The sequence below is a fragment of the Plecotus auritus genome, assembly GCF_963455305.1.
Source record: "Plecotus auritus genome assembly, chromosome: 8".
In the NCBI taxonomy this organism is placed as follows: domain Eukaryota; kingdom Metazoa; phylum Chordata; class Mammalia; order Chiroptera; family Vespertilionidae; genus Plecotus; species Plecotus auritus.
Window position 1 is genome coordinate 5,207,103 of NC_137782.1, and position 72,089 is coordinate 5,279,191.

General features: G+C 45.6%; 1 protein-coding gene across 1 annotated transcript; it reads left to right on the plus strand.

Annotated features, from left to right (window-relative positions):
* Positions 1-2,841: 2,841 nt before the first annotated feature.
* On the plus strand, positions 2,842-46,482 carry DSG4 (desmoglein 4; the record flags this gene model as incomplete). The annotated part of the gene is made up of 16 exons (XM_080683448.1): positions 2,842-2,889; positions 18,526-18,561; positions 20,461-20,592; positions 25,471-25,626; positions 25,969-26,113; positions 26,833-26,999; positions 27,271-27,405; positions 28,248-28,433; positions 31,621-31,892; positions 33,036-33,175; positions 35,510-35,737; positions 39,376-39,681; positions 40,601-40,740; positions 40,869-40,932; positions 42,622-42,809; positions 45,712-46,482. The coding sequence occupies 16 exons, from the start codon at positions 2,842-2,844 to the stop codon at positions 46,480-46,482; spliced, it is 3,114 nt and encodes a 1,037-aa protein (XP_080539574.1).
* Between the last annotated feature and the right edge of the window lie 25,607 nt (positions 46,483-72,089).

Consider the following 72,089-nt stretch of genomic DNA (forward strand, 5'->3'; position numbering starts at 1 on the left):
ACCGAAAAGAATTGTATGTACATGAGTCATGATAAACTGGGTGGCACATAGAAAGAGGGTATCGGCTACATGTCTTTTAAGCCTTTTATTTGAGACACATTGTATTCGCCAGTGTTTCTATAATTCAAATCTTAAGCAGTATTGCACATTAAATCTCCACAAGATCCAAACCATCTCCATAGCTGTTTGTGGTATCTTTCTAGACAGAAATATACACAGTCAGCCAAGAAATACCCCCAACTCACCCACCCAGTGCAAATTCTTACAGTCCTTCTTTATTTTTAAAGTAAGTCAAGGGATTTATCCTATATAATAAAAGGATAATATGCAAGTTGACTGAACGGCAGAACGACCGGTCGCTATGACATGCACTGACCACCAGGGGGCAGACGCTCAACACAGGAACTGACCCCTCATAGTCAGTGCACTCGCACAGTGGGCCAGCTGGCGAGCACAGAGGCGGTGGCGGGAGCCTCTCCTGCCTCCGCAGCAGCTCTTAGGCCCATGGGGAGTGGGCCTAAGCCGTCAGTCGAACATCCCCTGAGGGCTCCTGGACTATGAGAGGGCGCAGGCCAGGCTGAGGGACAGCCCCCCCCCCCGAGTGCACAAATTTCATGCACCAGGCCTCTAGTAGAAAAATAAAAGCAAAGGCCATAATGCAATTATAGCCAATGAGAAGGCCTTCGGCAGGCTGGACAGGAGAGAACCACGTCTTCACACCACCCTGTGCCTTAGAAACAATCTCAAGCAGCAGCACCATTTGTACTCCCCACATACAGAGAACCGATTGGAAAATGCCCCGAAGCCCCGAAGCCCGAAGCTCACCGGCACTGCTGATGGAGGATGGATCTCAATTTCATGCTGTTCTGACCTAGATGTAAAAGAAAAGGTTTCTATGGTAGATACATTCGTCACATTCACACCTCTGGGTAAAAATTCATGAAAATGAAAAATGTGGAAAGCTCAGCTGGATATAAAACAGTTATGAAATTTTTTAATGCTTAATTTACTCAAGCATAGCTTTCCATAACTCTTGGTTTAAAGACCTATCTTCTAGGATACAATGAAATGGTGGGTTGCTAAACCATCCAATGAATGTTACATGTCTGTTAGCATTCTAGACAATCTAGAGAACCACCTAGAGATATATTTAAAACGTGGCCTGGCTGGCGTGGCTCAGTGGTTGAGCATCAACCTATGAACCAGAAGGTCAGGGTTCAATTCCCGGTCAAGGCACATGCCCAGGTTGCAGGCTCGATCCCCAGTGTGGGGCGTGCAGGAGGCAACCAATCAATGATTCTCTCTCACCACTGATGTTTCTATCTCTCTTTCCCTCTCCCTTCCTCTCTGAAATCAATTCAAAAACAAAACATGATACCACGCACAAGCCCCATCTGGTCAGCAGAGATATTTTCGAATTAGGCAGATATCCCCAAATACATAAGACTCGGCTTGGGCAGATAGTATATTCAAATACTACCTTTTTGCAACAATTCATTTTTTCCCATTGCTTATATATAATTTCCTTCTCTCATAAATATCTCAACATATAATTCATTTCCCTTTATTTTAAGATACTATGCCAGCCCTCTAATTGCCTTGACTCTTTCATAGTCTCCAAAAATGTTAAGCTGAGGTTCTCAAGACACTAAGTGCTGTTTGGAAGACATTCCATCACTAGAAATAGAGCCTGCCTTGTTCTGAAGCGCATGACGGGGGAGTGAAGACAGGGTACCATCTCCCTTTGAAATTCTCTGACCCACCCATATTAATGATTGCAGACCATTGGACTGTGCATCTCTTTTTATGCTTATTGAGGTTGCTGCGATATACCCTATTCTCAACCCACACCAACAAAGAGGAAGGGAGAAGTGTAAAGGGGGAATGGTTCTCAGAAATATCCAGATGCTGCTCTGGTCTTTTTCCCCGAAATTCTCAGGTTTCTGATGTCAGTCTCTTCTTAATAAATATTCACGTGGGTTAAACAAGTGTTCCCATGATGTCCTTTTCTACCAGTGGCAATGCCCCAAGGAGTGAGCAAACGCAGGACTGTGGTTATCTTAAAGCAATTTAATGTTATATCGTATGGGTTCGACATTCAGGGCAAGGGTGCTAAAACAAACATACTAGTGAAGTCAGCCTTTCTTTGTCTGAACCTTATTTTTCCAGAACAACTTTAAAATGAAAGAATGCAGTGCCAGGAGAAGACTCCTTGGGGAGGGAAGCAGGAATCGCCTGCATGAAGAGGTGAGCACTTCGTTCCCCAGTCTTCCTCCCCACCCCCCACCCCCGCCCCCCACACTTCAGGCTGGAGCCCTTCACAGGCCCTGCGCTCAGACGCATCCCTTGAAGTTGGTTTAGTCGTGGACATGTGTGTGTGTGTTGTCGGTATGTGTAATTTTGCTTTTACAATGTTGGCAGTAAGAGGCAGCCTACTAATTTTATTCAGCATGATGATAGGCCCTAGCATTTTAATTATTTTTCATGTTGTGAGTAATTTATTATTCATTGGGTATCTTCCCCGTAAATCTTGTCTTCACACTGTCAGATTTTTTCTTTGGTGTCCAACAAAGGGTTTCATTGCAATAAGAATCAAGGTGTGTCCATGTGCTTACCCGGAGCCCAAACAATGCCAGCCTTCCAGACCAGCCGTGGAAATTGGGGTGGAGAGACAGAGTCATTCTAGAACATCTTCACTCCTCTGCCCGAGAGCAGCGGCAGCCCCATGCCTTCCTAAAGGGCATCTCCAGGCACGTCTTGCTGCGGGCTGGATCCAGGAGCCCGGGGACTGGGACTAAACTCGGATCTCGCTGGGGTTTGTGTGCAGAGCAACCCGAAGGCATGGATTGGCTCCTCTTCAGGAACATTCGCCTCTTGATCGTTTTCCTGGTAAGTGGAATGTGACGCCTTGTCTCCTCCGTCCCCTGGGCGTTCTACATGGGATTTCACCCATTCATCCATCCTGCCGGCAAAGACAGTTTCAGCCTCTGGTGATTTCAGAGGTCTCTCCAAGCTTGAGGGGCTACATGCTATAGGGAAGCAGGGCGAGACTCTGGCTGAATTAGCCTTAAACAGAATCAAAGACATCCTCTAATTCAGATTAAAGGCTAGAACAAATCTAAAATTTATCATCAGCAATCAAGTAATGCACCTATTTTATTAAGTATATTTTACTAAGCATGGTTCTTACACTTCCATCAGACAGATGACTGTCAAAGTCCCCGGTGCAAATGGGTCCTAAATTTGAAGGGAAGCAAAGTGAATCCAGCCCATTTCTTTTAAACAGTTATTTCCCTGTGCGTTTCCTTCAAGGTGGGAGAATGTTAGCGAGGCCAGAATTACATTGCAACTGATTATGAAATAGTTAAGTCATGTGAAATTTTTTCTAATCAGAAATGGGGGGGAAAAAAGGAGAAAACCAACCCGCAAGGAACCCCTTCTGCATTATTAAAGCATTTCTCTAGTCCAGGAAGGGAACAGTTAGAGACCGATTTCTCTGAAGTAATGTGACATTTTGTATGTTACTTTCCTCCAACCTCTGGGTGCCCAAGGCATGAAGTGCTTTCTCCTTAGGCATCATGCTTACAGGGTGCCCTGCCCTGAAACGAAGGAAGGCGGCTCCTAGTGCCAGCTCTTAGAGGAACAAAGATGAGGTTGGCCAACTCGCCAAACTATTGCCAATTCAATTAGGAAATTCTATTTAAAGGACCAATTAAACGAGGCTAGATTAGATTCAAGCCTATTGATGGTCAAATGACAGAACAATTCAGCCTGACTTTTCCATCTCCAAGTTGCCTTCTCGTATATACCAAGGAAGAAATTCCTGTGTTTTTCATCCCATCCATAAATTTACCCATTTTTGGTTCATTTTACCATGACACAAGAAATGTGTTTCCTTTTTCCTTCTTTGCATTTTTAAGGTCCACCATGTATTTCTCTTTTGTCCATTACTTAATAAATAGCTATTTATTAACCACTGATTTTGTGTTCGGTACTGTGGTAGGTGCTGGACACAAAAGGGTGAAAGAAACATAGTCCTTGTTTAAAATAACAGTTAAAAAATAAGTGGAAAGATAAGAGAAGTGAATTATTGGAAAATTGCACCTATTTTTTTCAAAGTCTATAAAGGCAAATTACCTAGAGTTGGCTGCACCTCAGTGTCCCAGGAATGTTGGCAGTGGTGCTACGACATGGGTTTGTAAAATGATTCCCACCCTACTGTTAGGAAGGCGTTATACAGGACACATCTGAGCATCCGTTCTAAAAAGGCAGAGGAGAGCTGAAGCTGGACAGATATGGGAATACACCGCATCCAGTTGGTCCAGCAGGTACCATTCTTCTGGAGTCCATGTCTATGAACTTCAAAAGCAGTGCACAGCCCAAGCTTCAAAGGAACAGGGGTAGAACATTCCGTTCTCTGAACTCGGAAGACGTATTATTAAACAAGACCATTATGCAAAATAATGACAAACTAAAACGTACAAATAGAAGTGCACTGCCCTGCTGTAAGGATCATCCTTTCCTTGCATTACTAAGGAAGCAGAAAGAATCTGATGCCATCTTTCATAGAAATGAAGAGCTATTAGCGTAGACCTCTTACAGCACTTCTATGGGGTACCTCCATGCTTTGACTCGGATAAACCTTTTGTTTCCTGTAAGGAAAACGGATTGTATGCATCAAGATTTTTGAGGCAACTTCTGGGCACTAAATTTTGCCTCCTATTCCTTTCTGCCCAGGTATATTCTATGACAACATTACTTGATTGAAGAGTGAATTTTCTTTTCCTTGATCTTGAAAGGGTATTATATTTCAGATTCATAGAATCTCTTTTTGGTAGTATGGATTTATTTTCCTTCATAATTTTAGTGTTTTGATACTTAATTTCTTTCCACAGATATTAAAGTATTTCTGTCTCATATCTCATGGTAACTGTAATAGGCTTAAGCTCTTTTTATGATTCTAATAGATCTCTTAAGATACCAACTAATAATTTTTGCAATTAGGGTGTAGAGATTTCTAGCATGTGTCAAGATTGGGACAAGTGCAAGAATGTGTAAGGGGGATCAATATACTCTTGTGTAGGGGTCCTCAAACTTTTTAAACAGGGGGCCAGTTCACTGTCCCTCAGACCATTGGAGGACCGGACTATCGTTTAAAAAAAAAAAAACTATGAACAAATTCCTATGTGCACTGCGGGCCCGGGACGAGTCGGCTGCTAAGCAGGACAGGCAGCGGCACCCGGCGGGCCGGATAAATGTCCTCGGCGGGCCGCATGTGGCCCGCGGGCCATAGTTTGAGGACGCCTGCTCTTGTGGATGCTGTAGAAAAGGGGCATTCCTGCTTGTCTTCCATTTCCTGAACTCCAGCTCGGCCCCTTTTTCATCAACTAAATCAAAGGCTCTCTGGGGCATTACTGCAGCTCACCCCAGGGAGGGTGTGACAGCCTCTCAGAGACAGGCGGCTCTGTGTCATCTGTATCTTAACCACAAAGAGCACTTTAAACAAGGTTGTGACTGGCTGAACCTATAAAAGCTACCCCAGCTCTCAGCTACAATAGGCATCTCGCTCTATCACGTGAGCCGTTCAGCACCTTCTTCCCAAGGGCGTTCTTCCTGTCCCTCGGCGGTCACCCACACTGGGGTGGTGAGGTGCCGTCAGCACTACACCAAGACTCAGAAGCTCCGGATGGAAGTCACAGATTCTCCTCAAGGGGTTGCATAACCTTGGCTAAGGCACCAGCTCCTCGGGGCCTCCCTGTGCCCAGTGGGAGAATGTGTGGTCAGACATCCATCCTGTTTCTAAGTTTCTTCCCAGACAGAAACTCTGAGACTCTACAATGGTCTCCATTGAATAGCTGTGTAGTGTAGAAGTTCAGGTCTGACTCGCATATATTTTCACAACTTTGGCTGGAGAACTTAAAGATTTAGGCAATGCTATGGACTGTGTAAGTTTACTAGGAAGGAATCACTTAAGGCAGAACAGTTAATAGCTATGAGAGGCTTGTATTTCATTGCATTGATAAGATCATACAAACAGCCACGTAGCTTTTATCAGATAAGATGTTTTGTGTACAAATAGTGATCATTCATGCTATGCGTAAGATGTTAACCTTTCAATTAAATGTTCTGATTCTTGGAAAGTAAAGAAGGTAGGTGGCTACACATCTACTAGTAGATGTTATCTACTATAAGGTGAAAACAGGTATCAAAATTGACCAACATATTTAGAACAAACCTAGCCACTTATCAGGTTAGTTCTCACATAAAACACGGTGATTCTGACAGGTGAAACAGAAATTTGTATTTATTTATTTTACTTTCAGGCAAATTTCTAGAAGTGGAGGCTGATGACAAACAATCTTATCTGATGTGGGGTTTTGGTTGTAGGAAACAGAATGCCTTCGATAGCATGAAATGATCGGTTCCAAGACTGCTTGTTACAGACATTACTGATGTCCTCGTCGCACCAAAGGTTATCCAGAAGCAAATCTCACCTCTGGTGTTTCTTTGTTGGTGTGACTAAGGAATTACAACACATATTTGAAACCAAGTGGACAGACTTATAGTGTGGCCTTCAAATCTCTGCAGAGTGCATGACGGACTAAAAGAGCTTTGTATGCCAAGAGATACTCAGTGTTATTACCATATCAGGCCCTAGAACAGGAGTGGGCAAACTTTTTGACTCGAGGGCCACAATGGGTTCTTAAACTGGACCGGAGGGCCGGAACAAAAGCATGGATGGAGTGTTTGTGTGAACTAATATAAATTCAAAGTAAAGGAGCGGAGGGGAGAGCAAGAGAACCCTCCGCTCTTTCGGCTCCGTGGGCCGGATAGAACAGCCGAACGGGCCAGATCCGGCCCGCGGGCCGTAGTTTGCCCACGGCTGCCCTAGAACTTCAAGGCAGTCCTGCCAATAACATTTGTTTCTAGAACTGTAGCATGAAAATGCTGCTCTGACACTGTGCGTCCTTCCTCTCCTCGTTGTAGGGGGTGCTTTTTGAGAGCACTTCTTGCTGATTAGTAGATAGTCCACGGCTCCTTTCCAGTCCTGAGCCTCCAGGGAGGAGCTCCTCCCAAAGCAGTAAGCCTGGGGTTTCCCTACTCCCCAGGCAGGACTGCGGTGGGGGTCCTCACTCAGGAGAGCAGCTCGGGGGCAGGGTGTGTGAAGGGAGTGACGGTGAAACTTCCTGGCATCCCCAGCCTGGGAAACGTCTGCCCTCCCTTCTACACCGAAAATTACACAGCTCACCAGCGAAAATGCCACTGCCGGCTACACCTTCAATTACACACAAAGGTGGTATAATTAGGCCTGAACTTGGCATGTCCACCAGAGCCCCATGAGGGTGGTGATGGCTTTGCTCAATCATTTTTACAAGTTTTATTCGGGAGAGAAGTGCTTATTAATAAGGTACTGGGGTGCAAATGATGGAGAAAACTGACTTCAAAAAGGTGGCATGGAGATGGAAATAGGCCTGTTCAGTAGCTGCGACGTTAGATACTCTCGGGAGGTCAGAGAATAGTATGTCTTCTAAGACTGCAATAAGCACATGTAATGACTTAGATTCTACATATCTCATGTAAAACCATCCTCTCTCTCTCGGAGGAAATATTAAAAAAGAAAGTTAGGCCCCGAAAAACTTCAGCAATTTGCCAAAAGGCGGATGGCTAAAGCATATTGGCCCTCATTCTCTGTAGAATGCATAGACACCATCACAGGTCAGAAATTACCTCGCACACAAAGGACAGTGCCCGTCCCATAATATGTTATGAGTGAAATTTTTTGAATGAATGAGTGAATGAATGGATGCTGTTTCCAATCTGCCCTTCTTGCCAAGTCACTTCACCGTATTTGCCACCTGCATGCTAACAGCAACTCTGACGTGGGCAGTGAACTTCAAGTGAGCTTGAGGGCTTGAAAAGGAGACGCCAAAGAGCTGGTTCTCCTCCCTCCGCCGCGGGGTGAGGGGACACCTCTGGATCCGTCTCTCACTGCATTCCCGGGTCACCAGGCCGCATAGCAAGAGTTTTACAGTTAGCAGAGCTGTTTCCCTCGCGTCACACTCCTGGAAGTAAATAGAAGCAGTCCCGTTTTACAAACAAAGAAATTTTCAAAGCCCAGCTGATGCAGACAGCTCAGAACAGGACCCCAGTGCCACGTGTCCAGAGCTCTCCATCGGCCCAGAGGGACGGCTCTGGGCCACCGCTGCGCCTGCACACGCGCCTTCTGCAATGTCCACGGCCTCCAGGATCTTCTCTTCTTGGTCTGCTCCCCTCCCCATTTCACGGGCAGCTCCTCCTGGGCAGGTGCTCCGCCCTAGCCTTCATCACGTTCTCTGAGACGAGCACAGGCACACACGTTAGCTGTGTGGGCACTTCATTTGGTCAGGAAAGGTCCTGTTGCAGTGACTGTGGTTAAGGCAGTTCAGTGTAAGGACACCCACAGGGAAGGTCCTGGTGCAGTGACTGTAGTTAATGCAGTTCAGTGTAAGGACACCCACAGGGAAGGTCCAGTTGCAGTGACTGTAGTTAATACAGTTCAGTGTAAGGACACCCACAGGGAAGGTCCTGGTGCAGTGACTGTGGTTAATGCAGTTCAGCGTAAGGACACCCACAGGGAAGGTCCTATTGCAGTGACTGTAGTTAATGCAGTTCAGTGTAAGGACACCCACAGGGAAGGTCCTGTTGCAGTGACTGTGGTTAATGCAGTTCAGTGTAAGGACACCCACAGGGAAGGTCCTGGTGCAGTGACTGTGGTTAAGGCAGTTCAGTGTAAGGACACCCACAGGGAAGGTCCTGTTGCAGTGACTGTAGTTAAGGCAGTTCAGTGTAAGGACACCCACAGGGAAGGTCCTGGTGCAGTGACTGTGGTTAAGGCAGTTCAGTGTAAGGACACCCACAGGGAAGGTCCTGGTGCAGTGACTGTGGTTAAGGCAGTTCAGTGTAAGGACACCCACAGGGAAGGTCCTGTTGCAGTGACTGTGGTTAATGCAGTTCAGTGTAAGGACACCCACAGGGAAGGTCCTGGTGCAGTGACTGTAGTCAAGGCAGTTCAGTGTAAGGACACCCACAGGGAAGGTCCTGTTGCAGTGACTGTAGTTAAGGCAGTTCAGTGTAAGGACACCCACAGGGAAGGTCCTGGTGCAGTGACTGTGGTTAAGGCAGTTCAGTGTAAGGACACCCACAGGGAAGGTCCTGGTGCAGTGACTGTGGTTAAGGCAGTTCAGTGTAAGGACACCCACAGGGAAGGTCCTGTTGCAGTGACTGTAGTTAATGCAGTTCAGTGTAAGGACACCCACAGGGAAGGTCCTGGTGCAGTGACTGTGGTTAATGCAGTTCAGTGTAAGGACACCCACAGGGAAGGTCCTGTTGCAGTGACTGTAGTTAAGGCAGTTCAGTGTAAGGACACCCACAGGGAAGGTCCTGGTGCAGTGACTGTGGTTAATGCAGTTCAGTGTAAGGACACCCACAGGGAAGGTCCTGTTGCAGTGACTGTAGTCAATGCAGTTCAGCGTAAGGACACCCACAGGGAAGGTCCTGGTGCAGTGACTGTAGTTAAGGCAGTTCAGTGTAAGGACACCCACAGTGAAGGTCCTGGTGCAGTGACTGTGGTTAATGCAGTTCAGTGTAAGGACACCCACAGGGAAGGTCCTGGTGCAGTGACTGTAGTTAATGCAGTTCAGTGTAAGGACACCCACAGGGAAGGTCCTGGTGCAGTGACTGTAGTTAAGGCAGTTCAGTGTAAGGACACCCACAGGGAAGGTCCTGTTGCAGTGACTGTAGTTAATGCAGTTCAGTGTAAGGACACCCACAGGGAAGGTCCTGTTGCAGTGACTGTGGTTAATGCAGTTCAGTGTAAGGACACCCACAGGGAAGGTCCTATTGCAGTGACTGTAGTTAATGCAGTTCAGTGTAAGGACACCCACAGGGAAGGTCCTGTTGCAGTGACTGTGGTTAATGCAGTTCAGTGTAAGGACACCCACAGGGAAGGTCCTGGTGCAGTGACTGTGGTTAATGCAGTTCAGTGTAAGGACACCCACAGGGAAGGTCCTGTTGCAGTGACTGTGGTTAATGCAGCTCAGTGTAAGGACACCCACAGGGAAGGTCCTGGTGCAGTGACTGTAGTTAATGCAGTTCAGTGTAAGGACACCCACAGGGAAGGCCCTGTTGCAGTGACTGTGGTTAATGCAGTTCAGTGTAAGGACACCCACAGGGAAGGTCCTGTTGCAGTGACTGTAGTTAATGCAGTTCAGTGTAAGGACACCCACAGGGAAGGTCCTGGTGCAGTGATTGTAGGTAATACAGTTCAGTATAAGGACACCCACAGGGAAGGTCCTGTTGCAGTGACTGTGGTTAATGCAGTTCAGTGTAAGGACACCCACAGGGAAGGTCCTGTTGCAGTGACTGTAGTTAATGCAGTTCAGTGTAAGGACACCCACAGGGAAGGTCCTGGTGCAGTGATTGTAGGTAATACAGTTCAGTGTAAGGACACCCACAGGGAAGGTCCTGTTGCAGTGACTGTGGTTAATGCAGCTCAGTGTAAGGACACCCACAGGGAAGGTCCTGTTGCAGTGACTGTAGTTAATGCAGTTCAGTGTAAGGACACCCACAGGGAAGGTCCTGTTGCAGTGACTGTAGTTAATGCAGTTCAGTGTAAGGACACCCACAGGGAAGGTCCTGGTGCAGTGACTGTGGTTAATGCAGTTCAGTGTAAGGACACCCACAGGGAAGGTCCTGTTGCAGTGACTGTAGTTAAGGCAGTTCAGTGTAAGGACACCCACAGGGAAGGTCCTGGTGCAGTGACTGTGGTTAATGCAGTTCAGTGTAAGGACACCCACAGGGAAGGTCCTGTTGCAGTGACTGTAGTCAATGCAGTTCAGCGTAAGGACACCCACAGGGAAGGTCCTGGTGCAGTGACTGTAGTTAAGGCAGTTCAGTGTAAGGACACCCACAGTGAAGGTCCTGGTGCAGTGACTGTGGTTAATGCAGTTCAGTGTAAGGACACCCACAGGGAAGGTCCTGGTGCAGTGACTGTAGTTAATGCAGTTCAGTGTAAGGACACCCACAGGGAAGGTCCTGGTGCAGTGACTGTAGTTAAGGCAGTTCAGTGTAAGGACACCCACAGGGAAGGTCCTGTTGCAGTGACTGTAGTTAATGCAGTTCAGTGTAAGGACACCCACAGGGAAGGTCCTGTTGCAGTGACTGTGGTTAATGCAGTTCAGTGTAAGGACACCCACAGGGAAGGTCCTATTGCAGTGACTGTAGTTAATGCAGTTCAGTGTAAGGACACCCACAGGGAAGGTCCTGTTGCAGTGACTGTGGTTAATGCAGTTCAGTGTAAGGACACCCACAGGGAAGGTCCTGGTGCAGTGACTGTGGTTAATGCAGTTCAGTGTAAGGACACCCACAGGGAAGGTCCTGTTGCAGTGACTGTGGTTAATGCAGCTCAGTGTAAGGACACCCACAGGGAAGGTCCTGGTGCAGTGACTGTAGTTAATGCAGTTCAGTGTAAGGACACCCACAGGGAAGGCCCTGTTGCAGTGACTGTGGTTAATGCAGTTCAGTGTAAGGACACCCACAGGGAAGGTCCTGTTGCAGTGACTGTAGTTAATGCAGTTCAGTGTAAGGACACCCACAGGGAAGGTCCTGGTGCAGTGATTGTAGGTAATACAGTTCAGTATAAGGACACCCACAGGGAAGGTCCTGTTGCAGTGACTGTGGTTAATGCAGTTCAGTGTAAGGACACCCACAGGGAAGGTCCTGTTGCAGTGACTGTAGTTAATGCAGTTCAGTGTAAGGACACCCACAGGGAAGGTCCTGGTGCAGTGATTGTAGGTAATACAGTTCAGTGTAAGGACACCCACAGGGAAGGTCCTGTTGCAGTGACTGTGGTTAATGCAGCTCAGTGTAAGGACACCCACAGGGCAGGTCCTGTTGCAGTGACTGTAGTTAATGCAGTTCAGTGTAAGGACACCCACAGGGAAGGTCCTGTTGCAGTGACTGTAGTTAATGCAGTTCAGTGTAAGGACACCCACAGGGAAGGTCCTGGTGCAGTGACTGTGGTTAATGCAGTTCAGTGTAAGGACACCCACAGGGAAGGTCCTGTTGCAGTGACTGTAGTTAAGGCAGTTCAGTGTAAGGACACCCACAGGGAAGGTCCTGGTGCAGTGACTGTGGTTAATGCAGTTCAGTGTAAGGACACCCACAGGGAAGGTCCTGTTGCAGTGACTGTAGTCAATGCAGTTCAGCGTAAGGACACCCACAGGGAAGGTCCTGGTGCAGTGACTGTAGTTAAGGCAGTTCAGTGTAAGGACACCCACAGTGAAGGTCCTGGTGCAGTGACTGTGGTTAATGCAGTTCAGTGTAAGGACACCCACAGGGAAGGTCCTGGTGCAGTGACTGTAGTTAATGCAGTTCAGTGTAAGGACACCCACAGGGAAGGTCCTGGTGCAGTGACTGTAGTTAAGGCAGTTCAGTGTAAGGACACCCACAGGGAAGGTCCTGTTGCAGTGACTGTAGTTAATGCAGTTCAGTGTAAGGACACCCACAGGGAAGGTCCTGTTGCAGTGACTGTGGTTAATGCAGTTCAGTGTAAGGACACCCACAGGGAAGGTCCTATTGCAGTGACTGTAGTTAATGCAGTTCAGTGTAAGGACACCCACAGGGAAGGTCCTGTTGCAGTGACTGTGGTTAATGCAGTTCAGTGTAAGGACACCCACAGGGAAGGTCCTGGTGCAGTGACTGTGGTTAATGCAGTTCAGTGTAAGGACACCCACAGGGAAGGTCCTGTTGCAGTGACTGTGGTTAATGCAGCTCAGTGTAAGGACACCCACAGGGAAGGTCCTGGTGCAGTGACTGTAGTTAATGCAGTTCAGTGTAAGGACACCCACAGGGAAGGCCCTGTTGCAGTGACTGTGGTTAATGCAGTTCAGTGTAAGGACACCCACAGGGAAGGTCCTGTTGCAGTGACTGTAGTTAATGCAGTTCAGTGTAAGGACACCCACAGGGAAGGTCCTGGTGCAGTGATTGTAGGTAATACAGTTCAGTATAAGGACACCCACAGGGAAGGTCCTGTTGCAGTGACTGTGGTTAATGCAGTTCAGTGTAAGGACACCCACAGGGAAGGTCCTGTTGCAGTGACTGTAGTTAATGCAGTTCAGTGTAAGGACACCCACAGGGAAGGTCCTGGTGCAGTGATTGTAGGTAATACAGTTCAGTGTAAGGACACCCACAGGGAAGGTCCTGTTGCAGTGACTGTGGTTAATGCAGCTCAGTGTAAGGACACCCACAGGGAAGGTCCTGTTGCAGTGACTGTAGTTAATGCAGTTCAGTGTAAGGACACCCACAGGGAAGGTCCTGTTGCAGTGACTGTAGTTAATGCAGTTCAGTGTACGGACACCCACAGGGAAGGTCCTATTGCAGTGACTGTGGTTAATGCAGTTCAGTGCAAGGACACCCACAGGGAAGGTCCTGTTGCAGTGACTGTGGTTAAGGCAGTTCAGTGTAAGGACACCCACAGGGAAGGTCCTGTTGCAGTGACTGTAATCAATGCAGTTCAGTGTAAGGACACCCACAGGGAAGGTCCTGTTGCAGTGACTGTAGTTAATGCCGTTCAGTGTAAGGACACCCACAGGGAAGGTCCTGTTGCAGTGACTGTGGTTAATGCAGTTCAGTGTAAGGACACCCACAGGGAAGGCCCTTTGCAGTGACTGTGGTTAATGCAGTTCAGTGTAAGGACACCCACAGGGAAGGTCCTGTTGCAGTGACTGTGGTTAATGCAGTTCAGTGTAAGGACACCCACAGGGAAGGCCCTTTGCAGTGACTGTGGTTAATGCAGTTCAGTGTACAGACACCCACAGGAAAAGGAGGACAGGGGACCCTCTCCCCAGCGAGGCCACGGAGGCTGGACCCACTCAGGGTCCAGCATCTCGGGGCGAATCCCGCTCCCTGGCCTGCGGGGCCTCTGCCTCCCTCCAGTGTCCACCGCTGCCGGTCAGCCCGTGTCCTGCTGTGTTTCAGCCGGGCTCGCAGGCGGGGCCCCTCCTCGGATGGTAGGCGGCTGAATAAGCTCTGAAAGGTGACTTTGAAAGGCAAGGACTGTCCGCATTTACCCAGGAACCGTCGCTATTCTGCAGTTTAACGGAGGTTCGTGCCGCTACGCCGGGTGCACCTTCGGAAGGTGATGTCCCCAAGCTGCGTCCCAACACCCGTTCCCAGGCGTTTCCTGGAACGTGGCGCCTCCTCACCGGGCTCCTGGCTTCATGGGGCCCCGTGTCCCCAGTGAGACCTGCAGAGAGGGAGGCGGTGTGGAGGGCGGGGCTGCTGGCACCCTCATCGGTAGGGCTGGCTAAGCAGAACGCAGGAATGCCAGAATGTACCACACAGGCTCCCTCAGGCACCACATCCGTCTGCTGGGCAAACCCTGGCATAGCACTGCAACCCCCCACCTGAGAAAACCCTGGGGCAGTGACAGGGACAGGACGGAAAAGAGCTCAGACACGGGGAACCTCAGGGCTGGATGGAGGTTGCTAGCCTTCCGTTCACACGGGTTCTGTAGCGAGGACAGCAGTCAGGTCAAAGGAACTCAACGCACTTCCTTTATTCTTCCCAACTGAGCACTGATCTGTTTGATGTGGTTAATTTCTTTTTTCTTTTATTTTCCCTTCAAGGCAGAAGCATTTAATTATTATTTTTATTAAAGTATAGTTGGCATACAATATTATATTCGTTTCATTGTGCAACATAGTGATTTAGCATTTATATAATTGACGATGTGCTCACCACACCGAGTCTAGTAACCGTCTGTCACCATGCAGTTATCACACTATCACAGACTATATTCCCTGCGCCCTTTCCACCCATCCCTCCATTCCTCCTCCTCCATCCCCCCCACCCCCCGCTCCCTCTGGAAGTGCTGAGGCCAGTACCAAGCTTTCACAGTGACTGACCGGTACTCTCCTGTATTAGGATGTGCTGTGCATACCCCCTCTGATGCACGGAGGAAACTCTTCTGTCACTCTTCTTTCCTCTTTATAAACGTAGTACTTTCACATTTTCCTCCACTTAGATCAGAACCTGAGTCAGAGAGAGGGTAGGGGATTGATCCAGGTCACATCTGCTAAACTGAGTCAAGACTCATACTCAGTTCTTCTGCTCCCAAGTCTAAAGTATTTGTGTCTATAGCACATTGCTTTCAATAACGCTAATCTATAATTTAGGGCTGAATATCCACTTCAAGATATAAATTATCTGACTTAGAACCATACACCAACTTAAAAGGAGCACGGATAGCCCTGGGATACATAAGCACTTCCAAGGTACACGTGTACAGATAGTTTTAAAGGAATCACTTACTAGATACGCAGCTTCTACATGTATGGTCTTTGCTTAAGTCATTCTGCTGAGGTGTTGAGCTGGTTCTCCTCTCCCAAACCTGTCTATCTGTCTATCTACCCATCTATATCCCCCTCCCTCCCTTCGACTGTCTCAAAGCAATGGAAAAACATGTCCTCAGGAGACACAAAAACAAAAAAAAATTTTTAATGTATGATGTCTACATGTAACTTCCCTTGACATGAAACTTAACCATGATAATAACTGAGTGGAAAAGATTACTAAATTGTGTGTATAATATCATTTATTTGGGATTAACAAATCATAATTTGTCTAAGTATGTGTTTTTGAAAAAGACAAATTCTAAATTTCTCCAAATATTAACAATGATGATCTCCAAGTGGTCAGATTCTATGTGATTTTTACTTTTCCTTATACTTTCCAGAATCATCTACTTTTCTAACCGAAAGACTATCTAAACCCCAAAGGCAATATTTACTATGAAATAGAACACCCTATGCCACCAAATAAGACCACCGCCTATTAAATATGGAATTTCTTTCCCGGTGTAGCTATTTTACTAACATCTAATAAAAGTGCACATGAGGGAGAAAAAGAGTTAAGTGGAATCACTGGGCCCTAATGCCACCTTTCTCATCGCTGGTTTTCCCCCTTCTCTGGACTCAGCTGTCCTTCCAAATCCCCACCCATACCCTTCACCCTCTCCTACATCTGCGAAATCTGCTTTGCACCCACTCCACCTGGCCCAGTGTCTCCCTCCTCTCAGCTCACTGGAGTTCCCTGCTTCTACTCAGCTTCCTGGCTCTCGGGAGTTCGCAGTAGTATCTCATCCCCTCCCCAGTCCCCACTCTACCTTGATAGCAACCTCCAGCTCCCTGACAGCCCTCACATTCCTCTCCTCGCACAGCAGGTCGCCAAGCTCCACTAGAAAAGGGACAGGACAGACTTCCCAAGCCAGCGGGTCCTCAAACTGGCCATCCACAATGGGATAATAGATTATTTTCTCTATTTCTAATTTTCTGTGCTCAAGTGTTCCCTCACTCAGGAATGCTGGGTGAGCCCACTGCTCCTCTCTGATTCGTGGCATTTTGTTGGTTTCCTGTCGTTCCTCTCTTGACAGTCTCCTCCACCCCCGCCTTCCCCATCCCTGCTCACTCCAATTCTGAAAAGCTGTGTAAAAAATTATCCTGCTCTTACACCTCACAACGGTTTTCTCTCTTCGCGGTGTCTTTCTGGCCTTTGTTTCAGAGGAAGAGATTGTCTTCATATCAGGGCTCTTCCTCGCACTTTATTGTTTCCCTCTTATTGCATTTGTTGGGATGACACTGGTCAACACAATCATACAGGGTCCGGGTGCACAACCCCACAATGCATTACCTGTATCGTGTGTTCACCTCCCGCTTCCCTGCACCTGTGATTAACCATTCCTATTCTCTCTTAGATTGCACTTGTAACTCCTTGACTTCTGCCTCCGCCGCCCCTCCCTTTCTCTCATCTCCACCTACCATTCTTTCTCCACAAACCCCTTTTCCTCTCCCTGGGGACTGTATATTTGATCATGGTTCCCCAACCTGAAAAAATATGTCTTGATTTTAATTAACTCCTCAAATTGCATCAGATCTCTCACGTCTTTTAACTCCTAACTTGAAAACGTTACGTATGGTTGCTATTTCCACTTTCTCAACGTGTTCCTTGACTCCTGCAATCGGACTGATGCCACCTGCAAAAGCTCGCACTGATCGCCTGCGTGAACTCCCAGGACCTCTCAGTTCCCAATCTCCTTGACTTTGCTACGAGACACGAACCATGAAATAGTTCCTCTTCAGCTAACTTCTTATTCCTGCGTGCTACTCATCCCGCCTCTCTCTGGCTACTTCTCCATCTGCATCTCTTCTTCCTGAATTCAGCTTGCTTACCAACCCTCCACCACAACCACCACCACAGCCACCACAGCCACCACCACTGCCACCTCTGACCTTTTCGTGTGGACAAAATCTGCTCTGCACCCACAAACCTGGTCCCTCGCCCTCTCTATTCTCTGCTTAGACTTCTTTCTTCTGTCCCCTGCACAATTATAAGCATTTCTTCTAAAAGTCTGTTCTCTGCCTACTTTATTGATCTTCTTAAACGTTTTAATGGAATATCCTCACCTCCTGCAACTTTAAATAGCACTCCTGTTTAGATAAATTTCCACTTCTTCATCTTTTATGTCTCTCCCAAATTTTAGAAGCAATAAAATTAACTAATTAATTAATTAATTAATTAAAACCTCGGCATCATCTCCCTGCAGTGACCCTCTCCTGTTGAATTCTCTGATTATTACAAGTCCCCCATTGTCCCAATAAGCCAACTTAAGTTACGTCCTCCCCTTGTACCCACAATCTACAAGTCCTATTGGTTCCTTGGAAATGTCTCCATCCTCTCTCCTTTCCAGTCAGCCCTATGTTCATTTTCTAACTGTGTCTTACCCAGCAATTGCTCATTCTTTAGTGTCTTGACTTCAAGTACTTTTCCCTCATCACCTTCCCTTCATATCAACGATGTGTTTTTAAAACGGTGTTATTGTCAATCCCCGTATTTTATTCAATGAAGCCCACACTCCCTAGTTTGGTATAGAAAGCACTTCATGATCTGCCTCCAAACTGACATTCCTAACCTTGTCTCCCGTGTCTCTTCACTATTTCCTCTTCTTTCCAGCTAATACTATGATTTCCCATTCCTGGAATATCCTCGGAAACTTAGTTCCCTTACACCTGTGTTCATGATTTATTCTGGCTGAAAAATTTCCCTCCATCAATTTCTCTTACCAAAGTAGCTTCATCCTGCAGACCCCCTTTCACACCCCCGCTCTCCTCTGAGGCCTTCCTGAAATGCACTGGATAACTTGAGTTGTCTGCTTTTCCTTCCACTCAAGCTATCCAGTGAGTTTGGGTGCCTCTGTTGAAGCACATATCCTAACTTTCCCGTAGTTATGTATTTGCTTCCTTAAAAGTTTAAAAGCTTTTGTGGAGAAAAACCTGTATTATTAATTTTGTATTACCCATGTTTATTCCATATCACTAGCAAAATGTGTATTTAAGGAATGAATTAATCAGAGAACGTTGTCAATAATTTCATGACTCGACTTCCTTTAAACTATGCAAATGTATGCTAATGCTGTGTCTTCTATAACAGGTGGCGCTGGAAGTAAACAGTGAATTTATTGTTGAGGTAAAGTATAATTATTAAAACTACCTTCTCAATTTAGAATGGAAAGCAAAACGGAGTCATGTAAGGCATAATATATCAAAAATCAGAATATTTGAAAACAGCGATATTTGCAGCCCATGATTTTAAATGCCCATGCTTCCAGGCAATGTGTGTGACAGGTCAGCATCACAGTAACTCCTGCTTCTCTAACTTTACTAGAAGCTTGTTTATGTTTCCCAACCTAAGGCAAAGCAAAAAAGCAAAGTGACACGTTAGAATGGGAAGAGGAGTTTTAGACAATTACATTAGCATAATTGTATGGTCAATCAATGAGGAAAAGTACAAAAGCAAACAGATCTGTAATCACAACTAAATAAAACAACAGAACCCAGGGCCATTCAGAGTGGGGCTCGGAAAGTAAAGCTATTTTCTCTGGGAGGACTTTATTTTATTACAGCCGTTACATTTTCATTCTGATAATATCAAATAATTGAAGAAAATGTAATTACTGTGTAATCTCTGTTGACAAAAGAGACAATAGGTGGGACACTAGAGGAAGCTGCATCAAAATGGAGAAAAATGTAAAAGCTTTGGTTCCTGAAAGTACAAGCTCCATCGCGTGGAGCAGCGCCTCCCCCCAAAGTGGTAATTAAATGAAGCCTTGGCTAAAACAAACATACAATTATCTGTGTCTCAACAAGTACATAAAGAGTTACAAAAATATATGTGTGTGTGTGTGTGCATGTTTATACATGTACACGAAAATGTGCATGCATGTAGTAACATTTCTAAAGTCTTTAATAGTGTACTAGTAAAACTCTTAAACACCTCCAACAACAGCAATTAAGACGATAAAAACACACAGCAAGCAGAGACGATGAAAACACATAGCCAGTATTGAGACTCCACATAGGTGTCCATGGGGTTATGGTGGTTACCATCCTTTCAGTTAAAACATTCTTCTCACCTGCAATAATCTATTTGGATTCATAGCCAGAGTGGTGTCCTTACCCACAGAAAGGAAGCATCCTTCCTCTCTTTGAGTCAAGTACACTCACCAGCACAACCTCCCAGGAATGCACTCCCCTGGCACAGCCGCAAGCTGTTAAGCTCTGCAGACCAGAAAGCCTGGTCAGAGCTCCCTGAAGGGGGAGGTGGGCAAGGTCCCTACCTACTGAAGCATTGGGTCCTGCCCACCATAGCCACAGACACATCTGTCCACACCAAGTGCTCCTTACAATGTGGTCCTACCCTAAACATCACTGAGCATGTGTGGTCCATGCCAACGGGACCTTGATAGGTGGCCCTGTCCAAGCTGAGGAAGCACTCCTGGGTTCAAACAGCCCCTAACACTTATGTATGCTGTTGGTTTACGGGATTAATACATAAAATATTATCGTGTGTTATTAGTCCAATCACTATGTTGTGGCTTCATTGCCAATAATAACCCTCTTGCCTTGGTAGCCTAGCTGGCATTGGCACGTGGGGGAAGGTAGATGGGTCCACTTAGACACCCCCATGAATGCTTTTGGACCGGGCCAAATACCAAGGACCTTTGGTATAAGCCAAATATTTCCGTAGATGCTTTGGACCAATGTCTGCTAATCAGTGGACAGACTGAAAGAAGAAAGACTATATACATACACCATATTATCCAATGTAACATTACGAGCTCCACACTCAGCTAACAAAGTGTGTTTCACGAGAATCATAGAGTTAGCAGTGAGTCGATTCCAAAAAGAAGTAGCTGCTGAGGATGCCCAAGCTCTCTCTACCTAGAGGGGTAGGGTGGTAAAAACACTTTTTGTTCCTCGAACTCAATACCGGGGCTGCTTCTGGGGTACCTCACCGTGCGGAACGGATGTCCTCACTAAGCAGAGCCGCCCTGACCCTGCGCACTGTGCACTGCTCCCGCTCCAGGTGAAGGAACTGGACGTGGAAAAGGGCACGACCAAGTGGCAAACTGTCAGGAGACAGAAGCGCGAGTGGATCAAGTTCGCAGCGGCGTGTCGAGAAGGAGAGGACAACTCCAAGCGGAACCCCATCGCCAGAGTAGGTGACGCCATCACCAAGGCCTTTGGAGGGCGGGCAGGCCTCGGCATCCCAAGGGCTTGCAGGCTTCACGGCTCCACCGGGACCGAGGGGGCTGGTGCCCGGGGGCGGGGGGGGGGGGTCACCTGCCTGAGCTGGTCCCCCTCTGACTATCCCGTTCTGGGAGCTGCTACAGAGCAGAGGCTCCTGAGCGATCCTGGGAGAGACCTGGGGCTCCAGCAAGACTGGGCTCTGTCCGTCCATCTGCTGCTCTCCTCACCTGCCTGTTCTAGGACATGTCTGCACACACATGTCTGCTCTCCACACCTGCCTGTTCTAGGACATGTCTGCATACACATGTCTGCTCTCCTTACATGCCTGTTCTAGGACATGTCTGCACACACATGTCTGCTTCTCCTCACCTGCCCGTTCTAGGACATGTCTGCATACACATGTCTGCTCTCCTCACCTGCCCGTTCTAGGACATGTCTGCATACACATGTCTGCTTCTCCTCACCTGCCCGTTCTAGGACATGTCTGCATACACACGTCTGCTTCTCCTCACCTGCCCGTTCTAGGACATGTCTGCATACACATGTCTGCTTCTCCTCACCTGCCTGTTCTAGGACATGTCTGCATACACATGTCTGCTCTCCTCACCTGCCCGTTCTAGGACATGTCTGCATACACATGTCTGCTTCTCCTCACCTGCCCGTTCTAGGACATGTCTGCATACACATGTCTGCTCTCCTCACCTGCCCGTTCTAGGACATGTCTGCATACACATGTCTGCTCTCCTCACCTGCCCGTTCTAGGACATGTCTGCATACACATGTCTGCTTCTCCTCACCTGCCCGTTTTAGGACATGTCTGCATACACATGTCTGCTCTCCTCACCTGCCCGTTCTAGGACATGTCTGCATACACATGTCCGCTTCTCCTCACCTGCCCGTTCTAGGACATGTCTGCATACACATGTCTGCTCTCCTCACCTGTCCATTCTAGGACATGTCTGCTTCTCCTCACCTGCCCGTTCTAGGACATGTCTGCATACACATGTCTGCTCTCCTCAACTGCCTGTTCTAGGACATGTCTGTACACACATGTCTGCTTCTCCTCACCTGCCTGTTCTAGGACATGTCTGCATACACATGTCCGCTCCTCCTCACCTGCCCGTTCTAGGACATGTCTGCATACACATGTCCGCTCCTCCTCACCTGCCCGTTCTAGGACATGTCTGCATACACATGTCCGCTTCTCCTCACCTGCCCGTTCTAGGACATGTCTGCACACACATGTCTGCTTCTCCTCACCTGCCCGTTCTAGGACATGTCTGCATACTCATGTCTGCTCCTCCTCACCTGCCTGTTCTAGGACATGTCTGCATACACATGTCTGCTTCTCCTCACCTGCCCGTTCTAGGACATGTCTGCATACACATGTCTGCTCTCCTCACCTGCCTGTTCTAGGACATGTCTGCACACACATGTCTGCTTCTCCTCACCTGCCCGTTCTAGGACATGTCTGCACACACATGTCTGCTTCTCCTCACCTGCCCGTTCTAGGACATGTCTGCATACTCATGTCTGCTCCTCCTCACCTGCCCGTTCTAGGACATGTCTGCACACACATGTCTGCTCTCCTCACCTGCCTGTTCTAGGACATGTCTGCACACACATGTCTGCTTCTCCTCACCTGCCCGTTCTAGGACATGTCTGCATACACATGTCTGCTTCTCCTCACCTGCCTGTTCTAGAACGTGTCTGCACACACATGTCTGCTCTCCTCACCTGCCTGTTCTGGGACATGTCTGCACACACACGTCTGCTCTCCTCACCTGCCTGTTCTAGGACATGTCTGCACACACATGTCTGCTCTCCTCACCTGCCCGTTCTAGGACATGTCTGCACACACATGTCTGCTTCTCCTCACCTGCCCGTTCTAGGACATGTCTGCTTCTCCTCCCCTGCCCGTTCTAGGACATGTCTGCATACACATGTCTGCTCTCCTCACCTGCCTGTTCTGGGACATGTCTGCACACACATGTCCGCTTCTCCTCACCTGCCCGTTCTAGGACAAGTCTGCACACACATGTCTGCTTCTCCTCACCTGCCCGTTCTAGGACATGTCTGCATACACATGTCTGCTTCTCCTCACCTGCCCGTTCTAGGACATGTCTGCACACACATGTCTGCTTCTCCTCACCTGCCCGTTCTAGGACATGTCTGCATACACATGTCTGCTCTCCTCACCTGCCCGTTCTAGGACATGTCTGCATACACATGTCTGCTTCTCCTCCCCTGCCCGTTCTAGGACAAGTCTGCACACACATGTCTGCTTCTCCTCACCTGCCCGTTCTAGGACATGTCTGCACACACATGTCTGCTTCTCCTCACCTGCCCGTTCTAGGACATGTCTGCATACACATGTCTGCTCTCCTCACCTGCCCGTTCTAGGACATGTCTGCATACACATGTCTGCTTCTCCTCACCTGCCCGTTCTAGGACATGTCTGCATACACATGTCTGCTTCTCCTCACCTGCCCGTTCTAGGACATGTCTGCATACACATGTCTGCTCTCCTCACCTGCCCGTTCTAGGACATGTCTGCATACACATGTCCGCTTCTCCTCACCTGCCCGTTCTAGGACATGTCTGCATACACATGTCTGCTTCTCCTTACCTGCCCGTTCTAGGACATGTCTGCATACACATGTCCGCTCCTCCTCACCTGCCCGTTCTAGGACATGTCTGCATACACATGTCTGCTCTCCTCACCTGCCCGTTCTAGGACATGTCTGCATACACATGTCTGCTTCTCCTCACCTGCCCGTTCTAGGACATGTCTGCATACACATGTCTGCTTCTCCTCACCTGCCCGTTCTAGGACATGTCTGCATACACATGTCTGCTCCTCCTCACCTGCCCGTTCTAGGACATGTCTGCATACACATGTCTGCTTCTCCTCACCTGCCCGTTCTAGGACATGTCTGCATACACATGTCTGCTTCTCCTCACCTGCCCGTTCTAGGACATGTCTGCATACACATGTCTGCTCCTCCTCACCTGCCCGTTCTAGGACATGTCTGCATACACATGTCTGCTTCTCCTTACCTGCCCGTTCTAGGACATGTCTGCATACACATGTCCGCTCCTCCTCACCTGCCCGTTCTAGGACATGTCTGCATACACATGTCTGCTCTCCTCACCTGCCCGTTCTAGGACATGTCTGCATACACATGTCTGCTTCTCCTCACCTGCCCGTTCTAGGACATGTCTGCATACACATGTCTGCTTCTCCTCACCTGCCCGTTCTAGGACATGTCTGCATACACATGTCTGCTCCTCCTCACCTGCCCGTTCTAGGACATGTCTGCATACACATGTCTGCTTCTCCTCACCTGCCCGTTCTAGGACATGTCTGCATACACATGTCTGCTTCTCCTCACCTGCCCGTTCTAGGACATGTCTGCATACACATGTCTGCTTCTCCTCACCTGCCCGTTCTAGGACATGTCTGGATACACATGTCTGCTTCTCCTCATCTGCCTGTTCTAGGACGTGTCTGCATACACATGTCTGCTTCTCCTCACCTGCCCATTCTAGGACATGTCTGCATACACATGTCTTCTTCTCCTCACCTGCCCGTTCTAGGACATGTCTGCATACACCGATAATCTCCTGACCAGCCCGACAGTCTCACTAGATCCCGAAGTTTGGAGAGCCTACGCGGTATTTCAAACGTGGCTCTCAATAAGGAAGGAGTGTTGAGGAAGAATGTGTCATAATTTGATCCGTGAAGGGCGGGATCCACATTAACAGCTTCGCCAGCTCTTTCTTAGGCCTCTTGGCCTCGGGCCACTATTGCAATCAAGGGCAGTGATTTATCAGAACTCCTTCCTTAAAGCTTTCCATCAAATACAGGAAGCATCAGCAGTGATATTACAGATATAATCTCAGCTCAAGAAAAGAGATTCATTCTCTCGCAGATGTTTTCAAAGTTTTGGAAAGCTTTTAAATTGATATTGTTCCCATTCAACTCACGTTTACAACTTTATATTACCCCACTGCTATTGTATATTCTTTCCTTTATATTTGCATTTGAGGGATTTCCTGGATTTTAGTTTATATAAATAAGATCTTTGGACTAGAGTGGAGAACTCATCCAAGTTGCATTTCTAGCTGTCTTTATTTAATTGTGGATATTTGGGTAACAAGTCTTAGTATTTTACTGCGTGTTCTCATCTTTAGTATATAGGTTAGATTTCAAACTTTAAACTACCTTTGTTTAAATTTATGAGCCATAGATGTAAACCTATGAAACCATAATCTACATAGCAGAGTATGTACCATAAACTCTGTTTGGCAGGTGAGCGATATGGTAGGTTTTGATTTATAAAATTATTGCCAATATCTCTAAACACTGTATTTCTCTTCTGATTTTCTTAATTCAAGTGATCTACCATTTTGATTGAATCTCAAATCCAAGGTTAAGCAGGGTACATATTAATACAACACAATCTTCTTACAAAAAAGTAAAGATTCTGAGTTCTTCTGTTAAACTCTTTCTCTATGTGCAAAACAAATCAGAGATGTGAACAACGTAACGTTAGTAATAACAAACCTAGCACCAGGTGTGGGTGTGCCCTATGTCAGTCATCGGGGTGGGTGTATATATGTTACCTCAGACGATCCCCACAACAAGCCGAGGCTGTAAGTTGTATTATCCCGTTAGAAACCAGTACTTGACAAAATTGGTGCATTTTCCAAGGTCCCACGGGCCTGTGTCACGGTGCCGGGTTTCAATATGAGGCCTATCTGGCTACAGAGCCTTTCCCTTCGCATTCCACCACACGGTGAATTTCACGGTCCACCCTAAGTCCTCGCCACTTTCTCACAGATCCGATCAGACTGCGAAGTGAGCCAGAAGATTACGTACCGCATCTCCGGGGTAGGCATTGATCGGCCGCCGTACGGAGTGTTCGCCATCAATCCTCAGACGGGGGAAATTAACATCACCTCCGTGGTGGACAGAGAGATAACTCCGCTTTTCCTGGTAAGTCACAGCAGTGTGCTTTGATTTATACATATTATTTTTCTTGCCTTTAAAAAATACCCCAGGACTAACGCCCACCTCTGAGAAAACACAGTGGAATGAAACTGAATAAAGGGCTGGAGGAGGTAGGAAGAGTATGAAAATAGATTATGGTTCGGAATTCTCTCGTGTGCTGCGTAAGCACGTGATCAGATGTGGTGACAATATTGAAATTACTAGACTGTAAAGACAGTCTCCGTTGACTGAGAAAATTGTTTCTTTGCATGTTTCCTTAGATATTTTCAAGCATGTGACTTAATTTCCTTTGGTGGAGAAAGACAGTCTTTTTCCATCTTTCCACAGATCTATTGCCGGGCTCTGAATTCACGGGGTGAAGACTTAGAAAGGCCCCTTGAGCTCAGAGTCAAAGTGATGGACATAAATGACAACCCTCCGGTCTTCACACAAAACGTGTTCACGGGCAGCATCGAAGAAAACAGCGACGCGAGTGAGTAGGCCAGTCTCCTCCTCTGCATTGTGCCCCTTCTGTCCCTCTTGGACAAAAGCTTTAGGAGATCGAAATACAAGTCACTTAAAGCATTTAAGGAGTGCGAGTACTTTATAAACTGTAAAGAGTTTTATAGAAGCAAACCACTGTGATTTTTGTCACCAATAGGGTAGCTAAAGTTATAGTAAGACAGGGTAGGGCAAAAGTCGGTTCATAGGTGTGAGTGAAACACAGTTTATTCTTATGTTATTAGTTATTAGTTACTAGAGGCCTGGTGCACGGATTCGTGCACCAGCGGGGTCCCTCGGGATAACCTGCAGGGATCTGTGAAGAAGCCGCTCCCACCCATCCCGGCCCCACTCATCACAGTCAGCTGAGCGGCACTCCCGCTGTGGGAGCACACTGACCACCAGCGGGAAGCTCCTGCATTAAGCGTCTGGTCCCTGGTGGTCAGTGCACATCATAGCAGCCAGTCAACTGGTCAAGTGGTAGATGTGTCAAGCGGTCGACCGGTCACTTAGGCTTTTATATATAGATTGTATGATTGTCCATACAAACAACCGTAAACCCATTTTTGCCCCACCCTGTCCATGCTCATGGATAACTAGGAGAGAGAGCCAGCAGGAGAAGGCCAACCATTCTTTCTTCCTTTGCCTGCTGATTTACCAAATTGATTTTAACAGAGTCCCCAACACCCTCATCTCCATCTTCATTTCTAGACACACTGGTGGTGAAGCTAAGTGCCACCGATGCAGATGAAGACAATCACCTGAACTCTAAAATCGCCTACAAGATCATCTCTCAGGAGCCAGCAGGTGCGCCAATGTTCATCCTGAACAGGTACACCGGCGAGGTCCGCACCATGTCCAGCTTCCTCGACAGAGAGGTAAAGCCTTCCGCGAATGAGTGTGAAGAAATAAAGGATACAGTTTTGAGAATACGGAGATGAAATAACGCATGTATGCCCTTCGTCCAGTGTAAAGGAGGGAAGGAAAAAGAATCCAACCATTATTTTAAATGAAAATTATATAGAAGAAAAATTATATCAAAATAGTATATAAAATTATAAAAGAACAGGGGAATAATGACATCAGAATGTGTTGGGTTTTATTCAAATCAAGACCTAAGTCTTACAATTCTTTTTCATCTTAATCAAGGAGCACAGCATGTACAACCTCCTCGTGCGGGGCTCGGACCGAGACGGAGCTGCAGATGGACTGTCCTCTGAGTGTGCCTGTAGGATCCAGGTCTTGGATGTCAACGATAATTTCCCCACCTTGGAGAAAACCTCCGTGAGCTGTTTCTCTTATCATCCTTTTACATAAATGCCAATCATCAATTTATGTTCCCACTGGTTGTGGCTCTTTCACATGCATGGATGTACTCAGCTTTGCTATATAAACCTCGACATTTTTATGTATAATAATGAATCTTAATTTGGGTATTTGCCTTTGAGTCACTACTCCATAATGATCTCCTCTGTGAAAGCAGTAGACCAATCTCCTCCATATATTCCATTCAAAGAAGTGTAGAAATTTATTAACATCATTCTGGGACTCCTATAACAATGTTGATGGATTTTATATGCCCGATGATTCACTGAAGCAATTCTAATAGAGTCCCAAACATCCTCAACTTCCACTTTCATCCTTAGGCATAAAGAAGCATGAAATCAAAATCAGCGGAGCCAAATCTGGCTTGCCACTTGTTTTGGTAAAAAATATTTTTTCCTATTGGACCACAGTGGTGCTATTCCTTCACATGTTGTCTGTGGCTGCTCTGATGCCACAGCAGCAAAAAATGAGTAGTGACAGCACTAATCGCAGGCCTACAAAGCCTAATATATTTATTGTCTGGCCTTTTATAGAACAGGAGGAAGGTATGGAAAATTAAAAATAAGCAAGAAAAATGAAACAATGCAGTCTGGCCCTGATTTTACATATAGCACATGAAAATCACTTCTATTATCTCATAATCATTTTATTCTTAGATTTCTTATGGAATATATGTCATTTAATAAGGATGTAAAAATCTCTGACACAGTTTGTTGTATTATAAATAAAAATTCAGGATTTGAAGCTAACTTTCCTCTTTTGAAAATTCACTGATTACAAAATTGGTCTGTGTCACTCAGTACTCAGCAAGCATTGAGGAGAACTGTTTGAATTCGGAACTGATGCGGTTAAAAGCAATTGATCTTGATGAGGAAGGCACAGATAATTGGCTGGCGAAATATTTAATTCTCTCCGGGAATGATGGGAATTGGTTTGAGATTCAAACAGACCCACGAACCAATGAAGGCATTTTGAGAGTCGTCAAGGTACAGTATGAGATCTGCAACTTTTTCTTTTAAAGACGTCTTAAAATACCTTCAGAGACAGGCTCTGCCTACAAAAAGCAACCCACAGCCTTGAATACTGTTTCTGTGAACAAGCGCCCTACGTAAGCTTCCTGTGTTGTCAGGCTGAGACCGTCAGCCAAGCCACACATTATTTATTACCAAGAAAAATAAGAAGGCTATTTTGTTCTCACAGTGTCCAGTGTCTAGTGGAGAAGTCAAGACAAGGAACCCCACATTAGAAAATAATATGGGAGTTAAAAACATAATGAATAGCCCGGCCGGCATGGCTCAGTGGTTGAGTGTCAACTTTTGAACTAGGAGGTCATGGTTCGATTCCCAGTCAGGGCACATGGGGTTGTGGGTTCAATCCCTAATAGGGGGTGTGTAGGAGACAGTCCATCAATGATTCTCTCTTATCACTGATGTTTCTATCTCTCTCTCCCTCTCACTTCCTCTCTGAAATCAATAAAAATCCTATATAATAAAAGCCTCATATGAAAATTGTCCCCTCAACCAGCAGTTCGACTGTGAATTCAACCAGGGGGCGGGGCCCGCCGGCCAACTGCCTTGGCCCCTCTCCCTGGCCAGCTCTGCCCCGAATGGCAGCAGCGGCAGGCGGCCAGAGGAAGGGAGGCCCCGGCTGGCAGCCAGCAGCCGCTAGGGACACTATCCATGCACAAATTTCGTGCACTGGGCCTCTAGTATATTATTTTAAAAAAATAAATAGTAGTGGAGATGTCATATTAAACATAATCAATTGCTAAATGGGTGAAATATGAGAGAATTACTGAGATCAGAGGTGGGATGCTTTTGAGCTAGATCTGTCTGAAAATGTTTCATACAGGGAATAAGTTAAGCAGGACCTTCTAACAGACTGCTCAGGTGGGAAATGAAGTGAGCACGCATACAGGTGAGAACATGTAAATGCACGTGCAGGGCATGTGAGCACCTCCGTGGAGCCGTGAGAGCATCCGCCTAGAGAAGCAATGAGATTCAGGAATGGAGATACTGAGTGGGAGCCGGTCTGCTGAGAAACTTGATACCAACCTACAGGGCTTGGCTTTTTCCTATAAATTAGCGTTTCTCAAACTACTTTGCATTTTTACTTAATGGGTTGCAAAATAATCTAAAGGTACAAATTAGAAACAAAACTACAAACTAATAAGATTCAAATTAACATCGATGTAATAAAGGAGATTAATTTCTCAAAACACAATTACTACTAACAACATGGACAGGACTTGCAGCTATGAGCATACATACAGACAGACGCACGCATACCCTTAGTATGGCCCCCCGTGATCATTCCATGTTGTCACCGCTTTTCTCTATTCCTGTGAAACTTTTATCAGTCTATTCAAAAGCCATTAGACTCGGTGAAATGCAGACATATCATTTACATACTGAGGCTTTCTCTGTTCTTTTTGAAATTATCTCGAGCAATTAAAACATTACTACTTTACCATGAAACACAACCGTTAGCATGGAAATCATGAGATGCACAAATTTACAAGGTGGTCACCAACATTATGGAAAAAATCTTTACGTTTTACGCTTGTCATTCTAATGAACACAAAAAAGAATCATACATGCAATGACCATCTATGACTTATATAATTGTCTTCTGTGAGAGCCAAAGTGTTTTAAAGACATACTTAGACCCTAGACGGCTGGGCTCAATGGATAGAGTGTCAGCCTGTGGACCGAAGGGTCCCAGATTCGATTCCGGCCAAGGGCACATGCCTGGGTTGTGGGCTCGATCCCCAGTGGGGGACGTGCAGGAGGCAGCCAATCAATGATTCTCTCCCATCATGGATGTTTCTCTCTCTCTTTCTCCCTTCCTCTCTGAAATCAATAAAGAAATATAATTTAAAAAAATAAAAATAAAGACATTCTTAGTTTATTGCAAAAGAAAATTATTCGATTCAATTTCATGAAAATTGATTAAGGTAGTGTTAGATGCTGTGTAGACAAAATATCTATTTTTTTCCCTGCATAACTTCCCAAGTCACTTAAAGCGAGCAGAAAATATGCTTGAAAACATCCAAATAATATGACAAGGCTATTTAAAGTGGAGTGAAACCCCTTAAAATGTGTGTTAGCATATAGCCAGAAGAACTGTGTGTTTAGATAATATATGTGTAATTCCCCTGGGATTTGGCATTTGGAATGGTGTTACTAATGACCTGTACTCAAGCCGCCCTCAGTCACAGGCTTTTGACTAAGCTTTCTATAACCTTTTCCTTAGTGTGAGGGCATTATAAATGCTTTAGTTCAACTCCAATTTATTGAGAATTACTATGTGCTACGGATATGAAAGTGAATGAGATGCTCTCCATTCTCAAGGAACTTGTAGTTTTAGAAGACAAAAAGAAAATTAAAAATTTCTCTGTCAATAACAATTTTCCTTTTGCTATTTATTGATAAATGTGTATTGAAATACTAACACACAATACAAATATATGTATGTGTGTATATACATTCACTTCAACTTTAAGAGGAATTGCTACTCAATTAGAATTTTAACAAAAAAATATTAATATTGCTCCTTTAATCTGTTGATTATACTTTCAGAAATGCTCAGATGTGAATTCTCCATAGGAAACTGGGGCCTATGTATTCAGTGATCAGTTATGGACATTCTTTATTTCATTCTAATTTTATTTTTTTATTTGTCATAAATACCTCGTTTGGAAAGAAAGATCATTTTTCATTCCAGGGTTTTTATATAAGAAGTTCAAAACTCCAGATTTGAGTCCAATTTAAACTCACAGGCCCAAATGACCTATACACCTCATTATCTAAAAGATAAAGGGAATAACATGTCTGAAATACACCTCGTGCCATAATAAATAAAATTTTATCAATTCACAATCAGAATTGCATGACTCCTGGACTTTACGCTGGGGTGTTGTGTCCTTACCATGGTTTCTTATTCTGTCAAAATAATTCTTTTGCTGTTTCAGAGTTTTTATTTATTTATATTTATTTATTTATTTATTTATTTATTTATTTATTTATTTATTTATTTATTTTATTCAACCTTGTTTGAAAGTAGCCCCCAGGTGACAAGCACTGTGAGGCCAGCTTCACTATTACTTTTCCTCCTCTGCGACCACCAAGATCGGTGTTCATGTTTCAGAGTTTTTAATTTCTGTCATTTCAGATGCTGGATTATGAACAAATGCCTAATATTCACCTTAGCATTGGAGTCAAAAACCAAGCTGAATTTCACCACTCAGTTGCCTCTCGATTCCGAATGCATTCAACCCCTGTGAGAATTCAGGTCCTTAACGTGAGAGAAGGACCCACATTCGATCCAAACTCCAGGACTTTCAGTGTGCAAGAAGGAGTAAGAGGAGACGCCTTAATGAACTATGTCCTCGGCACATACACGGCTGTAGATTTGGACACAGGACATCCTGCAACGAACGTCAGGTACCGCACGCCCTTTGCTTGTGTTGGAGGGACAGCGCGTGGTTCTGTCCGGTGCTGATTCATGGAGCGTGTGATGAGCCAGTGTGTGGGCTTCAAATATTTTTGGAGTTTTGCTTTGCCTGTTCACCTGTTAGAACACTATGAGGCACTGACATGTTCTTAGAATATTAATAGTGTTTTACAGGCTGTAAGGGCTCCACCTGGGTGTACGAGTTAATTGTGTCCAGGGAGCAATTGTAAGATCAAAGAATCGCCTTCAGTTACTCTGTGAGTCACTTTGATCTTTTATGGCCAGTGGTACCACCCGGACCTGGGCTAACTAAGCCATATCGTACACAATAAGGCATCATAAAAGATGAGTCACCGCTTGTTGTTGTTTTTTTACCTGGGGCACGAGGCATCTATATAAAATACATGAATTAGACCTATATAAGATAGTCTGGGAAATAATTATAGTGAAATATACAAATATTCTTTATATCCTTGCCTTGTCTCCCTTCTTACACCCAATATTTTTTTAGTGAACAGTCTGTTGACTTATAAATGGCTTTGATTGGAACAATTTTGATTATTTAATCAGCTAACAAATTAACAGACAACAACAATTACGAAGTCTGTCAGGATGGGACAGAGGAAAAGGGTATGTCAGAGAAGGCCCATGGGAACTTAAAATCGTGCCTGGTACAGACGAAAGATCTTCGCCCAAGCACTTCGAATCAATTACAAGTCACAAAACACATACACGCAAATGGAATAAATGATACCACAGCCTCTGAAAGGTCAACAATAAAGTGCTCTGAAACCATTATAACTTAAAACTGAGGAACAGCTGATACATCCATGTGAAATGAATAAAGGCTATTACTTTGATATTGCTATGATTTAATAAACAAACCTGAAATAGACTTATACATTTTATGAACCATTATATAAAGAAGTAGAGGAGTAAAAATTATGAAATTTTAAAACTCTGTGCATTAATATGTTCAATATTAGAATTTTATTGACAAAGATACATTTTATAATCCAAATCAATTATTACTGTAAAGCAGCAAACATCATATATAAGTTTAATGCATTTGATGTGACTAAACTTATTAACTTTCATATAAGCAAATGATGAACTTATTTCCTTAAAAACAGGTATATCATAGGACATGATGCTGGCAACTGGTTAAAAGTTGACTCAAGGACTGGTGAGATACAATTTTCTAGGGAATTTGAGAAGAAGTCAAAATACATTACCAATGGGATATACACAGCAGAGATCCTGGCTATAGATGGTAAGAAATTTATATTCAATGTTTTAATAAAATTATTAGTTTGCATTAAGTTTGAATATTATTCTAATGTTGAAAGTAGATTGACTCAAATAAAATATATCATGCAGGGGTGTCTGCCAGACTTACAGAGTTTTAAATGCCTTAGACCAAGAACTGAATTCAGTACACTTATAACCACAATTTACATTTGTCATAATTTACTTCCCCTACTTCGAAAAAAGAGTTGTATCAGACCTAGTGTAAAGCATAAAAGTTAAAACATATAAAGAAAATTCATTTTCTGTTTATGGCCTTATCGCTGAGACGGTTCGCGGGATCTGCAGGGTGTGTTAGGAATGTTTCCTTGAAGTGCAGCAAGGTGTGTGCCCAGAGTTCCCTGGGGGTGAGCTGCGGGAACGGCAGTGCCCGAAGGCAGAGCCACCGCAGGCACTGACGCTGAGCCACCTTGGGAGGCCGCTGTGAGTGCCGCTTGTCAGACATGTGGCCCAAAGTAAGATGTTAAGAACCAAGAAGCACAGGTTATTGCGAAGATTAGAGTCCTCAGCACAGACGCCCTGAATGAACTTGTCCCTGAGCTGCTTTTCACATTGCAGACTCCATTGGGCCTTCCTCTGGGTGGGTAGCAACAGACATTTGTTTATCAATAGTTAATGATTCTCAGGAGCACTGCCTAGGAAACCAACTGCTGCATCACAAAACAACACCAAAGGTCAGTAACGGGCCAGGGAGGAAAATGGAAGTCCCAGATGCATTCCTAGCAGAGCACAGAGAGACCCTGCAGGTGTGCACTAGGTTTATACCTGAGCTTTACCACAGTAACCAACGAGAGCGAGCAACGGGCAGCGTAAGATTATAAAAGAAACCATGGTAACACCGAAGCAAGTACAACGCATGCATTCTGGTCTTCATCCTGTGAGTGTCGCTTTTCACATCTGGGACAGTTACAGAGGCAACACAGCCTTGTTTATGATCAGTATTCTAGAAGGCCTGTTCCGGCATGGACTCAGCATGCTGATCAGAGCCTACGTTCGTCCATTGATCATATGTGAAAGTCTTCAGAAACTAGGATAAAAATTAGTCATTTCAAGTGAATAAAGAAAGAGAAAAACACTATCAAAAATGTATCGGCAGAAGACTACACACGCGGCCATCCTTTATTCATAAGCAGAGCGTGTGCCCTGGCACAGCGCCCTCCAAGGGGTTCGGAGAAGCCTGTTCAAAGATGATGGGCCACAGCTCTTTATACAGCAAACGACACAGAGCAAACACTGCCAGCAGTGACCTGAGCTGTGGGTTCCACATCCGAGGGCCCTGAGAGAGCCCTGGAGGACAGGGAAGGACACAGACAACCCTCTGTGGGATGATCTGATGGCTCTCTAATGAGAGCATAAGCCTGGGAAGTCCAAGCTGCATCGGGAATTAAGAACCTACTGCACAAAACCATGTGGGGTGCCGACAACCTTCCAGTCTGTTACCCCTTGGTTAACCAGATGGCTCTCCACACAGGCACACAAAAATCATCTTTAAGAGAAGTTTATTAACGTCTCCAAAAATGATCTAGTAAAATACCCAAGAGATGATACTGTTCTGGTTTAAAATGATAAAACTAAGACCCTTCACAAGTTAAAAGCAAAATAGTTCTTTATTTGTCGTAACAGAACCTAAAGTCAAAAAGTGGACTAAAACCCAGCCTACTATTTCCTGGCACCTTGCCCTTTCTGATAAACTATACTAACCTAGAATTTACTCCAAAGATGTTAGGGGGGGAATGAAATATTTTTATGTTTGTTCTCTGAAGTACCTTCTCCGAGAGAAATAGCATCTAATGGGTGGGATTAAACAGTCAAGATGGAAAGAAAAAATATAGACAAATAGTTATTTCATTTCAATTGTGGTTATTTCAACAACCCAGGTGTCAGGAAGCACCCTGAAATGGAGCCTCGGAGCTGTCTGGGGGTCTTAGTTACGGGGACAGGGTGGGAATCGACAGCAGCAAACCTTCTCCAGGAAGGACATTTCCTTTTGCATCTTAGGATGCAGAGGAGCTGGGAGAGTAAGACGGAGGTGAAAGCATTTTAGGGAGAGTGACTAGGATGAGAGGGAGTGTTGAGTTAGAAGGAAACGTGTCCAAAGAACTAAGAAGGCAGCGTGGCTGGAAGGTCGTGAGCAGGGGCCAGGTGGCTTCAGGGCGGTGACGTAGGCAGGAACCCATAATGCTCCATCTCAGCAGTCCCTCACACCGCTCCTATGTGCTGTGGCATCGCCAGGGGATGTGAGAAAGGAACTTCTCCCTGACACCAGTCACCCCACTCCCATGATGCTTTGCCCTTCCAGATGGCTCTGGGAAAACAGCTACGGGAACCATCTGCATTGAAGTCCCTGATGTCAATGACTACTGTCCAGTCATTGTTGCTGAAAGTAACACCATCTGCATGGCCTCTCCATCCACCCTCATATCCGCGAGAGACGTCAGCCATCATTCTTACGGGTCTCCCTTTACGTTCTGTGTTGTTGACCAGCCACCCGGGACAGCTAACTTCTGGGATATCAAACCAGTAAATGGTAAGTGGAATTCAAACTTGCTCACTTTAAAGACCAAAAGCAAAAACAATTACCAGTAATTAGTCAAGCCATGACATATTTCTTTTTAATATATTTTTATTGATTTTAGAGAGGAAGGGAGAGAGAGATAGAAACATCAATGATGAGAGAGAATCTCTGACTGGCTGCCTCCTGCACACCCCCTCCTGGAGATTGAGCCCGCAACCCTGGGCATGTGCCCTGGACTGGAATCGAACCCGGGACCCTTTGGTCCACAGGCCAACACTCTATCCACTGAGCAAAACCAGCCAGAGCCGTGTCATATTTTCTATCTCTGTTTCCATAATTCTCACCATATTCATATTAAATGAAAAAAAATTCATATGCACACTTACGCTATTTGGAAAAATGTTGAACTGAAATAAAAGTAAAAATGTCTTATCAATATTGTACTTACAAATAGTAATATGTAAAGATCATTTCAGCCATTATTTTATATAGATGGGGTGCTACACAAATATTTGAATAATTTGAAATAAACCAAATCCGTGACAAACTCACCAGACGTCACAATTCCCAAGCCTAAATTATTTCAGGCAAGTCACTTAAATGTCTCTGAAACTCAGGTACGCCATAGATTTACATCCACACATTTTCTGCTCACTTAGAAGCATATTAGGTCAAAGAAATCCTACATAATAAAAGCTTAATATGCTAAGTGTCCGGTCATCCAGTCGGCCATCCAACCAATCAAAATGTAATATGCTAATGATATGCTAAGGCCACTCAACCGCTCGCTGACATGCACTGACCATCAGGGGGCAGACAGTTGACCAGTCGACCAGTTGCTATGATGTGCACTGACCACCAGGGGGCAGATGCTCCGACCGGTAGCTGAGCTTGCTGCTGGGGTCTGGCCAATCGGGACTGAGCAAGACGGGCTGGACATGCCCTGGAGCCCTCCTGTCTCCCTCCCTGGCCCCGATCGTGCACCAGTGGGGTCCCTCAGCCTGGCCTGCGCCCTCTCACAATCCAGGACCCCTCGGTAGATGTTAGAGTGCTGGTTTCAGCCTGATCCCGCAGGCCAGGCAGAGGGACCCCACTGGTGCATGAAATCATGCACCGGGCCTCTAGTTGTTTCTATAGGATAAAAATCTAAATCCAATTTAAATTGAGCTCAGACTTATTTGTAAGGATAAAAATTTAAATCCAATTGTGCAATATTAGGTGAACAATTAGGCAAACTATGGTACATATTATTAAGATGTAGTACTATGCAGCATTAAAATTAGAATTATGTGGCCGAAACCGGTTTGGCTCAGTGGATAGAGCGTCGGCCTGCAGACTGAAGGGTCCCAGGTTCGATTCCGGTCAAGGGCATGTACCTTGGTTGCGGGCACATCCCCAGTGGGAGGTGTGCAGGAGGCAGCTGATCGATGTTTCTCTCTCATTGATGTTTCTAGCTCTCTATCCCTCTCCCTTCCTCTCTGTGAAATATCAATAAAATATATTTTTAAAAAATTAGAATTATGTGAAGCATTTAGATACAAAGGAATGCATCAACCAAAGTATGTAAAGTATAAATATCCCAGAATGTATGTGTGTTTGTATTGTTGCTATATAAAAATGAAAGCAATGATTAAAATGAAGAGTAAATTTCAGGCAACATAATATTTAATATACTTTAGGTTAAATGTTAAATGTCGATTAGAAAGTGAAATGCTCAGAAGGCCTCATTTGGGCTAAGCTGGCTTCCTAATCTCACATTCACCCGGTAAAATAGGAAAGACTTTGGAGACAGGGCTGTGAAGGTTGGGGCGGGGGGATGGAGGTCATATGGCAGAGCCCGAGGTGAGAGGAAACACTCCCCTTTTTGAGGCCACCAAGCTTCTCCATCCACAGGAAGGAGAAACCATAAACTAATGCTGGGGGAAATGCCCCCACTAGGGACTTAGCCAAAGAAAGAAATGTTTTCCCCATAAAAACTTTTCGCTTGTCTCCATAAAACCACTGTAATCTTTTAGAAAGCTAAGCGTATTAAAGCAATTCTATTAAAATCAAGACAACGCTGAATTCACCTTTCCCTATAAAGTCCAATAGTCCATTCTTAAACAATAATTTCTAGCCACATTTTCCTCATTCAGATCCTAAACACTATGAGTAAAAAATACAAGAAGAATGTTCAACATGGAAATTGGTAATGATATTCAATGATATTATAGATTTGCCAGTCATACATATATTTATCCTATATAATAAAAGGCTAATATGCAAATTGGTAATGATATTCAATGATATTATAGATTTGCCAGTCATACATATATTTATCCTATATAATAAAAGGCTAATATGCAAATAGACCGAAGGGCAGAACAACTGGTCACTATGACATGCACTGACCACCAGGGGGCAGACGCTCAATGCAGGAGCTGCCACCTGGTGGTCAGTGCACTCCCACAGGGGGAGTGCCGCTCAGCCAGAAGCTGGGCTCACGGCTGGCGAGCACATCCACGGTGGCGGGAGCCTAAGGATGTCCGACTGACGGCTTAGGCCCGCTAGCCGTCAGTCGGACATCCTCTGAGGGCTCCTGGACTGCTCGAGGGCGCAGGCTGGGCTGAGGAACCCTCCCGAGTGCACGAATTCCATGCACCAGGCCTCTAGTTTATATATAATGACACTATATATAATATTCCCAGAGCCCTGTTTCGATGTTGGTGTCGAAGAACAGAATAAGATTTCACCTAATGTGCCACTATGCCACTGCTTTATTCAGGTCTTACTTTGTGCCCAGGCTACATTTTGGTACAACTAGGTGGTGTATCATATAGCTAACTGAAAGTAATAAGCAATAGTAATTATTATTATTGAGTGTCATGAATTAATCAATTACTATTCATGCATTAGGTGTAAATTTAATCATCTTTAAACTGCCTTGGGTTGATAAATAAATTTCAATCAATATTTAAGCAATAGTTTCTATAGAAAACCAACAGGCAATACTAGCACAAAAAATTAGAAAAATAAAAGTTACTGGAATAATTTTAAATGAAAGGGCAATGATTCTGAATAAGAGATAAACAACAGCCTTAGGGAGGATATTTGTAAATTGTAATCCTAAATAGAAGACTTCCAATATTTCCTTTCAGCTCAATACTCTTTCTTCATTGGACAAATATCTATTGCGTTCATATTACGGGCCAAGTATTGCTGTTCTGGGTGAGCAGCAGCGGCCTGGTCATCTTTGTAGAAAAAACAATCCAGCAGGAAAATGTCTTAAAAATTCATTATAGCCGAAACCGGTTTGGCTCAGTGGATAGAGCGTCGGCCTGTGGACTGAAAGGTCCCAGGTTCTATTCCGGTCAAGGGCATGTACCTTGGTTGTGGGCACATCCCCAGTGGGAGGTGTGCAGGAGGCAGCTGATCGATGTCTCTCTCTCATCGATGTTTCTAACTCTCTATCCCTCTCCCTTCCTCTCTGTAAAATATATCAATAAAATATGTTTAAAAAAAATTCATTATAAGTGTTTCTGTGTTTTGTTTCTTAATAAGCAGAGGGAGCACTATGACTAAGGGATCAGGCCCTAAGTCAGGCCGGAGTACTGGAAACGGTCACCAGCAAGTGATTCAGTTTCTTTTCTCTTTCCTCCCCTCCCTTTCAGCTACCTCGGCCCTCCTGACGGCTGAGCAGCCGCTGTCAGCGGGAGCTTACCAAATCCCAATCCTGGTGAAGGACAGCTTCAACCGGGCGTGTGAACTGCCGCAGACAGTTAAGATCGAGGCCTGCGACTGTGACGTCAGCCAAACGTGCTTGCACTCCAGCACTCCGGGCATCTACACCGGCGGTGGCAGCTCAGTTACCAGCGACATACAGGGGCCCGTCCCTGGCGACCGCATTGAGGGTTCAAATGTTGGCCTGGGTCCAGCGGGGATTGGCATGATGGCTCTGGGCCTCCTACTACTGCTCTGTAAGTGCTGGGTTAAATCCCCTTCGCAATGGTCTTCCAAGTAAGAATGGAACCAGGCTCGCGTTCATTGGGCCATTCCTTTTTAGCATCTATGGCAATTTTTGTGAAAATCTGGAACTAAACCAAGGAACTGGTGAGGGCATGTACGTGTTCAATAACGGTCACTGAAAAGGTCTGGAATTAGTGAGGGTCAGGAAGATAAGGAACACGTGCAAATCCTGCGTATAATACAGCAGAGCATAAAGTAAGCCTTCCGGTGAGAGCGGCAGCAGAGTGCCTCAAGAGTGGAGAGGCAGAAGCAGTGAAGTCCAAGTGGGAAGGCTGGGCAAGTCTTTCTGGTGGAAGTGACTCTGAACCACTTCCTACAAAGCCGAGGATTTTCTTAGACAGAGGGTGGTGTGTGTGTGCACATACACATATCCAGGCACCTGCACATACACACACGGCCATGGAGGTGAATACATGTTTACTCAAACGTTGATACATAGTTACATACAGATAGGCTTATAAATACACACACAGGCACAGAGGACTATTTGTGAATAAATACACGTATGTAAATGTGCATGCCTTTGTGGGCAACTAGGAATCCTAACATCTGGTTTGAATCCCGAACCTGCTACTACCCAGTTCGGGAACCTCGGACGAGGGGAAAGGCTTGCTTTCCTAATCTGCCAGGAAAGGGCCCAGATTACACGGTCTAACCCCCCTCGTCCCAGCTCTACAGTCTATGTGACTTGGTGGGTTTGTATTTATACACATGGATATGCACGCTCCATCTCTTAGCGGGGAAATGATGCTCTTACATTTGTGTTCATCCCTCTGGTTCTAAATATAACGCCCCATTTCCCGCAAAATGCGACACCCATGACTTCCTCCGCAGAGCCGCCTCTAACTCTTCCTCCCACGTCCCTCGCAGTGTCGCCGCTCCTGCTGCTCATGTGCTGCTGCAAGCGAAGGCAGCCCGAGGGCCTGGGGACCAGGTTTGCCCCGGTGCCCGAGGGCGGAGAAGGCGTGATCCAGTCCTGGAGGATAGAAGGGGCCCATCCTGAGGACAGGGTGAGTAATGGCGTTTCCATGGAAACCCAGCACGTCTTGGCAGTTACACAGCCCACGAAAACAGAAAGATGTCCATTTTAAATATTTAACGTAAAACATTCTTTCTTTAATTTATTTTTTCTTTTCAGGATGTGTCAAATATATGTGTACCAATAACAGCTTCTAACACGCAGGATCGTATGGATTCCTCCGGTGAGTGGACACCAAAATTTTAAAATTTGCAAAATTATTCAGCCAGATAAACCTCATGTGTAGTTACCTTTATAATTACACATGGACAGCATATCTGTTGATCCCCTCGTATGGCAGTACACGAGAAGAAGTGACCGCCTAGTTTTTCTATCTTAAACGGTAGACAGTGAGGTGTGGGGTCGCAATTTAAATGGTCACTCAACCTCTCTGGCCTCACTTTTCTCATCACTGAAATTCAATTTATGAGAGCACCTCCTTCAAAGTGTTGCTGTGAAGAATGTGTGTGTGTGTGTATATATATGTATACACACATACATATGTATACACACACACACACATATATATATACACAAACACACACATATATATGTATACACACACACATATATATACACACACATACATATGTATACACACACACACACATATATATATATACACAAACACACACATATATATGCTTATGTGTATATGTCATACACATGGGGTATTCCCAAAAGTGTATACACACACTTGGAATATTTATAAAAGCAGTGTTCATTAAAATACATTTCATTTTCAAAGTTGAGCTATCAGCTCTTAAAGTGTGTATATATTTTGAGGGGTCACCCTGTACAGTATGTATAGGATATATTACATATGTATGACATATATGTGATATAGAATATGCTTATATGTGTGTATCATAAAGTATATATTCCAATAATGCCTGGTACAGAGTGATGCTGTAGCCGTTATTTATAACAGAGGCTGTTACAAAAAAAGAAAAAATCAGCAAATATGTTCTTTACATAATAAACCAAAGGACTTTTCTTAAATTCACACATGCATTTGCCTCACGAGTCTTATACTCTCCTCACTCCCCAGGCCCACACACACCCAAGACTCCTGCAAACACCCAGCCACTGGGCAGGACAAATAAGCAGAGAGGCTGCCCGGGTCTAGAGCAGCCCCCATCTCTCCCAGCACCCAGATGTCTCCCAGCACCCAGATGTCTCCCAGCCCCCCAATCTAGAGCAGCCCCGGCATCTCTCCCAGCCCACAAATCTCTCCCAGCCCCCAGATGTCCCCCAGCCCCCAGATGTCCCCCAGGCCCCAATGTCTCCCAGCCCCCAGATTTCTCAGAGATGGCTCCTCAGTGTCCCCAGTCAGAGGCTGGGGAGAATGAACACCCCTGGGAGAGCCAGCTGTCCCCCAGCACCAGGGTGAACCAGGACTGTGAGCTCCTACGCAAACACGTGGCTGCCTGGCTTTGGAAGGTCCTGGAGAGGGTGCAGACCCTGGAGGCGGAGCTTGCCCAGGTGCACTGCAGGCCCTGACTGGTGCAGGCCCTGACTGGTGCAGACACTGACTGGGGCAGGCCCTGACTGGTGCAGACACTGACTGGTGCAGACACTGACTGGTGCAGACACTGACTGGTGCAGACACTGACTGGGGCAGGCACTGACTGGTGCAGGCACAGGGCCTCCCCCGGCTGGTCACTCTTCCCGTCCAGGGGCCACGTGCGCCCAGTGCCAGGCCATCAGGCAGCTGCTCCCCCGCACCCATGTTCACCAGCCTGGAGGGTGGCTGCGATGGCAGGGCACCTCGCTGGTTGTGGGGTTCGGGGTGGCCCGCAGACAGCCCGGCAGTGGTTTCCTTGGACACACCAAGTGACAGCTCCAGCACTGAACCCCCTTCTCCCCACAGAAATCTACAACAACACGTACGCGGCCGGTGGCACAGTGGAGGGGGGCGTGTCCGGCGTGGAGCTGAGCACCGGGCTGGCCGCAGGGGCGGGGGGCACCCTGCGGAGGAGGGGCTCCATGCTGGGCCCCCCGAGGGAGCAGGCGGACACGGGCCTGAACCTGGCGTTCCTGGACAGCTACTTCTCCGAGGTAACCGCCCCCATCTCCACCCGCACCCCCATCCCGCCCCCACCCCCATCTCCACCCCCATCCCACCCCCACCCCCATCTCCACCCCCACCCCCATCTCCACCCCCACCCCCATCCCGGCCCCACCCCCATCTCCACCCCCACCCCCATCCCGGCCCCCACCCCCATCTCCACCCCCACCACCCCATCCTGCCCCCACCCCCATCTCCACCCCCATCCCACCCCCACCCCCATCTCCACCCCCACCCCCATCTCCACCCCCACCCCCATCCCACCTCCACCCCCATCTCCACCCCCACCCCCATCCCACCTCCACCCCCATCTCCACCCCCACCACCCCATCCCGCCCCCACCCCCATCTCCACCCCCATCCCACCTCCACCCCTACCCCCATCTCCACCCCCATCCCGCCCCCCCACCCGCCCCCATCACCCGGGAAGCAGGCCAAGGCTGCACCACAGCAGCAGGGCGGTGGGTGCCCCTTCCTCACGCACCCTCCAGCAGCAGAGGAAAGCTGCCCCTTCCCCTTCAAAGGCAGAGGCCTGGGGAAGCACTGCACAGGAGTGATGGAGCCGTTCACGGCACAGGGGAAGGGCGAACACCGCTCCTCATCTCCCTCCCTCTCCACTTGCCCGCCTTCCCTTCTGGTTCCTCACGGGTCCCCCACGTTGTTGCCCCTAGCAACCACAAGCAGCAAGATCCTGACTAAGAAAAAAATACATGTATTCGTGTCCTCACCTTAGGACATCCTTCCTGCCCTGCGGGTGCCTCTGCAGAAAGGAGGGAGAGACAGTAAAAGCCAGGACTGGGGAAGGACAGGATGGTCACTCAAGGACAGCAGCCCCAGGGCTTGGCTAGGTCGGGCCTAAAACCCAGGGCTCCCCACCTCTGCCCATCCTCATCTCTGCCCAGGGCCCGCCCACCCGTGCCCGCACTTAGAGAAGGAACCAGGCTGTGAGCTTCCGAAGGGAGAGCCCCTGGTGCTCGGGATGGCCCAGCAGGGCAGCACACGGAGTCAATACAGCCTCCTGGGAATGCTGTCGGCATGTTTACTGCACTTACTGAGCCGTCCCTTAGATCTCTTATTTCACCCAGCCGGTGTCGCTCCCCGTAGGACAGCACACCAATTGCGCCACTGCTCTTCACAGAACACTGAAAGGGCGCTGTGGTCACTGTGAGCTGTATCTTAAAATCGGTGGTTACAAATATGACTGCAGACTGCGCTTGAATAGTATAGATTATTTAAATGTGCGATCGGTACTACAAAGCGCATTCCACAAATGGGAACAAACTGCACGTGTCACAGAAATGACATTTCACAAGTCACGCCTACGAATCTCATTAATATTAGAGCAGCTTTACCACGAACGTCCGACTGCACTGGCATTTGTTCCTATGGCTACAGTCGGTGCTTTACAGGAGGAACGAAAGCTAAATGCGTTCTCCTTTCTCTGTAGCACTGGGGTCATCCTTCCCCGCACATTTCAGCTCTACACTTAGAAGGGGCCCTAGATTTCAGAGACAAGGAGACACGGCCCCTCTCTCCCCTCCGCCCCCCTCAGCCTCTGAGGGGCAAAGCCCAGGCATCTTTGCTGTCACTTTTACACCAGCACCCCCCACCTGGCAGCTGGCGCATGCCCCATGCCTGAGGATACTCCTCTCACCCACCTGCCTTTTAAAATGTCAACCCGCCAAGTTTAAGGCGATGCTGAGCTCATGAATAATTGACTTCAAGACCTGAAACCATCCATCCCTGGTGGCGGCATTTAGATGCCGGGGCAGACCAGAGGGAAAGCAGCACGACGCAGTATGAGAAGGGTGGCTGGGTGTCAAGTTGTGGTGCACAGTTACCTGGGTTTGGGGCATGCCGTTGCCCCTCTCTGGGCCTTCGGTACCCTTATCTATAAGTAAAGAGGGAGGCCTGGCTGGTGTGGCTCAGTGGTTGAGCATCAACCCCGGAACCAAGAGGTCACTGATTCGATTCCAGGTCAGGGCACATGTCTGGCTTGGAGGGCACATGCCTGGGTTGCAGGCTCCATCCCCTGAGAGAGGTGTGCAGGAGGCACCCAACCAATTATTCTCTCTCATCATTGATGTTTCTTCTCTTTCCCTCTCCCTTCCTCTCTATCTAAACATCACCAAAAACATTTTAGTAAACAAAATACAGAAGGGGTCAGATTACATCAGGTGATTCAGATGGGCTAGGCAGGCCCTACAGCATTCCACGGGACCCACCAAAGGCCACGGCAGGTGGGGGAAGGGGAAGAGAACGGCAGGCCTCTGCTCCCACCCCACCCCCTTCCAACAGAGACGTTCCACTCTCACGGCTCCCACCTAGGATTTCACTTAAAGGGCCTGTCATCAAAAATAATGTGACGATCACAGTAGGTTACCTCCGAGTGCCTTCCGCCTGTTAGATCCCGGTCCTTTTCACTCAGACCACATAAAACTCCACTGACATTCTGATACAAGTCTCTGAAACTTAGAGATGTTTACATCTTTATACTTGCTTTTATTCGAAGTTGATCAAATGTATCTCCTTAAATAATATTTTGAATGTAACTTGATGTGTTTTATTATTTCTTGACCATCTCAGAAACAAAGACTACAAATCCAAATGGTTAACACATTGTCTTTGATTCATACTCTGAATAAAATGTAGAAATGATCACTTGTCAGCGTTCCAATAAGAGAAATACACATTTATTCTACTTCCATGCACCATTAATGCACAGTGCACTCCTTCAACAATGCCAATTATTTATCAAGTCAGCAAAGAATCGGGGTTTTCCTAGGTTCGTTCCTAGGAAAACCCCATAAAATCTTAAATCAGATGCCTCTAAGGCACTGATCACTTAGAGGGAAAAGAAACTTCTAACTTCCCATTTTTCTTCTAATTTTAGAAAGCGTACGTCTATGCAGATGAAGATGAAGGTCGACCAGCGAACGACTGCTTGCTCATTTATGACCACGAGGGAGTCGGGTCGCCTGTGGGCTCGATCGGCTGCTGCAGTTGGATTGTGGATGATCTAGATGAAGACTGCATGGAAGGTTTAGATCCCAAGTTTAGAACGCTTGCTGAAATCTGCTTAGACACAGAAATTGAACCATTTCCCTCACACCAGGCCTGTATACCTATCCGTACGGATCTCCCTTTGCTCGGGCCTAATTACTTTGTGAATGAATCTTCAGCAATGACTCTCTCCGAGGCTGAATTCCAAGCGGAAATGGCAATGCCTGAACCCGTGATCCACGGGGATATTGTAGTGACTGAGACGTACACGACCACTGATCAGTGTATGCAGCCCACCACGATCGTTTTTGATCCTCAGCTTGCACCCAATGTTGTAGTAACGGAAACGGTAATGACACCTGTCTACGATGTTCAAGGGAATCTTTGCGTACCAGCTGAGTTAGCCAACGCGCAAAATGTCATCTACACAGAGAGAGTAGTGTCTAGTCCTGGTGTGCCTGACATGAGGAGTGGTAGCATGACGGATGGTTGCATGGGACCTGTGATGAGTGGCAGTATTTTAGTAGGGCCAGAAATTCAAGTGACACAAATGGTGAGTCCTCCGGATATCCACATAAGCCGAACCATTGGTTCCACATCCCCAATGACATCTCGACATAGAGTAACACGGTATAGTAACATACATTACTCCCAACAGTAAGCGCTTTATAGTCAGTATTCCTTGCCCCTTGGAATCACCAACATATCCACCAAAGATGTATAATGTACTATATTTAACATTTTAATAGTCAACGAATATTCAAATTTTTTAAATGTAATGGCATTCTTTGATCACATCTTTTTGGGGGGATAAATATGGCTGAGAACTTTAGATAAGCCTTTTTAAATTATTTCTGACTTTCAATATGCCAAAAACACTGGAAGAAATGTGCTATGCCCTTTGATACTGCCTAACAAAGAGCACATACTCAAAAGGCGAACCTTAGAGGTCTCTGGGCCTGTGAATCTGGTCGTGTGAACCCAGATGCCCTTGTCTTTGAAGGTTGCAAAAGAAGTCTTGTCTGCATTCACCAGACATTTGTGTCTTTAGGGAATTATCTCTATTAAATATTTTAATTGAAAAGGTGAATAAAGTGTACATTTCTGAAAGGAAACTGAAAGGGAAGATGGAGCATTTAGCAATAGAAAAAATAAAATCATTTGTCTCTTCAAACAGTTTCTCAAGATATGAAATATTTAGGGCATGCTTAATATAATACAGGGAAAGCATTTGCCAGCTAAATGCATCACTGAAAATGGATTATCAATATATATGTATAGATATGCACCCATATATCTGTACATATATACATAAATCAATATGGATTAATTTTTGTTGCACTTTATTGATTTGTATCATTAATTGTAAATAGCAATTAGAATAGCAACACAAAAAAATGAAAACACCACAGTATAAATAGTTCTTAGGGGAAGTAGTGGAGTGGTAGTTTTTCCCCATTACAGAGAATTTTTTCCCTACTCTCACTACTTACGTCAGAAGAACATACGGAATATGGTTTAATAAGTATCCTTGACCGGAGCCAGAGTTTTTACTTGGTAACTAGATCGTGTCCAAAGGCACCTCTGTACGTGTGTGTAGTCAACAACGGAGAAGCTGCTCCGTGCTGAGTGCTCGTCCTGGCTCTGTGAATACCCAGGAAAGGAGACACGCGTGATTTCTGTCTCGTGGTGCTTCTAATTCATATCAAGACTTAGACTAAGACTCTGGGGATACATGTTTGAGTTCCCACCAAAGTAATTAGTAAAGTATCCAGGGGTGGGCAAACTTTTTGACTCGAGGGCCACAATGGGTTCTTAAACTGGACCGGAGGGCCGGAACAAAAGCATGGATGGAGTGTTTGTGTGAACTAATATAAATTCAAAGTAAAGGAGCGGAGGGGAGAGCAAGAGAACCGGATAGAACAGCCGGATCCGGCCCGCGGGCCGTAGTTTGCCCACGGCTGATTTAGACCATTACTCAGTTCTGTTTTTCCTTTTCACACTGCTGCTTGTACTGGGTGAGTGCAGGGGAAACACACGTACAGATTGCTTATTTTTAGTGCGCTCAAGGCCGGCTTGAGAAAAAGAAACTCTAGTGAGATGGTTTTATGTAGTTCTGTAAAATATGTAAACTATGTAGTAGTAACTATAATATGACTCGTAAGATCATGTAAATGAAATAAATTTATTTCCGGGGACTTTTCCTTTGGAAGAAAATAATGTTGGTGCTTCTTCCTTTATAAGTAAAACTATTGTAAAATCTGGGGCATCTCACATATACTCTTGCCCAATTCTCTCATTTTACAGAAAAGGAATCTAGAACTGGAGACACTGAGTGATCACAACCAGCCAGTTGTGGTACAAACTTGAACCCGCCGCTCAGGTGCTCTGGCCAGTGCGCTATGTAATACTCTAACTTTAATACCAGAACTTCACCGGACATAGAGAGGATCTCATTTAGCCTGTGGCACGGTCTTTGCTATTTTCTACTTGGAGGAAAAAGTCTCTCTCAAGAAAGTAAAATGGGTTTTGTGAGGTTAAAGTGTAGAATGGCTAAGACAGCACAATGCCAGGTTATTTACATGTTTTCTAATCGTTTCCAAATTACATGGATTGCCAGTCATTACAGCCATTCCTTCCTTCAGTCACTCACAACCAAGATTCTGCTACATCTCATGACTGTATAGTTAGGTGAAATCCACGGCACAGCCAGAGTGCGTGGCGTCACGGCCATTCTAATGCTCAGTCAACAACCTGCCATGTAGTACCTGTACGCATCCAGACCCGTGCCATATCCTGACCTATTTTTTTTAATTTTTATTCTAATAGGCCAGTCATTCATTCTAAAAATTGTGAAACAATCCTATATTATAAAGGCTAATATGCAAATTGTCCCCTCGACCAGGAGTTAGACTGGGAGTTAGACCAAGGCGCGGGGCCGACCGGCCAACCGGCCAACCACCTGCGGCCCCTCCCCACAGCAGGCCTGATCAGCAGGCCGGCCGGACCCCACCCATGCACCAATTCATGCACCGGGCCTCTAGTTAGTAAATAATTAAATGGAAGGTGATAATGGAGTTAAAACTAAAAATAGTATTAGATGTGAAAAATTATGAATAAAATAGTCCTGACAGATCAAAATTTTTAAGTTAGGTAAAAACCACTTGTGAGAAGGGCGAGAAAATTTTTCTGTGGGCTTTCTCTTCTCTCTGTCTATCAATATCCAACGATGTAAGGTGGATGCCTCCCTCCATATAATCCCTGGAAGCAAACCCAGAACTTCATTTTCTCTCCACGCCATCTGTGAGGAGGAACGTTCCATCACTCCCAGATTGTCAGCATCACTCGTGTGACTCTCGCCTCTGAAATGGGCGTATTTTAAAAACATCATCCCAAACAAGCAATATCTCCCTTCACTGCTTCCGAGTTACGCGACTGATTTGTCGAAGAGGTAAAGGTGACACGCACTTGTGTTAGAGCCTAAACATAAATCCAGGAGCAGGACAGGAGATGTAACAAATAAATAAGTATAACAGAAGACAGTTTGGGTCATATCTCCCGCCTGCATGGTTACTTGAAGGGATAGCATCATTAAATGAATAAATGGGTTGTCTTAGAAAAGTTTTATCAGGTGAAGGGAAAGAAAGACTATAGGAAGCAGAGTATTTGTAAACTTGTTTCATAAAAAATATTTTCATAAACTTCTTTTTGGATTAGATGCTTCTGCATGCAATGTATTACTAATGTAATGATGTTTTATATGTTTCCTCAATAAAACATGTGATAAGAAAAAAATGTTTTGTTTTCTCTTTGGTGCATGTAGTATTCTATGCACAACCACACATTCAGAAAAAACTTCCCCACTGTGTTCTAGGTGAATATCATCTTTAGCATTATGTATATAATAGAGGAAAATGGATTCATTCATAAATTTAAATTCAGAATAATTCATTTATTTGACCATAATAGAATTTCTCAATATAATTGTTATGTTATTAGTAAATGCTCACTATAAACTAACAAATCAATTGAATGTAAATTATAGAATGTCTTTTCCCATTGGATCTAATACTGTTCTGTATCAGAGGCACCAATTTCTGTCACAATAATGAAAGAATAATCAGTTCAATTAAGGGAACTGAGGAAGGCTTTTGAACATGGTGAGATCTGAGCTAGGCCAAGTAGAATTCTGTCTAACAGCAATTCTAAAAGGTATAAAAACCAAAACCACAGGATATATCCAGAGAACATTAAGTATTCAACTTAAATATTTTTAACATTAAAAGTATATATTTTAAATGCCTGAAACAAGTTAAGAATTATAAAATTAATACATAGTCATTTTATATGATGCTTATACTACTTACTCAAGATATATTATCCTATTGAATGCTCAAAAACACTCTGTGGGATGGCACCAATGTCACAGATGAAGACGCTAAAGCTGAGGGAAACTGTTATTTTTATGTCAGAGCTTGAGTAGCAGAGGTTAAAATTCAAACCGAGACAGCCTAACTCCAAAAATCGTATTCTTAGCACATTCTTGAAAATTTAATGATGGAAGGACATGTGAGAGGCAGATGGCAGAGGAGCTCAAATCCCCGTAGGTGTGGCTTTAACTCGGTAGGGAATGAGACCCAATGGCACTTCCGTGCTGGGGAAGGGCTGGTCCTATGTCACAGGACCGCACAGGCAGCCCTCACGATCGTTGCTGTGCTGTTGTCATCAGACAGAGTCACCGCCACGGCTGGGTCACCAAGGCAGAGAGCCTAGTATGGCGGGCAGGAGCTTCTTAAAAGAAGGTGAGCTCACTGGCCGAAAGCCTGGGAGAGCCTCGAAGCCACCACTGAGGTGAGCAGGTCTGTGCTATCTTGTCCAGCATGGCTCCAATCGATCCTTCTGCATGGGAAGTATTGGTACAGTGGCTGCCCTTGACCTGCTTTATCACTTGAGGGGAGGCGTGTGGACTAGCTGTGGTTTCTGGAGCGGGGCCTGCTTTCTCATCACTGTCCCTCTGCCCCACCTGTTGGAGAGTGGGAATTTTTGAGCATGCTTCCTCCTAGTGAGAAGGCTAACCCCTATTTTATAAAACTACTGTTTGGAATTCTCTGCTGTTTTTTTTTAGACGAACTCTTATTCTAAAAAATAACTTGGCTTTCTAGCCTGCTTGAATAATGAGGAAGATAAACTTAGCTGTCTGACCTTGTAGGCCAGAGACTAGAGATGCCCATACTCTCAATGCCATGCCAGGTGCATTTTTTAATTGGATAGAACTGTGTTGTTTTCAAGGCCAGCAGCGAGATAACCACTAAGCACAAATAGGGCTGGCTCTTTAATTAAGGAAAACTGCTTTGTTTTAAATTGTTTTAGACCAGGGGTCCTCAAACTTTTTAAACAGGGGGCCAGTTCACTGTCCCTCAGACCATTGGAGGGCCGGACTATAGTTTAAAAAAAAACTATGAACAAATTCCTATGTGCACTGCAGGCCCGGGACGAGTTGGCTGCTAAGCAGGACAGGCAGTGGCACCCGGCGGGCCGGATAAATGTCCTCGGCGGGCCGCATGTGGCCCACAGGCCGTAGTTTGAGGACGCCTGTTTTAGACTGTTTGCTCTGCAAAAACAGGATGTAGTGAATGGGTTTAAATACGGTCAGACACAAAGGGTCGGGGCTGCTCTCTGATCTCCCTGAGTGGAGAGGGGACAGTCACCGGCTGGCAATAAAGGCTCCCTAAATTCTAATTTGGTCTGGACTCCAGTGGTCTTTACTTGCGTTCGCGCCACAACATTTGGAGGCCCCAGCGAGATCACCAGCCTTTGCCTGGTCCTGTGACCGGAGCCCACCAGGGTCCCCGGACTCTCCAACCTAGGGGGAGATCTCTGAGAGACATTCCTCAGCCCCGGGACTGGTAGAGGTCGGAGACCCCGCCTGCTAAATTTCCTGATTGACTCTGATTGGAGCCACCTGGATCTGGTTCTTACCGGTAAGAAACTTATTTCTGGTTCTGGTTCTGTTCTGTGGGCACCCCTGGGGTCTCTGGAAGGCTGGACGCAGCGGTACTTCCGAGACCAGATCCCAGCGCATGACGGTGCCCGGCGATCCTCAGTCGGTTGTCTTTGTCTTTGGTATTCTGTGTTATTGTGGTCTAATTGTCTCTAGCATTAGAATGGGTCAGTCTGCTTCATGTGCTTCTGTCTGTACTCCCCTGCAATGTTTTCTGAAAAATTTTCAAGAATTCAAGTGGCGAGCAGATGACTACAGAGCCTCTGTTAATGCTTTTGATTTACAGAAATTTTGTGAGCGGAATGGCCAACTTCCCCATATCCCAGTGAGTGGAAGGGGGAGCTTGATCACCTCCCCGGAAGCCATACGGCTTCCTCAGGCAAATTAATCAGGAATCAGGTGGACTGTTTAAACTCTGGGTAAATATCTGGTAGAAGTCAAAAACTCGGACTATAAATGTGGGACTCTGGAGGTGAATGAATTCAGATTCGATTAAGGAATTATGAGTTCACTCTGCTGTTTGTTTGTGGGGACTAGCCAATCTGCTACCGAGAAGGGGGACTGGACGCAGTCTTAACTCCTCCGGTAGGTTCTCACCAAGACGGTAGTCGAGAATTCTGTTCTGGGGCACAGGTGCCCGGAGTGCCCCCAAGCCTTTCTGGGGAGTTGGGCATTGTTTTGTTTATCTGCTCAGCTCCAATCTGGGCTAGTCTACTGAGAGAGTGTGAGTATGGATGTTTGTCTGTCTTGGCATAATTATCTGCTCATTAACTGGTCTGTGTGAAGCAAAAGCCACTTTGTGCCTTCTGGCTGTACACAGGAGAGTATTTGTTATCTCTTTCTATTGTTTAATTTGTTAAAGTTAGGGCGGACCTGCTGTGATGGTCTGCAAACGTCTTAAGCAGCACTGCTGAGTTATTTTTCTCAGAGATGTTTGCTCTCTATCACAGTAGGAGGGAATCAGCCCATTTAGCTAATAAAAATTTCTCTCTCTGTTTGTATAATAAGGGTATCAGTTTGCTCTGATTTGTGAATTTGCTGTATTAAATTGAAATGTTAAAGTCCTAGTGTTAATTTAAAGGTATAAATTTATGACATTTCAAAGAACAAAGAACTTTTATTTACAGCTTTCTTATCTCTTTTGGTGGTTGGAGACTTCCAGGGGCAGGGCTTACAGCTCCGCAGGGCGGAGAGATTTACAGGCCCTGTCCCTGCCTGTGACATCATAGTCCAACATTTGTTTGACTTGCTGTTTTCAGTAATTAGGATTCTCATAGAGGATATAACCTGGTCTTTCCCTTGCTCTCTCATCCTGATTCTAATAGAATCTATAACTGGATTAAAGATTTTTTCTTTCAGGAGGCCATCCAGGCTTTCAGTTCGCAAGAAATCTCCCTACATACCCTTATCTTCCTCCTCCCTATCTTTCCAGGCTGACTAAGTCATTTTTCCCCACAGGTCGGACCTCAGTCTTCGAAAGGGAGGACTGCTACAGCAGTAGTCTGTAGTTTTCTCTGAAACTCCCACTGTTTCTATTTCTCCCCTCTGTAGGAATTGTCTTCCTCTGACTCACAATCGGAAAGGGAGACAAGCAACTAGACTGGGGGACGGGACGGGACGGGACGGGGTGGGGAGGCGATGGTCGGAGAAATCAAGAGTGGTAAAGGAGGAGGATTTAAGATCCTCTAAGGGCTTAGAGTAAAAATCTATGAGGGAAAACAACGGTTACAGAAAGAAAGAAGTATCCTTAAATATAAAAAGCCTAAATATACAGGATCTCAGACCATTTGCCTTGTTTCAGGACAGAGTAAATGGTTAATGCAGAAAAAAGGGGGGGGGGAGGTCAGCAGTTAATTATGAAGCAGGGAGAGATAGGTTTTTGTTGATTTTACTGGCTGCAGACTGCTCTGCTGGCGTAGGGGACTGGTCCAGGTGTCTTATCAGAATTTCACTAGATTCAAGGTCGCAAGTTTTCTACAAGCATAATTAATCTAGCTGCCCTGGTGATTTAAAACTGGTTGCTAGGCAGACTCAGCCCCCCGAGAACCAGGTGAAAGAAGCGGGTGAGGGGGGCTGGATGCCCGAGCTGCCTGCAGTGGCCCTAGAAGAAGCCGCAGCAGCAGCGAGAAAGCGGGGGACAGCAGACATTTACCTGACACTAGAGCTGCCCCGCTGCTGCCCAGTGAGTAATGAGCATTTTACAACAAGCAATACAAGACTTAGGCCTTTGGCTTGCTGGCTGCAGCAGTTAAACCAGAAGCCAGTGACTGCTACTGGCCTTCCTGCAGCCCCAGGAATAGAGCCGCAGGCCCGGGAGCTGTGAAAGCAGCAGAAAGAGCTAGTGAAAGCTCCCTGTTTGCAAATGTGCTGAAAGGGCTCAGTACCTGCTGCTGCTGGAAGAGGAGGGGCTGAGATCCCTTCCAGTGCACTCCCTTGGGAGAGGCCTGGTCGCTGCTCTGCCACAAAGGGGACTGGCGGGAAGACAAGGGGCCTAAAACCCAAGCCACTGCCACAGAAGCGCTTTGCAGTATGCAGAGCTGTTTCTAACTGCAACTCCGGCTGTTTTGGACTGGCAGCTTAAAGTCAAAGAGCAAAGGAAAGGCACTCTCCCTGGACCGGGGAGCCTTCAGGACTTTGAGATTCTCCAAGAGAGGAGGAGTCTGAGGGATGGCAGAGACCCTGTTAGGTTGGAAGGACCTCAGGCCACATGTTAAACTTATAAATTACGGCTTTCTAGGCAGATGTCCAGGCCCAGCTATGTAGGGGTTAAGCTGCCTGTTTACAGCAAAACAACTTTCTCCCGTGCCAGAATAAATTTTAGGGAAATTAGACAGGCTGTGTTTGTGGCTAGAAAGAAGAACTGGCCACCATGCACAGCCCTGACAGTGGCCTGCAGAAAACTGTATAATAGACTTAGATGATGCCTGTGTCTTCATGGACATGACTCCAGAAAGACAAGGACAATTTTGCTTTGTGTGCGAAGGTCAAGAATAGACCTTAGTCACCTCCCTAAGATATTCGTATAGCCCTACCATGTGTCATATATGGTAGCAGAAGATTTGGCTACCTAAGGTGGCCACAGTGCCAATATTGTACTTCATTGTGTTAATAATATTGCATTAACCTTACAGATATGAATGCAGTTGCCAAAAGGGCAGGTACCCAAGTGGGCAAGGAAAATACCCATCTGGTTTTGGTCTCTATTGAAGGACAGTTGGCAGCCTGTATACTGTCTTGCAGGTCTGTGTGACCATGCCCATGTCAGGGGTGGCACAAACCTCAACTTTAGGAAACCGGGGAAGGCCTGTTTGGAACAGAGGGAAGTGGTGAGTACCAGTCCTTTGTTACAGGAATTACAGACCCCGTGAGGTCCTGTGACATGTGAGACCGTGTAAAGCAATAAAGCTCCCTTAGTCCTTTCTGAGAGGGCATGTCACCCCTCCAGAGACCACATGAGATTTTAAGGACAAGTCAAGTAGGGGGAACCCTACTACAAGGAAAGCTATAATTGTCTACTTGAATATAGACACATTTTGAATTTCTCCTTGTCATTTGAAGACAGTTATATTACTCTGAAGAATCCATAGAAAGGGCTGACAAGGAAAATCAGAAGATCTTAAAGCAGGTCAGTATATTTTTCTCCTTATATAATTCCCCTGAAATTTGGCAATGCTTAATAAATCGTGGCAATACATTTCTTTGCATAAATTCAATAAGACTGGTTTCTAATAGTAGTTTTATTGACCAGAAACTTTGACTGGAGTATCATGTTTTAAAGAGCCCTGCCTGAGCTCTGAAGACTTGAGCCAATAAGAGTGCCATGGGAGGCTTGGGAATAATGGCGGCGGAATAGACAGACGTGTTCTGAGCCTTGTCCCGGAGCAGAAAGAAAGAACAGCTGAGGGTCGCACAAGGAGTGTTTGTTGGCTGGTTGGGAGACAGCTGAATTCCAGAAGGAGGCGGGGGACTGCTGAACGGGGTTCCCCTGACCTGGCAGCACCCACTGCGGCTGGGTCCCCTCCCGGAGCTGCGGGCTTGGACGCGGAGTCTGCGCCATCTTGATCCGGAAAGTGGAGCTTATCTGAAGCCTGAGAATCCACAACTGCGGCACCCCAGGAACAGCTGCGAGCCCCAGAACAACGCTCCCCAACTGGCGCAAACACACGGGTTCAGAGGAGCTCTACACTCCACCACGGAAAGGTCAGATTTCGCCTGGGATAAGGTGAGGTCTCTGGTCCCGGCGGGAGAGAGGAACGCGCGTTTCGCGGGAGCTGGAGGACCAGGGAAGTCTGTGCCTAGAAAAATCCGTGGCTGTAGGGGCTGGCGTGATCTGTGACTGTGGAAAGGGGTCCTCAGAGCTGCTAAGAGAAGGGCACTCTAAAAAGCAACCCATTTTGATCTGAAGTGCAGGGACACCCTAAGAATTTCAGGCAGTCCAGACTTATGCGCAGCCCCTGCGTTCCCTGGGTGCCTGGGTTTACGCGCAGCCACGGAGTGCGCACACTTGGGCTTTTTCCTCTTGAAATTCTGGCTTCTGATTACTAAGCCCAATACATAGGATCACCCAGTTGGGGACACCCTGGGAGACTGCAGGGGAAGGTTGTTTTTCTGGAACCCGGGGATCGGAGCGGGGAGTGAACATCAGAGAGTCAGCTCTGAGGCAGACCACTCCCACAGGCCTGTGGGAAAGAGTGCCACAGGGAAAGAAGGCTCTAACACTGCCTAGAGAGGCCATAGATAGACCCGGAAGTCAATCCAGAAACACTGCCACCCAGGGGCTGAATCACAAATTGACTCTTGTGTAATCAAAAATAAAGGAATACGCGAAATTAAGACACACCGCCTGCTTAAAATCAGGACTGGCTTACAACACCGAAGAGCAGTGGATCGCAGGGAACTGCAATACTGTCTGGACTGAGAAACAGGCGTGCCAAACAGAAAAACAGAGGAAGTGAATGACCTTCACTACTCCACATTTTATTTTTACCTTTTATTTTTTTTTTTTTTTTCATTTTTTGCATCTTTTAATCAAGAAACTTTTTTTTTCTTTTTTCATCACTTGATTTTACCTTTTTAATGATTACATTTTTATTTTCAATCCGTATTATTACTACTGCTATTTTATTTTATTTTATTTTATTTTTTTAAGTGTCATTTTACTTTCTCTTCATTTTATTTTGGGATTAAGGTTCTACATTCTATTTTTATCTTTCCTTTAGCATCGTTTTACTCTATCTCAACTCTACCTTTAGGCCATCACTCTCTTCCTAACCTCCCCCTTTTCAGTGTCCTGTTTATCTTACCCTTTTACTGCTTTAGATTTTCCCTATTCTTTCTGTTTACCCCTTGTTAAAATTTCACCCTACTTACATATCTAATCTCCAATCCCCTGCTCCAAGTCCACATACACCTCTCCCTTCACTGTCTGAGCTATCCATAAACTTGTCCTTCTCTCTGTCCTTTTGTTGTTGTTTGCCTGAATGTAGATTATACCCAATTTTTATGCTTTTTTGTGAGATTGTTTTGCTTATTCTTCTTTTGTTTATTTTTTTGTTTGTTTTGTGCTTCAGCTTTCCCTTGCCTCACTCCGTATTAGTTGGTGTTGTAGTTTGTACTAATCCCCAGGCACTTGTTGCTGGCATTTGCTGGGATTAGTGACTGTTCTATTGGAGTTTTATCCCCAATATATATAGTCTGTTCCCCTTTCTCTCTTAGTCACTTTCTTGTCTCTCTTACTTTTTTTTTTCTTTTTCTCTTTACTTTCCCTTTTCCCAATTTCATTTTCACACTCCTTTTTTCTTTTTTTCTTTCTTTCTTTCTTCCTTTTTTCCTCTTCTTCTTTCTCTCCTATCACCTAATTTGCCTTTCTCTGGTGGTCACCTTTATTGGAGGTTATTAATATCGTGAATACATTCCTGTTCAGTGCCTTGTGAGTTGTACCTGGTAGTGCTGTATTTTGTGCCTTTAAATCAACCCAGGAGAGAGAGAACTACATAACCAGACACCCAGAGAAGAGAGACCATGGGGAGACAAAGAAGCAGCCCGCATATGAAAGAAAAACAGGCATCACCAGAAAAGGAAGTAAATGAAATGGAGGCAAGCAACCTTCCAGAAAAAGAATTCAGAGAAATGGTCATAAGGTGGCTGAAAAGAATGGAAGACAAATTCGACAATATGAGCAAGAACCAAGAGGAAATGAAGAAGAACCAAGAAGAAATGAAAAATGACATCGCTGCTGTAAAGAACTCAATAGAAAGCATCAAGAGTAGACTAGAAGAAGCAGAGGACCGTATCAGTGAGCTAGAAGACAAGATGGAAAAAAATACCCAAGAAAAGCAACTTCTAGAAAAAAAAATTAAAAGGCAGGAGGAGAGTCTAAGGGAACTTTGGGACAACACGAAACAAAACAACATCCGCATAATAGGGGTTCCAGAAGGAAAGGAAGCTGAGCAAGGAATAGAAAACCTCTTTGAAGAAATAATGACAGAAAATTTCCCAGATATAGGGAAGAAAAAACCCACACAAATCCAAGAAGCTCACAGAGTCCCAAGCAAAATGAACCCCAAAAGACCGACGCCAAGGCACATTATAATTAAATTGGCAAACACCAACGACAAAGTAAGAATCTTAAAAGCAGCAAGAGAGAGACAGAAAGTTACATACAAAGGAACCCCCATCAGACTAACAACTGATTTCTCAACAGAAACTCATCAGGCCAGAAGGGAATGGAATGAAATATACAAAGTCATGCAAAGGAAGGGGCTGAATCCAAGAATACTGTACCCAGCAAGGCTGTCAATCAAAATTGAAGGTGAAATCAGGAGCTTCACAGACAAAAAAGGACTAAGGGAATTTATTACCACCAAACCAGCAATGCAAGAAATGCTAAAGGGTCTGCTGTAAAAAAAAAAGAAAGAAAGAAAGAAACAGGAAGCGAAGAAATAACACAGGGGTAAAGAATAGGAATGGCGACAAATAAGTACCTATCAATAATAACTTTAAATGTAAATGGATTAAATGCCCCAATCAAAAGACATAGGGTAACGGATTGGATAAGAAAACACGACCCATATATCTGCTGTCTACAAGAAACCCACCTCAGAAAAAAAGACGCACACAGACTGAGGGTGAAGGGATGGAAAAAGGTTTTCCAGGCAAATGGAACTGAAAAAAAAGCTGGGGTAGCAATACTTATTTCTGACAAATTAGATCTCAAACTGAAGGACATAACAAGAGATAAGGAAGGCCATTTCATAATACTAAAGGGAGCAATCCAACAAGAAGAAATAACTCTGGTAAACATATATGCACCCAATACAGGAGCACCCAAATACATAAAAAAACTCCTGGAGGATATCAAGGGAGAGATTGACAGCAATACAATCATAGTAGGAGACTTTAATACCCCACTATCACCACTGGACAAATCCTCTAAACAAAACATCAGCAAAGAAACATCAATCCTAAATGACTCACTAGACCAGATGGAATTAATTGACATCTTCAGAACATTTCACCCCAAAGCCACAGAATATACATTCTTCTCAAGTGCACATGGGTCATTTTCAAAGATAGACCGTATGTTGGGACATAGGCAAAGTCTCTTCAAATTCAAGAAGATAGAAATCATATCAAGCATCTTCTCAGACCACAGTGGCATAAAACTGGAAATCAACTACAATAAAAACAACCCAAAGAAATCAAACACATGGAGACTAAACAGCATGCTATTAAACCATGACTGGGTTACCAGAGAGATCAAAGAAGAAATAAAAAACATCATGACAACAAATGACAATGAAAACACTACAATCCAAAATCTATGGGACACAGCGAAAGCAGTCTTGAGAGGGAAGTTCATAGCTCTACAAGCCTACTGCAAAAAACAAGAAACAGGGGTAATAAATTACCTAACCCAACAACTCAAAGAGTTAGAAAAAGAGCAACAAGAAAAGCCCAGTGTAAGCAGAAGGAAGGAAATAATAAAGATCAGAGCACAGATAAACGACATAGAGATCAAAGAAACAATACAAAAGATCAACAAAACCAAGAGCTGGTTCTTTGAAAGGATAAACAAGATTGATGAACCTCTAGCCAGGCTCACCAAGAAGCAAAGAGAGAGGACCCAAATAAACAAGATCAGAAATGAAAGAGGTGAAATAACAACAGATCCCGCCGAAATACAAAGAATTGTTAAAAAATACTACGAACAACTCTATTCCAACAAACTGGACAACCTGGAGGAAATGGACAGATTCCTAGAAAAATATAACCTTCCAAAACTCAATCAGGAAGAATCTAAACAGCTCAACATGCCAGTAACTATGGAAGAAATTGAAGCAGTCATCAAAGAGCTTCCGGCAAACAAAAGCCCGGGGCCAGACGGCTTCACAGGAGAGTTCTACCAAACATTCAAGGAAGAACTAAAACCTATCCTCCTCAGACTATTCCAAAAAATTCAAGAGGAAGGAACACTTCCAAGCTCCTTCTATGAAGCCAGCATCACCCTCATACCAAAACCAGATAAAGACAACACAATGAAGGAGAATTACAGGCCAATATCCCTCATGAATGTAGATGCCAAAATCCTCAATAAAATTCTAGCAAATAGGATCCAGCAGTACATCAGAAAGATCATACACCATGACCAAGTAGGATTTATCCCAGGAATGCAAGGATGGTTCAATATCCGCAAATCAATAAATGTGATACATCACATAAACAAATTGAGAGATAAAAATCACATAGTCATATCAATTGATGCAGAAAAAGCATTTGACAAAATCCAACACCCTTTCTTGATAAAAACTCTCAACAAGGTGGGAATAGAAGGATCATACCTCAACATAATAAAAGCTATATATGATAAACCCACAGCTAACATCATACTCAATGGGCAAAAACTAAAACCATTTCCCCTAAGAACAGGAACAAGACAGGGATGCCCACTCTCACCACTCCTGTTTGACATAGTACTGGAAGTATTAGCCACTGCAATTAGACAAGAAGAAGAAATAAAAGGCATCCAAATTGGAAAAGAAGAAGTAAAGCTGTCCTTATTTGCAGATGACATGATATTGTACATAAAAAACCCGAAAGACTCCATCAAAAAACTAACAGACTTAATAAATGAATTCGGCAATGTAGCAGGATACAAAATTAACGCCAAGAAATCTATGGCATTTCTATACACCAACAATGAACTTACAGAAAGAGAGACTAAAAAAGCAATCCCATTTTCCATCGCACCAAAAAAATTAAGATACTTAGGAATAAACCTAACCAAGGAGGTAAAAGACCTATATGCGGAAAACTACAGGACCCTGAAAAAAGAGATAGAGGAAGATATAAACAGATGGAAGAACATACCATGTTCATGGATTGGTAGAATCAACATCATTAAAATGTCCATACTACCCAAAGCAATCTATAGATTCAATGCACTCCCCATTAAAATACCAACGGCGTATTTCACAGACCTAGAAAGAACTCTCCAAAAATTCATCTGGAATAAAAAAAGACCCCGAATAGCCACAGCAATCCTGAGAAAGAAGAATAAAGTAGGAGGGATCTCAATACCAGATTTCAAGCTGTATTACAAAGCCACTGTCCTCAAAACAGCCTGGTACTGGCACAAGAACAGACATATAGATCAATGGAACAGAATAGAGAATCCAGATATCGACCCAAACCAATATGCGCATTTAATATTTGACAAAGGAGGCATGAGCATACAATGGAGTCAAGACAGTCTCTTTAATAAATGGTGTTGGGAAAATTGGACAGATACATGCAAAAAAATGAAACTAGATCACCAACTTACACCATACACAAAAATAAACTCAAAATGGGTACAGGACTTAAATATAAGACGGGAGACCATAAAAATACTAGAGGAATCCACAGGCAGCAAAATCTCAGACATATGCCAAAAGAACTTTTTCAGTGATACTGCCCCTAGGGCAATGGAAGCCAAACAGAAAATAAACAAATGGGACTACATCAAAATAAAAAGCTTTTGCACAGCAAAAGAAACCATCAACAAAACAACAAGAAACCCCACTGTATGGGAGAACATATTTGCAAATGGTATCACTGATAAAGGTTTAATTTCCAACATCTACAGGCAGCTTATACAACTTAATAAAAGGAAGATAAAGGATCCAATAAAAAAATGGGCAACGGACCTAAATAGAATCTTCTCGAAAGAAGACAGAAGGAAGGCCAAGAGACACATGAAAACATGCTCAAAGTCACTAATTATCCGAGAGATGCAAATCAAAACAACAATGCGATACCATCTCACACCTGTCAGAATGGCTATCATCAACAAATCAACAAACGACAAGTGTTGGCGAGGATGCGGAGAAAAAGGAACCCTCGTGCACTGCTGGTGGGAATGCAGACTGGTGCAGCCACTGTGGAGAACAGTATGGAGTTTCCTCAAAAAACTGAAAATGGAACTCCCATTTGACCCAGTAATCCCACTCCTAGGAATATATCCTAAGAAACCAGAAACACCAATCAGAAAGGATATATGCACCCCTATGTTCATAGCAGCACAATTTACAATAGCTAAGATTTGGAAACAGCCTAGGTGCCCATCAGCAGATGACTGGATCAGAAAACTATGGTACATCTACACAATGGAATACTATGCTGCCGTAAAAAAGAAGGAATTACTACCATTTGTAGGCACTTGGATGGAATTAGAGAACATTATGCTAAGTGAAATAAGCCAGTCAATGAAAGAAAAATACCACATGATCCCACTCATTTGGGGATGATGAAAAACATTATAAACTGATGAACAAAAAGATAGTTACAGAGGCAGTAAAACATCAAACAGACTGTCAAATTACAGTGGTAAGGTTAGGGAGAGGTGGGGGAAATAAGAGATCAACTGAAGGACTTATATGCATGTATATAAGACTAACCAACGGATGCAAAACATTGGGGGGTGAGGGCATGTATGGGAGTGGGGTGGGGGGGGGCAATGGTAAGATATGTACACATATAATACCTTAATAAAAATTTGAAAAAAAAAAAAAAAGAGTGCCATGGAGAAAGCCTGGTATCCTGCTTGGTAGCCCTGAAAATACCTGGTGCTGGAGCATCAGGCCACGCCCTACCATCACTAGAGGTTGGCCAGAGTAGAAGGAGAGCAATAAGGGTGCCTCTGCATCCCTGTGGGATCCCCATGCACTCTGAGCGGCGATGAGTAGGAGGCCTGAGATGGGCCTTGAAGCCTAGGGCATGGGCCCAGGTAGAGCCACTACAGGTGAGGACTTCACCTAACTCAGCAGATACTACAGGCAGGCCTGACAGCAGCTGGATGGCTTGGCTTCCTGGCCCTACGGGGCACATTAAGATTCAATCATGAAATTCCGGCAAAGGTAGTCAGTTACCATTCTTGTTATGTTTATGCAAACAATCAGGCCAAATTAAATACAATAAAGTAGTCTTGATTTGGCTCTTTTAATAAACATAGAGGTAATTTTGAGGAGAAAAATTCTATTTCAATAGAGGTTATTAAAACTGAAATGTTTTCTTTCCCTTCCACCAGACCATTTGTTACAGTTTGTCTCTGCCAGGTCACAAGCCCACCTCCTTCTGTGCCCAGGCCCCATCGTCCCTCTGACAGACAGCAAGGATCTCTTGGCTCTGAGAGAAAACTCTGTCCCTCCTCAGCACGAAGCAGCTACAGAAGAAATTCAACATCCATTTTCCCTACAAGAATTCAGAGCCAGGATCCTTGAGGTAATATATTAGGCAGTTAGACAGACATGAGCAGAGCAAGGACGATGGGCCAACTAGCACTACCAGATGTAACTAAGTCTTTCCACCTCTACGTATTTGAGACAAGGGGCATAGCCAAAGAGGTACTCACCAAAGTCTCAGCCCCTAGAAAAGGCCAGTAGCCTATTTGTCCAAAAGACTTAACCCCTTTGCATTTTGGTGACCTACTTGCCTCCAGGCGGTAGCAGCCACAGCTATGCTTATCAAAAAAGCAAATAAGTTAACCCTAGGGCAGTAACTAATCCTAACTGCCCCACATGAGGTCGAGGCTTTACTCCAGAACACACTAGAGCACTGGATGTCAAACACTCGAGTGACCCAGTTTCAGGCTCTCTGGTGGACAAAAGAAAAATCAGTAACAATTTATACTGATAGCAGGTACGCATTTACAATAGCTCACATACATAGTGCTATTTACAAGGTAAGGGGTCTCCACAGAAGCAAGAGGGAACCGGGCCACAGATGAAGCTGCCTGGGAGGCTGCCCTAAAACCAGTGGGGCCTCTACAGATTCTAGTGACTGTTCCAGACCTTGATCTACCCAATCTAGAAAATCTGAAATCCATAACCAGTCTTTATTCAAGTTCTCACAGGCTTTACAGTCCACCCAGGAAGCAATCCAGAAGCACGTCCGAGACACTCTGCCTGTACCAACTTCTGATCCAGTTCATCCCTTCCACTCTGGTGACTCTGTTTGGGTAAAGAAATTTGCCACACAAGTACCGACTCCTACCTGGAAAGGACCACCTCCACAGCAGCCAAAGTCCACGGGATCCCGATGTGGCTTCAATACACCTGGCTTAAGATCAAGCTTATAGCCCTCATGGGTCAATATAACTTCCTCGCCAACAATGACCCAAAAGAGTCAATGATTTGACTCATATACATAAAACCAATGGGGAATGTTGGAGAGTGGGGATTTTTGAGCATGCTTCCTCCTAGTGAGAAGGCTAACCCCTATTTTATAAAACTACTGTTTGGAATTCTCTGCTGTTTTTTTTTTAGACGAACTCTTATTCTAAAAAATAACTTTGCTTTCTAGCCTACTTGAATAATGAGGAAGATAAACTTAGCTGTCTGACCTTGTAGGCCAGAGACTAGATATGCCCATACTCTCAATGCCATGCCAGGTGCATTTTTTTAATTGGATAGAACTGTGCTGTTTTCAAGGCCAGCAGCGAGATAACCACTAAGCGCAAATAGGGCTGGCTCTTTAATTAAGGAAAACTGCTTTGTTTTAAATTGTTTTAGACTGTTTGCTCTGCAAAAACAGGATGTAGTGAATGGGTTTAAATACGGTCGGACACAAAGGGTTGGGGCTGCTCTCTGATCTCCCTGAGTGGAGAGGGGACAGTCGCCGGCCGGCAATAAAGGCTCCCTAAATTTTAATTTGGTCTGGACTCCAGTGGTCTTTACGCGCGTTCGCTCCACACCACCAACCTGCCTCCTTCATCGGGAGCCCTCTTCACTGCTCTCATCTACTTCACTTCTTCCTCCTCACCCTTCAACGTGCCCTCAAGCTCGGCCACTTACTGGGAGCGTTTCCTGGTATGTCCTCCACGACCCATCTGCTGGCTTCCTCCACTATCAGCACACTGTGTAGCACACCGATGCCTGACAGTCCTTGAGCACCTGGGGAAAAGACCATGCTTCTCTCGTTTCTGTATCTCCAGTGAAGTAGAATGTCTAGTAAAGAGAAGGCACTCTAATTTTGTATTTTTTTATTGACTTCAGAGAGGAAGGGAGGAGAGAGAGATTGAAACATCAATGATGAGAGAGAATCATTGATCGGCAGCTTTCTGCCTGCCCCACACTGGAGACTGAGCCCACAACCTGGGCATGTGCCCTGACCGGGAATCGAACTGTGAGCTCCTGGTTCATTGGTCGATGGTCAAACACTGAGCACTGGGGGGTGCACCCTAATTTTGGATTTAAAGCAGCCCTTTGAGTGCTCTCTGAGAAGCTTGTGTAAGTGCCACACTTAGCAAAAAAAATGCAAGTGCATAACTCATGAAGACAGTTGCATTTCAGGAGAAATTTACCTTTTTCAAAAAGAATAATAAAATAAAATTACTGAAAACAACCTCACATTCTTTCAAAAAATAAATTCTAAATAAAATAAATTCTAAAATGTTACAGAGAAAGTGATTTTATGCAGAAAAAATAGTTCGGAAGAAAGTTTAAATTTCTGGGAATTTGAGAGAGACTGCTGATAACAAGATTACATTATAGCCATTGGTTGATTGATGGGTGTTTTTTGTTTTTTTTTCCTTTTCAAAACCATTTCTTTGATTTCTTAAGTTCTGTAATAAACATATCATACAGCAGGGGGCAAACTAGAGTTTCCAGTAGTAAGATAAAAGATCTTGACTCTTCATCATAATATATTTCTCAAAACAACCATAAAAATCAAATAAATGAACCTTAAATATTACACTTACATGTTACATGAAAAAAAAAAAAAACATTCCCAGAAAGCCAACACTTACTGTCACTAAATATGGTATAATTTCTTTTTACTTTTTTCTTGAATGTTAATGTGAAAATGATTATTACAATAAACATGTACTAAATATCAAATACAGATGATAAAAAGTGACCTAAAACAACCTCTTTACATTCTGTTTCAGCTTATTTAAAACAACAGCGAATCTGAAGAAACTGAGTTCATACTGAGAAAGAACTGCGAGCGAGGGTTTGCCAGGAAACCCATGCTTTTGTGGACTCTTACGAAAGTTAATAAACCCAAACCTGGGGGATGTCCTATCTTGTCAAAAATCATAAGGGAGAGGAAACGAAACCATCCCAATCGTTACACGAACAAGTTCTTGTGCTGCAGATGAAGGTGGCGACTGTCTGGCAGTGACTGCGGCAGGAAGGTGTCATGTGTGAGCACGAAGCCCCGTGCACTGGCTCACGTGTAGGCTGAGCTGTGCAGGGCAGAGGCAACGTGGGGCACCGGGACACACGCAGAGGAAGCGCGTTGAAGGAGAACTGAGGACCGCCTGTCACCGCTCCTGACAGGACAGATGAGCTCTGAGCACTGACAACCGTTTTCTAAAAAGAGGGCCGCCCCTGGGTTACAAAGTCATAGTTTCCCTGTGATGAGCACGATGACGGAGTTCAAGGTGAGAGACAAGCTGACCGCACGCGTCCCCGGGAGGAGGTGAACGGTGCGGTGAGCGATGGTGAGGTGTTGGTACAAAAGCCCCGGCGTGCACATGTGATCAGCATAAGTAGTGGTTGACTGGCAAGTTTTCATTGTGTGCTTAACAGGGAGGCACTAACCGGGTGGGGACTTTGGTATCAGTGAGGCCTACGCCACCAGGTGTGGGGAACACAAAAACTAGGTAAGGCTGTAAAGAGAGAAGAATTGAAAAATCAAAACACAAACATGTGTTATTCTGTGCCAGGCATTATGCTAATTACTTTTCAAACATCTTCCTCCTTGGCCCACCTGTGATCTTCCTTCATCGATGAAGCAGTGGGAAAAAAAGGCACGGGGTCTACTGTGCTAGTTCTGAAGCTCATTCGTGCTTTGCTTTAAGTAGCTTTGAGCGCTTCACTGGCTACTCGTGAGCTAAGTGCTCGGAGGAGAGCGGTGAACAAGGGTCCCGGCCACCAAGGCTGGCACCGCAGATGCAGGAAGAAGAGCTGAAATACAGGATGACACGTGTTACCCCAGGGGACCGGGGGAGAGGCTGTGCGCGAAGAGGGGCCCCGCCGCGTGGAGCTGGAAAAGGCCGCTCAGAAGAAACTACCTTCGGCTGAGCGTGGGAGGGCCCCCAGGGGTCCTCAAACTTTTTAAACAGGGGGCCAGCTCCCTGTCCCTCAGACCGTTGGAGGGCCGGACTATAGTTTAAAAAAAAACCTGTGAACAAATTCTCATGCGCACTGCGGGCCCGGGACGCGTCGGCTGCTAAGCAGGACAGGCAGCGGCACCCGGCGGGCCGGATCCATGTCCTCGGCGGGCCGCATGTGGCCCGCGGGCCATAGTTTGAGGATGCCTGAAATAGGCAGATGAAGAAGCCAAAGGGCATGCCAGGCCAATGGAACGGAACGGGAGAGGCGGGGGGAAACAGGGAGCACGGACGGAGAGATTCGATTCTGAAAACTGTGTCGTAGTTGGCAAGGCTGGAGGATGAGAGAAGATGGTTGCACAGACAAGAAGTCAGAGGCCTAAACATGTCTGACCTCCTAAGGAATCTTGATTCTAACCTGAGACCCGGTGAGACACTCACGGGAGAACTGTGAACTGGGCCTCACTCGGGAAGCTTGCTCTGGGGCAGGAAGGAGGGGCAGGAGGCCGCTGGGAAGGAGGCCAGGGAGGGAGGAAGCTGGTTCAATGAACCACAGCAGCGAGGCAATGACTGGAGTTTCATGTACACGTCATAATCCCTGGGACAGCTGACTAATGAATGGCCCGTGTCACACACTCGCATTGTAATTGCGGCATCAGTGGCGCCAATGACAAATAAGGGCACCCAGTTATGCCAAAGATGGCACTGTAGCCTAAACGCACCAAGCTCAGCAAATGCTCTTGAGACAGTGGGGCTCTCCCTGGAGGACGATCATCGGAAGGAACAGAACATGCAGACGAAGACCCAGCCTTTTACGTCAAGAATAACAGACTTCCTACATTTACAAGGAATAAAAACAAACATTTTAAACAAGTCAGTGTTAAGATTCTAAGCTATTTTTTGTTAGCGCAGCCAGCATTGATTATTTCCTAGTATAAAACTGATGTGTCCTGCCCTAGCCAGTTTGGCTTAGTGCAGTGGTCGGCAAACTGCGGCTCGCGAGGCACATGTGGCTCTTTGGCCCCTTGAGTGTGGCTCTTCCACAAAATACCACCGCCTGGGCGAGTCTATTTTGAAGAAGTGGCATTAGAAGAAGTTTAAGTTTAAAAAATTTGGCTCTCCAAAGAAATTTCAATCGTTGTACTGTTGATATTTGGCTCTGTCGACGAATGAGTTTGCCGACCCCTGGCTTAGTGGATAGCAAGCATGTCAAACTCGCGGCCACCGGCCATGAGTTTGACATGCTTGGGATAGAGCGTCGGCCTGCGAAGTGAATGGTCCCGAGTTCGATTCCAATTAAGGGCATGTATGTTGGTTGCAGGCTCCTTCCCGGACCAGGCCCTGGTTAGGGCGCTGGCAGGAGGCAACTAATTGGTGTCTTTCTCTCACATCAATGTTTCTCTCTTCTTTCCCTCTCTCTTCCACTCTAAAAATCAATGAAAAAGTATCCTTGGGTGAAAATTAAAAACACACACACTAATGCACTTATTGCAGAAAATGTAAGAAATATGAAAAGGAAATGGAAATCATGCACCCTTACCCAGAGAGGACTACTGCCAACATCATGCTACTTTTCCTTTCACTCAACGCTGCCACCGCTTACCCTGCAGCTGACACACGGCGCCTAAGAAACCCAGATTCGTGGCTGTCACTACACCCTTTCTCTAGGCTCTTATTCGTCACATATCACTTAAAGTTGAGACCATCCTATCTAATAAAAGAGTAATATGCAAACTGACCATACCTCCGCTACACCCACAAGCCATGCCCATCAGCCAATCAGGAGCGAGTATGCAAATTAACCCAACCAAGATGGCTGCGGCCATGGAGAGAGCAGGAGGCTTGGGTTGCCCCCGGCAATGGAGGAAGCCAAGTTTCCGCAGCCCTGGCCTGCTTTGGCCTCTGCTTAAGGCTACAAAGTTTCAGTTGTAGAAGATAAATAAATCCCAGATACCAGGGCCTCCACTTGGGTCACTGGGGGACGTGGCCGGCCTGAAAACCACCACAGGCCCCTCACCCAGGTTGCCCCATGCCCCAAGGGAACCCCCACCCTGATCCGGGACACCCCTCAGGGCAAACCAGCCGGCCTCCACCTGTGTACCAGGCCTCTATCCTATCTAATCCTAATAAAAGAATAATATGCAAATTGACTGTCACTCCAACACAATATGGCTGCCCCCATGTAGTCAAAGATTACTGTCCCCATGTGGACACAAGATGGCCAGCAGGGGAGGGCAGTTGGGAGGGACCAGGTCTGCAAGGGAGGACAGTTGTGAGTGATCAGGCCAGCAGGGGAGGGCAGTTGGGAGGGACCAGGCCTGCAAGGGAGGGCAGTTGGGGGAGATCAAGCCTGCAGGGGAGGGCAGTTAGGGGTGACCAGGCTGGCAGAGTAGGGAAGTTGGGGGGGACCAGGCCTGCAGGGGAGGGCAGTTAGGGGTGACCAGGCCTGCAGGGGAGGGTAGTTAGGGGCAAACAGGCTGGCAGGGGAGCAGTTAGGCATCAATCAGGCTGGCAGGGGAGTGGTTAGGGGGTGATCAGGCTGGCAGGCAGAAGTGGTTAGGGGCAATCAGGAAGGCAGGCAGGCGAGCAGTTGGGAGCCAGTAGTTCTGGATTGTGAGAGGGATGTCCGACTGCCCATTTAGGACCGATCCCGGTAGGGCCTAAACCGGGATCGGGCCTAAACGGGCAGTCAGACATCCCTCAAGGGGTCCCAGATTGGAGAGGTGCAGGCTGGACTGAGGGACACAGCCTCCCCCCTCCCCACCCCACAATGCACAAATTTTGTGCACCAGGCCTCTAGTTATATATGAAAGTTTGTGCCTACTTTTTCCATTTAACACACTTTGTAAAAGTATTTCCAGGGCATTTCACACCATCAGTGGACACTGGGGTCTCTCCCACTCCTGTGATGGTGTAAATATGATGTGGAGCTCTGCATGGGCTTCTCATTCTTTCCATTGGAACTGAAACTGCGGGGTCCAAGGCTTTGCACATGCTTAAGAATCTGTATATTATGACACATTATTAACACGATGGTCCCAACATCAGTGAAAACACCTTACACTCCCAAGTGCAATTCTCATAGATGTAAAATGGTTTTTAAATTTTTGGAGTTCCAGTTTCCCTCCCAGCTCTGAGATTGAATCCATGAATCCAATAGATTTAATACATCATTATGAAACTTATATTTGTTTGTAAGAATGCCAGAATTGAAGAGAAATATTTAGATAGACACCCCCAGCTATCAAGATTTAATTTGTCCCAGGTTATTTTTCATAGACATAAAACAAACTCATTTTTTCTTCTGAAGTCAATACAGGCTCTGCTATCTATAATGTGTTCAGCCTTGATCTATGTATACTAGTAGTATAATCCTAGAGCCAAAATTATGGGCTATAATTTTCTAAGAAAGAACCAAATTATCATCCAACCATTTGAACACTGGAAAAAGTCTCTTCCCCAAAAAGGCATGAGAAGATCTAACCACCAGACCACACTGGCATCTCCCAGGCACCACAGTAGGCTGATCAGCAGAACTGGATCAAACACCCACCAAGAAATATCCTTAGGTTTAAATACGTGCTTTATGGGGGGGGGGGGGGGGGGAAAGGAAATATTCCCAGCAAAGAGGATATGATCTGACTTGATAATGGCAGATCCCATCCTGAGATGGCACTTAGTACTTATCTTTGTTCTTGATTTCAAAAAAAAATTGATAATTTTACACCATCCAGAATACATTAAACTATGACTAATCTTTCACAATCTGTGGATGTCAAGTACCTGCCTGTTCCCTGTTACTCTCCATTTCCATGGTTTCAAACCAATGTTTCCACCCCTCATCCGCCTCCCTCAGCTTAGGGAGTTTATGTCCTCTCTTTCACCCGCACTGACATATGGGCAGGAGAGAAGTTCCTGTGACAAAGGACGATGAAAAACTACGATAAAATGATTTGTTTTAACCCTTGAACTGAGAGGATGGAAGAGCTAGACAATGGGGGGAACATTTGGCTTCTACAGTAATCACTTTCATAACAATTATAAGGTGGGGTGCCAACTCCCCAAACAGTATCACACGCTAACAAGTCACTCATTCTTCCTGCCGGGTGATATCTATTCACACAGCACATAGCTTCTCAGCACGGAGGAGTCCAGATGCTGTCCGACGACTAGAAGAACCTTAACACCTTTCACCCTCCCCAACTGCGTAAGATGCATCAGTGAAAAATAATTGGTTATCTAAAGAAATGGGGGGGGGGGGTGTCCTTTAGCATAGCCTGGTAATCCACCAGTCTAAGTAGTTAGCGCCTTTCTTCCTGCCTCAATCTGCAGACTGTCGGCTGGGAGCCTTGTTTTCTGCAGAGAGGAAGCAAGTGTACGACCTGAAAGAGGGAACAGTTCTCCGGCCGAAGAGGGACCGTGACACCTGCCCTCCATCAGCTCCAGCTTTGCTCTCTCCCCGTTGTCTCTCTCCAGGTCAGCAGATCCTTCCCGCCCTGCGCCACAGGCTCCCTCAGAAAGGAAAACCCAGCAGGGCAAGGGCGCAGCAGCCTCCTCCCAGATTCCTCCCTCCCGCTGTCTCCTCCCCCACTGGCTTAGGAATAGGGTTTCCCGGGAATCGAAAAGGGTGTCCTTCCTCTGAGGATCGGGGCGTGTTCCCTTCGTGCAT